This window comes from Cuculus canorus, chromosome 2, assembly GCF_017976375.1.
Source record: "Cuculus canorus isolate bCucCan1 chromosome 2, bCucCan1.pri, whole genome shotgun sequence".
Lineage (NCBI taxonomy): Eukaryota > Metazoa > Chordata > Aves > Cuculiformes > Cuculidae > Cuculus > Cuculus canorus.
Window position 1 is genome coordinate 147,656,813 of NC_071402.1, and position 72,089 is coordinate 147,728,901.

Consider the following 72,089-nt stretch of genomic DNA (forward strand, 5'->3'; position numbering starts at 1 on the left):
GAAGGAAGGGTTACTTTTCATTCCAGTGATACATTTTACAGTCTGTTCTACTGTAAAGGGAATGCATCAGTTCCTGGTAGCCAGGAAAAAAAAAGAAAACTGACTGAATTAAGCTTGTTTCAGTGAATTAAAAATCCTCTACAAGTCAGTAGTTTGAAGACCTCGTAGGAGTCACTACCTGACTTCCAAAGAAAGAGCAGCATCTGTAGGGGTGAAAAGCCAATCCCTCTGGGCTCTGACTTACTGAGAGAAAGGTTATTCCATAACAGCCTGTCAACCTTCAGCCAAAACCACCACTGGCACTTTTCCTTCCTGGCCTTCTTTAGAAGAACCCTTTTTCTAGGATTTAGAGAAGACTTCTAAGACCTCTCACAGGTCCTGCCCCGAGGCATGACTATCCCACATCCTGCTGGCTCTCCACTGGTGAGTGAGTCTCCCTTCTCATCGTTTGGGAGCAGACTAATGAGGCAAGGAATTTGTGAAACCTGATTTCAAAGCCACAGCAGAATTCCAGCCCCTCTTTTTTAACCTACATGAGAAACCTTCCTGTGGTTCATCATTGCCCAAAACCAAGATGTCTGAAAGCTGCCTCTGGACTCTGCTTCAGAGTGCCACCTCATAGATGTTTTGCTCCCATAATTTCACATGAAGTACTTTTGAGTGTTAATTTGAGTAATCCCTTTTTCAAATAAAGCAAAAGATGTTTTTTCTATTGATGGCAATTTTTTATTAAAGGCTGATTTTTTAGAGGGAAAAAAATTGATTTGATTAATGGTCACATTTTCCCTTGAAAATATTCTCACTGAAAAATTTTTCCTTAGGCCTAATTTGGTGAACTCGGTGTTTAAATATCCCCCTCAAGCTTCTACCATGCATGGCTGTGAAGTGCAGTTCAAAGACTTCATACATGGCAGTATTCTTGACATTGTTGGAAGGGAATAGCTGTCTTCTAACATGAATAACGGATTCACAATCTATTCATTTGGACTAAGGTGTCTAATTTTAGGCAGGCAAGATTCTTGTCTTTAGTTCTTTGTGCCTCAGACTATTTACCTCTCCAATGAATATGCTGTTCTTTGTTTGTCTCCAAGGGTTGACAGGAGGCTTACTTTATTTACGCCTGTGAAGTACTTTACAATCCAAATAAAATGTGCCCATTTAAATGCAACGCTGTATTACAATGCAGGAGTAAAAGATACTGCCACTTACTCCAGTGTCCATTGGCACTAATCCCACTGCAAACGAAGGAATTGCATATGGGAAGAGGCAGCGGAAGAATCAAATGCACAATCTTCCTTGGGCACCAAAAGCAAACTCAGGACAGAAACCTCTTCAGCACTGTTCTACTCCGTAACTTTCCATTCCTCTTCCCAGCAGAGCCACAAGAGGTTGCAACCAGCAGCTCCAGCAGAGCATGGCTCCAGGTCTCGACACTTCCCCATGGGAAACTGGGCACCCAGAGGCCTGGCAGACTTTCGGGGGTACTCCGTGTGTCCAACGACTAGTGAGTTGGGGAGAAGAGGCGGCAGGGTTATTAAAACACACACATGCAAACCGGCAGCAATTGGGCGGATGCAGAAGCAGCCGAGCCCAGAGCAGGCACTGCCGTGCAGAGGAGCGCAGGCTGCTGGAGATTTTCACTGCTAGGGATCTGGCAGCGATTACGGTGAATGCTGTGAGCTGTTGACAGTTGAAGATGAGCAGCTTAGGCAGAAGGAGAAATCCTCTGGACTTACAGTAAGTCCTGTGACACTGTATCATTTGACTCAATTAGCTCAAATGACTAGGATATAATTGAACAAATTATAACATGAGTTGTGACTCATGCTGCGTCTCAGACTGCCCATGTCAGCGTGGTAAATTAATTCATAGTCTGTTAAGTGAAAGTTAATAGCCAACGGCAATGCTTGGCATATCACAGGGATATTTCATACAAAGGCAAAGTTAGAGAAGGAAGGGTTTTATAAAACTCTTGATCTGTCCACTGGTTTCAAAACCAAAAGTGAATGAGGGTAAGAAACTAGAGACCAAAGTGAAGAAATATCTTAAGTCAACAAAAATAGCAGAGACAGAAGTTATTTCTGGCATCATATCTGGTAACTGTGTTTGAACATTGATGATTAACATATTAGTTATGTGCGTATGTGATGCAAGAGGCATGGTAAGTGGTTTGCTTGCATATTCGGCTCTCCAGCCTGTTCACTTTGTCCAGACAAAATCCCTAACATAAAAGGCTTATCTTGCAAATTAGCCATCACAGTTATCCCAGGATTTTATTTATTTTAATCTGCAGGCCCCAGTGTGACAGGCACACCCATTTAAAAAAAAAAACAAAACACTGCCCATTGCAATAGGGTTTTCTAAAGTGTTTTTTTTTTCCTTCCCCCCCCAGATAAATGGCAAAATATTTACTGGATTCAACATACTGACAAGACTGACAATAAGGGAAGCCCAAATCTGTCTCTGTTGGTTATAGGTTTATGCCATAGTAGGACTCAAGTTCTGCAATCTGGATGCACGCTGGGAGTGGTGTAGTGGGAAGTGCAAAGTGAAAGAAGGGTTGACAAGAACCTAAAGAGAAAAGAGAGCTAGGAACAATGAAATATTATCAGGGAAATGCAAAGACTAAGTATTAAGTAGTAGTAAAAAGCCTTGAAGGTGAAAGGAAAAAATAGAAAACTAAAGGCAGAAAAAAACCCCCATTTTTTAAGGATGAATGGGTCAAAAAAGATTGTTGCAGGATATAGCTCTGGACCTGACCCTATAAAAATGCCTGTCTGGATTTGTGGTGGGGTGGGTGACAGGGATGAGATATCTGGCTTGCTTGTAAAACAGTTGAGGCCCAGCAGGATGTGCTGATTTTTTAAGAGCTCTGCCTTTCTCAGAACTGCTTAATAACTGTAATTTCAAGTAGTCCAGAACACATGATAGTGTGAATCATGGTTCCTGTGGCAAACCTGTGGTAAGAAGTTGTGCCAGCAGCAGTATAACAGCTTATTAGAAGGTGGTCATATGCTTTTCATCCAAACATGGATATAGCAAAGGCATTTTGAAGACTGAAATTCCATTAATCAAAAGAATATGTTTCTGTTTGAAAAAGAAAAATTCCTACACATACCCCAAACACTTATTAGTCCACCTACTGCTTTAGTCATTCCCATTAAACAAAGTTTTTTTCTTCTATAGTGAGACAGAACTAGCACTACACAAGTGTAAATCACACCAAAAATATGTTATCCTCTAATTGCAAACTATTCCATTAAGTTGAAGAAGATGGCCCAAAGCACAGAAATTTGCCATTCAACAGCCCATCAAAGGCTTTGCAACACTTTATAAGCATAGCATCTGACTGAAGATTTCTTCAGATAGAGGTAGAGGGTCACATTCTTAGCAGGTATAGAAATGAGGTAGATCCAATTAGATTATTTTAATTTATGATCACAAGACATTTTTGAGATAGTATGCTAACTTAAGCCTGAGTTTCTTTGCGATTAAAGGCTTCTATCCTGTGAGACTTTCAGTCACGTACTTTTACTTATTTTTTTACTTGAAAAGTAAATGCTTAATAAGTAAATCAAAAGCAATATTTCTCACTCAAGAGCATTTTCCAACCTTAACTCAGACTTTCTTTCATTTCTTTACAAAACAGTGACCATGGGCAGCCTCTGAGCCCTCATTCAGCTCACGTGGCTGTTGTAATCTCTGCTGGCCATCGGCCAGCAATCTTCAAATGAGTAATGCCAGGCAGAAGGGTGATGAGACACGTGATGATGAATACTCTATTGGGACGGTGGTAGACCAAAGCAGAAGGGAAGTTACTGAGAGGTCAGGGGCAAAATGCTATTAGGTTCCCAGCTTTTATTGTATCCATTTAGGCAGTATTACTGGTTTCCCAAAGTCCTAACTGAAGTGACTTACTCAATGCCAGTTAATAAGTCTGTTGCACAGACTGATCTCCTGGGTATGAATTCACCTTCTTAATCAAGAAACAAGCACTATGCTTTCCCTTACCAGCACTCCCTTTGTCAGATTCTTCACAGAAATGCCATCATACTCAACAGTGTGCTCAACAAATTTATTTTGCCTTTTACACACTCACTAATAGCGGGTGCATATGTACATGTGGGCCTGGGTAGAAAAAACAAGTACCAGGTCTTTCAAAATAATCTCCTAACTGAAATTTGAGACACTTTTTCCTTAAAGTCTTCCAAGGTCTTTTGGAGAAACAGTATTTTTAAGATATAAACACTTATTTTCCCTGTCTGAAAAACTGCGTTGTCTGCCCTGTCAGAAATGTAATTATGGCAATTCTTGGACTGCCTTTCCTGAGGTTATAGAAAAAAAATTTGCAATTTTCTGCTTTAAATTGTGATTTGTTCCTCACCTTAAGTAGTCAAGAATGTATTCTCTGTCCCACAGAGGTCTGCTGCAGGGTTTGCATGTGAACCACAGTCTAGTTTTCAGCCATATGAGCTAAGGCATAGGCAAGGATTTAAACCTGAATTCTGCAAGAAGAAAGTGATTCTACCATTCCATGAACAGCAATAAGCAAACTAATGGATGACCTCCAGTCTGATTTATGAATTCTAGTCCCAGTCCCAGGTCTGAGAACCCAGGTTTTGGGCTGGATTGTATTTGAGAGGCTGAACATGAAGTTCTTGCATTGTTACTTTGTGAACTGTGGGGCAGTGACTTGTCCATTGTGATGTAAAGTCGGCATATAATGGCTCTTCAAACAAAAATCTAAAGTGCTGAATTCTCCACCAATTTGAACCATCGTTATGTGTGTCAATTTTACACTGGTGCATCATTCCACTGAGTGACTGATTCAGGTCAAATCAAAGCATTATCTAGAATCTCCATTTTCCATCTGTAGTATAAAAAAACCAGCATCCACGGCATGTTTTTGAGCAAAGGATTCTTCGTCAAAAGGTTGTCTTGATACCTTTTTTAGCCATAACTTCCTCTGAAGAGGAAGGAGTAACCTTTATACTAAGATGTTATAAGAAGTGATTTTGCTATTATTCCTGTTTAACAGAGTTCTCGTGCAAAGTCCCACAGGATTTTCTTTTTATGGCATTCTGCGTCTCTCCTCAAAAAATCTGAGCATCCTCCTGTAATGAACTAAGATACAGGACCCATGTGTTTTCTACCTGTGAGAATAACAGTGGTACCAAATCACGACCAGTGTAGTCCATCCAGAGAAACATAAACAGAACCTAGACAGATAAAAATACATATGGCTTTACCAAAATCACACAATTTATATTGACTGAGGCCTGACCTGCCATCAGCAGCACAGAGCAGCTTACACTGCTTTGGGATGGAAAGCAAACATCAACAACAGGTTAAAAATCCTTGTTCCCTTGTGGTCAGAAATGGTATGCTGGAATCATCCTAGTACACAACCACATTTAAACATAGCTGTGGCTGGCATGGCTCGAATTCTAATGTGGACAGTACCTAATTTAGGAAAGACATGGGAGAACCTGAATGTAAATGTGCATGGGGGAATATAAATGACTGGCACCAGTGTCACTTTCACTTTGTTATTAAAAGCAGCCTCACTGCTTTGGAAGCAAACAGGCAGCAGAGAGGTGGGACTGGCTGCTGCTTTTAGCACAAGGACAGAGACTCACTAATTTTAACTCTTCATAAATGCTGTATTTGAGAAAGATACACTGACGGAAGCAGGGAAGGAATCTTGCCATGCTCTGAATATGGGCAGCTCCAGTCGAGATAGGATCATGTTCTGGTTTGGAGGCAGTCATTTAGGTTTTACACCATGACAGTTTAGACAAAAGCCATTTTCTTCCTTATGAGAACTGGTTTTATTTCCACTGGGAGCAAAGCTATTAAATGATTACAGAACATGGTGTAAGGGAGGGTCACTTCTCAGCTGTAAGTTAAAGGTCATTGTCATCTACTAGAGGGCAGAAGACTTCGGCAGCTCTATGTTTTTACCATCACGGTATCTCATGATGAAATGTTTCCTCTCCTATGGCAAGTTGCCTGAACCATTTGGACAGTTGTAGCCTCCTTATCCCACAGCCTAAACCGAGGACAGGGAGCCAAGCTACTGTGGCTCTGCAGAACTGAGGAGACAATCTGTCCTGTGCCCCAAACACCCTCCTACCACAGAGGGAGGCAAACCCAAGGCAGGGAAATCACATTCACTGCAGAGAGGCTGATCCAGCTGGAACTGAGGAACCAATATCAAGATCAGGTGATTAAAAAGGCAGGGGTTATATCACTGTATCACCTTCACTTGCTGTGGGTGTTTTCTCATGCAGATGAACACCCATCCACATTAATTCCTACACAAAAATATGCAAGCTGTTTTTTAAATCAGGAGTATACGTCTCTTAGAAAAATGTACTGCTGTAAAACTGTGTCATTTTTAGCAGATTTTAATAACTGTACAGGTTGGGCTTGCCACTGCTTCTGAAATAAACTAAGGTTTCTTTTGTCAAAGCTTTTAATAGACTCTTAGATTGGAAAAATGCCAAGATTGTCACAGGATCACATGACTCTGAGGGCTACTGAGATTTAAAAGTGTTTTAAAAGTTTAAAACAATAAAAATAGCTCTACTGTGTCATTTATAATAGATATAAATGTGTGTTACACAATTCAGACCCAGAAACTCCTTTCAGTAATGAACAAAGATCATCATCATAGCTGACATTTCTGAAATGCTTGAGAAGTAAGTTCAAGGTCATGTTTGAATGCAAACATGTTGCACATAGTAATTATCATGAGTTTGTTATATTTACTGGTACAGAGTATTCAGGGAGTCATGCATCAAGTAAACTAATGGTCTATTATTGAGCAAAGTTTAACATCAAGTTATGTGCTATGAATTTTAAAGCATTTTTAATGTCAGACACAGCAATTGTAATGAGAAAAGTATCTCGATTATGAAAGATTTACGAAAGGGGAGAAGAGGAGAGAGGGCAAGGAGAGTAGAGGGAAACATTTTTTAAAAACCCAACGAAACAACCTTTTCTGAAAGCGTAGTATTTAGATCCTGTTGTGTAGCTAACAAGACAGGAAATGTTGAAATTATTCAAATCTTGTTATGCATGTTAATATCTCAAACTTCCCAAGGCAGGTGAAACTCTCTCCTTTTCATTTCCAAGCTTGTACATTTTGACCTACTGTCAGACTGAAACTGCACAGCTGAAAGTGCTCTTGGCCTCTCCAGGAGACCTCTGTGACTAATGCATAGGTCTCGTCTGACACAGGATCCCTTTGCTGGAGGCAGTTTCAGTATTAATCAGTCTGTCGTCGCTATGGGCTACAACCTGCTAACAAAAACCTTGTACTTCTCACTGATTCATTGTAGTCACTGCTTTTATTTAGTAGGGTTTTAATTTAAGCAATGTAATTGCCTCTAAGATTATTTTTAAGCAAAAGGTTTTTTTTTACTAAAAAGATATTTATTGATCCCCTGGTCTTTTCCTACTGCATGTTTTGTAATCGCAGTGTGCTAAAACTTTGGCTTGGATTTCTTTAAAAATCCCTGCCAAAACATTACTAATTTCATGGTGGCAACAAAACCTGGAGAACCGTCCAGGAAGACACATCAATATCTATGTTGGGGGCTGCAGCCAGACCTGCAGACAAATTGAATGGGAGTTGTGTTGTCCAGGACATCTCTAGAACCAACACAGTCACATGGACCTTATCACTCTTTTGTGGTTTGGCCCTGCCACACAGAACTTCTAGGAGTGAATTTCACTGAAAAAGAGGAAAACAAGTTAAATGCTTAACCAAAATGATATTGCTGTGGTTATTAGAGATAAGGGAAAGGGATAAGATTAATACTTGAAGGCCTAGACCATATCAGAAGAATCAGGGATACGATATATCTGACTCTACAAATGGCGCTGAACAAGGAAGTGTAAATATGGCACTGGGATCCAGTAGCTCCATGAAGGAACTAAACAAAATATTAATTACCAGCAAATAATCTTGGAAGGTGTTATTCAGCAAAGAATTTCATCACTGCTTAGACATTTTGCTTGAACAAGGAGAGGGTGCTAAGAGGCATCTTCTAGAAATAACAGGAAAAGATTCTAACCTCCAAATAAAAGGAGGAACAGATTTGCTACCCAAGAGATGCAACTGATATTTGATGCAATTCATACTACGAGTTCTCATCCAGTGAAAGGATTTCTTTCTGGGTCAGCATCATCTTCATTATTTCTAAAGCTCTAGGAGTGGCCATTACAGTCTTTGTAACAGTCCCAGACATCTTCCTATGACAGTTTTCACTGGCAAATCTCAAGGTGCTTTACGAAGTGAAGGTCATTAACTCTGTCTTACAAACATGATAAACAAGGCACAGGGGGAAGGAAGGGGCAAGATTTCATCTGAGGTCAATCAAGGACTCAGACACAAGCTTGCACAGTCCCAGGCTGGTGATCAGCTGTGTAGGTTCCTAAGCTAACCCCTCTGCTCATCTGCTTTGGGCCTCTGGTCCTTGTGCATAAATGCAGAACTGATAGAGAACCAGTCACTAGCTGATGGAGTCCAGGATGGATCATCTACATTGTCTCACTCTTGTTATGTGCAACTATTTTTAGTTCCTCCCTAAAATGCACTTATGAGAAACAACTTTTAAGAACGTTATAAGCGCCTGTGTCTATTCAGAAGCACTTCATTCTTCAAAGCCACTCCTGAGCACTGTGGCATGAATTACTTTTTTTGAAACATTGCACTGAAGTCAGTGGTCATGTCTGGAATATATCTCCAAAGACTCCGGAACACTTGCAGGCACCGGAGAAAGTCTCTTCTAAGTTGCAGTTCCTAGAGCCATGGGAAAAGGATGAGATCTTCGTTTTTTTCAAAGAAAATTCTAGCCCCGGTTTATGAATTAAAATTGGAAACTGTGAATTTGGGAGCCCTGAAAATAGTAATGTATTAAAAGAGTCAAATACATGTGCACTTTTACTTACATACTCACTTTTTTTATAAGACTTCCTCTTTCAGGAAGGCTTGCTCATCAGTTTTGATGACTCAGGACTAGCAATTGTATAGCTCCATTCAGGAGGTTTTTTGTTCTGGCTTTCATATTTCTTATGGGAGAGTCACGTAGGATAGTGGATCTAGTAGACAAAAAATGCTGGGGAGATTTCCTGAGGATAGCGTGTAGACAGTAACTGAAAGGGGAGGGGTTTGAAAGGTGCAGGACTTTCATTATTGTATGTCCGGTTTTCTGTCTCAAACTCTGGTAACAATCCTATCAAAGAGCTCTGTGAGATAAAGCAAGGGGGCAGGGAGGGAGCTGGGGTACAGGCAGTGCGCGAAGAGGCAAATGTCTCGGCTTTGAGCAGCGAGTCATAACTTTTTCAGAGACAGAAGGCAAAAATCTAAGCCAGAATACAACTCTTTTGAAACCCAGTGGCCTATATGTTAATTCTTAAATATAATCACCAGAACCATACCTCTGAAAAGCTGTTTCTCTCATCCCTCATGCACAACAAGGAGCATATCAATATGCTGTTCAGAAGAGATGGATGAATAGCTTAATTCGCTTTGCAAATCTATGGAAGAAACACTTTAACACTTTGGCACAAACTGTCTCTGACATGGAAAATTAGTAAAGAAAAGAAGTGGTGAAAATGTCAGGAGCGTGAGGACTTCATTTTTCTCTTGTTTAAAATGTCATCTGTTACCTGCAATCAATGCAAGGAGACAACTTCCTGTGCCATAATGATTTGCAGTATGTTTATAGGCACAGATAGAAGTAATCACAGGGTTAGGCAAACGTCTCTTGGTGAATTCTTCAAGTGTCAGAAGTGCTTAGTTCTGCAGTTCTCCCTTCCCAGGAATGCAGGGGAGATTGGCACAGAGCTATGCGATTTCTGCATTTCCATACACAAACCCATAAAATCTGCAGCGTATCTGGCCTCAGCTGCGTATAAACATATCCCATGACCAAATGCCCAGGACTTTTTAAAAAATGTTGTCTTTACACTGAAGAAAAGGCAATAAATATTTCTCACTCTTTTCATATCTAAACAAATACATAGGAAAAGAAATACACTTATGGTCTTGGTGCTAGATTGAATGTTTTAAACTTTCCATTGTTTGGAATTTCCTGTTTAAGGCCCTGAAAATAAAACTTCCATTACTAATTTTTGTCCTTTCCCAGTAAGAACTCATTGTCCAAATCTTTTAAATGGTACTGAGATGAATGAGTCCCAGTTTATTAATTTCCTTTGTGTCCACCAGAATTTGGGATACTGTTGAATACAATATCTCCTCTGCCTCATAATTCCTGTTTGATATTCCTTAGCAACAGGATGATGGATGTTTTGCCAGCTTTTGTGGTAATAAAACTCCACAGATTCACATGCTCTTTTCCATTTGATACTCGACGTGAAGTAGGCAAATGTTGAAACTCCTAGTTTATGGATGGTAAATTAAAATAAAAACAGCTCAGAATTTAATACTTCTGAGAATTTTCTAGTATGAGGTCCAGAGCACAGAGGTAGAGTAAGAAAGAGAGTGCCAGGGCTTTCACATCTTGGGCCATTGCCACAATAACTTGCTTATCCTCCCTGTCAGTGAGTGAATGATGGCTTTTAATAAATAAAATGATTCCCGAATCTTGCAGCCGCTCCCTGTCACATTAGCATGGTGGCTTTCCAGAGGAGTTACTTACACTGTCCCCATGACTGCTGCTAGCAAACTCCATCTCCTACAATGGGGAAAGGCACAGTGTTTATATAATATTCAAAATTAGAGCTAGTCAAAATTTTTCGGTTGAAGTATTTTTTTAGAAATAAAAATGTTCTATGTTCTTACAAGTACTATTTCTTGCAGAAATCCATTCCCAGTCATTTTTATGAAAAAGCTGAAGAGAAAAAATTTTTCTTCTCCTAACCTTCTGAAAGGTTTTCGAAACCAAAGCAGTTAAAAGATTTCAGTTCAATTATTATATATTTACAAATATTCTAGCCCATTCATTCAAGCAAGCCTTTTTGTCTCTTATGCAAGCAGTTACGAAGCACAAAATGTAGTGGGGGGAATTGCCCCTTCCCCAGAATCTAGGCTCGCAGTCAGCACATTTCCTCAGGAACCAGTCCACAGTCAGCTCCTGCTCAGAACCTGCATCATTTTTCCCTTCAAAGACTGGTATATTGTGTTACAGGACATACAGTAGGTTAGATCACTTGCTTAATTATTCCAGTAGGTCTATCTTACCCACCTATTGGTTTCCCCCAAAATAAAAAATTTGCTGTGGTCCTTTGCATTCCCAGAGTTCTTACTCACCGTTGTATTTATCTATTCCCAGCTCTGCTACTTGCTTGGAGGCTGAAATTGAAGCAGTGACTTCATTTGTCTGTTTTTGTGTACCGTACTTCTGGTTCTGTTTTCAGAAGCTTCAGAATAAACATTATTCAAGAAAGGGACAAGTTGATTTTTGCATCTACGATGACCATCACGGTGAAGTAAAAAATGTATATTAATATTATTAAGAGAAAATAATATTAACAATAAATAGTAAATAAATGGCATGACCTAAGTTAAAAATGGTGAGGTCCTGCCCGCTGCTTCTTTTACTACTCCATGCTGCTTTTGAACAGATTCTCAAATATCCTCCTAAAATAGAACATATAAATACATCTCACAAACTCAGAAAGAAAAAAAAAATAGTAGAAGCTGAAGCAAAATAAAATGAAGGTTTTTTCACAACTGTAAGTAGCATTTCGACCCTGTATGCATATTGCACAGCATATATTCACTAATAAAATCTAGCTTCATGCTTTATCTGGGGAAGTAGTGATGTTCCTAGAAATCCTTAGTATAGTAACATTTTGGAAAACAACTCTTTCAGTAAGAGGATCACTCATTTTACTTCTGTTACAGTAAAAGCTTCAGAATTTCAAATGGCCAAACACTCTGCAATTTGAGATTGGTGAGTCATACTTAACGAGGCAGATGTGCACAGAGAATTAGCAGTCCATAATGCACGGGTTTTCCTAGTCTTGTTTGCCTAAATTACTAAGGACAGAGCAGTGAGCAAATGCAAAGGCTGGAGCAGCAATGTATTTCTCTTTGTCCCAGGACACAGAGACCGCTCTGGTAATGGTCGCATGAAGAAGGCTGCAATGAAAGAGAGAAGCAGTTCATTCATGATTATGCAAACGGCCCCAAAGCCTCTTTGACACAGGGACAAGGATTATGCTCTGGAGCAGTTTAGAAATTGGCTGTTAGGTCAGACTGAACACTGAGCCTGCAAATCATTACATCTGTGAGCCTGTATTCAGGTATAGAGTGTCTGTGAATCCAATGGCTGATATGAAAGAAAATGAAATTAATGGGATTAGTCACCTGTGCAAAAGCCATATTCATCTGAAGGGGAGAAATAGAGTTCTGCATGCAGCAGAGGAACACCCTTTTGCCCCTTACATGACTCCTGACTCTTTCAAAACCAGGCTTCACATTTTCCTTTACCTCTTTGTCACCTTCATCTCATCCTTGATCCTGAACTTTCCCCAGCTACTATTTTTCCTGTGTCTATTAATCTGTCTCAGACACTCTCTTCGACTGTCACCTTTGTTTAAATTCTCATGTATATCACTCCCCTCTCACCTTGACTGCTGCTCTTCCTTTTTCTATGACATCCTCAAACGCTAGCATACAGCATTTGTAAAATAATGCTGCCTGACTTCTAGGGTATTCAGGCAGCTCAGCTCATCCTATTCTCAAATATTTCCACATACTTCTATCAATTTCTAATTGCTCATTGCACTGCACATCTTTGCCCAGCGAATAGATGAACCATTTCCTTCCCCATCTGATACAATGTTTTTCTTTTTTTTTTTAATAGAAAGTCACTATTGTTTAGAAAATTCAGTTCCATTTGGAACATTTCTGTCTATCGCTACGTCATTGAATTTGAGAGCCAAATTTGTATCTCCTGTTGGTTTTTTTTTTTTTAACTAGGTGGGTTGTCTTAATTTGCTATTATTTTGGCCCACAGATACCTCTTGAATAGCAGAAGGAAACCCCTATTTTATCCTCTTTCTGAAAATTTTTAATTTACTTTGTATAAATGTATTACACATCGTGGCTTACTCTGTCCAGTGCTTTATAAAAGATACATATGAAATAGATATAAAATCAAACTGCCCTGTATCTCAGCTTCTGTAAATCCCTGTGCTATCTTCGGCTACATGATACATCTTAATCATGGAATCACAGCTGAATACTAAATATTTGTACATGTAAGCCCCAAGGAACACTAAATTTCTTTTTTTCCTTTTTAACTAGGCATGTTATTAATTAATGCATAGCAAAATGATTAAAAGCATTTTTCAAATAATGAACAATACAGAGACAGAGAAGTTAATTGATTGATTGGTGTATGAGCAGGGTCCTAATGGATTAACATTTGCATATTAACACAGATTCAATCTCTCTCTTTTAATGAGCTACTTGCCACATTTTGTCTTTTTTTAAGCAGCAGTGAGCATGATGAAACAAATAAACTCACCGGATAGCTCCCTCTCAAGGGACCAAAAGACAAACTTTAAAAAGACCTTTCTCCAGCACTGACTTATATAAACCCTCTGCATATCAGTGTAGTAGGTACATAAAGACAGCCACGCTTTATCTCAAATTGTTTGTGATAGGAGGCATTCTGAAAATCACAGAAATTTAAACTACTGTTTATAAGATGCTGATAACGTAATTTCCCCCACAATCATCAGACATTTGCTGCAGCTGGTTTTGCTGCAAAAGAAGATGGAGTGAGATGTCAGCAACCAGCTCATTCCATCTGTGGTCTTCCCGCTGCCATGAGCAGCAGGACTGTTCACGTCCATCTGATCCAACCATCCACAAGGAAAGGACCTGAATCATTTCAGGTAAGTAGATACCAATTTTTAGTCACTGGGTTCACTGAGAAGGATTTCAAACCTTCCAGAAACTTCAGTACTCAACAGCTAGATACAGGCAGCACAATGAGGACAACAGCAGTGAATGCATCTTCCAACAGGAGCATGAGCACAATAACATGTGGCAAAAATGTTTTCCTTTCAAAAGCAGGGTTTGATCTATTTTATTCAAGCATAGCTAAAAGGAAAAAAAAAAAAAAAGAAAAGAAAAATTCATGCTGCTTTGGTGGTATAGAAACTTTCAGGATCACTGTTACCAGGTAAATTGGTGTAACATACATAGCTGTAACCAGGATGTGCTGTAGCCAAGTTAAATGGCAATCTGAAGGGCTTCTGGGACCCAAGTTAATATCACAATATGGAACTGCATTGTGCCATATAAGAAAGCATTTCAACCTAGCTCAGAGTTCCACAATACACCACTGGTCTGAGCCATGCAGAAATACTCTTTGAGTGCTCAGCCCAGAGCTTTGATCAGAGTCAATTGGCATGGCTGTGTTACAGTCATTTCCCTGTTTACATAAGATGCGGATTTGGTCCATTATGTATTTTGGCCATGGAGTAAAGCTCTGCCTTCTGCTCAGCTGGCTGGCTGGGAAGACGGTCGCTGGGTTTTGAATTTGGCATTTGGGGTCTATCTGGGTACCTCTGCAAAGTCTCCACGCTCAGGCAAGTTTCCAAATTTTCAGAAAACTGGAGTGACTTCCTGCTACCTGAGATTCCCTTGGATTGTTTCGCTTAACTCCAGTGGCTGCTGGAGTCAACATTTACTGTGGGTGTATGGGGAGCCTTGACCAGATCCTACACCAGCAGATGTGTTAACATTGAAGTGGGAGACCAGCATCGAGGCTTTGGATGGGAGGCAGCAATGAACCAGCATCTCAGGTGAGATACACTATCTCCAGGGTGAACTGCCATACAATGAATGAGCCGCAAATTTTGAATTCCTGTGTTCAGCCATGAAGAGACTCTGCTGCTGTTTTGATTGACATGCTTCATAGGAAGGGTATTTTCATCTAGTGGGTACAGTTTAAAACAACGGCATCATTTATGGATCCTCTACTGAATTCTTTTAAGCTCTTATTTGAGCAACAAAGGTAATTAATCCACTTACAGAATTTTTTTTACTAGAATAAGTTTTTTCAAATGCTTTGCCCTAAATTAATTGTAAGCTTATCTCTGCTATTTTAAGACAGAACGTGGAACTGATCCTTTTCTTCACTGTATGATTTTATTTTTATTTTTTTTTTTTAGATTCCATCAACCTGTGCTAATTATTTTAATTCTGAAAGAAGTGGGAATAAAAATCTCAAAAAAGATCTATTACTTACTCTAATAATGTTTATACTATAAATTATAATTACAGGGTGTACATTCATGATTAATGGAGACCATCATGAATTTTTGGAAATCAGCGATGAAGTATTTTGTTACTGTAATAGCGTCTGTTAATATCTGTCACTTTTTTCATGGAAAAAGTATTTCAGGCATGTGCAGCTCTCTATCTATCACCTGTCTATCTGGGCATGATAAATGCCACAAAAAAACCCAAACCATTGACATTGATATGAGTTTTCCATTGACTTCTATCAAACAAGAAATTAACCTAGTGCAGGGACCTGGTCAAGGTTTCTACTCTTAATAACTATTTTTAGCCTTTTTCCTGAGTTATTACAATCTGGAAACACATATAAACAGACCTGATCTCACTGAAATGCCACATATATCCAATATAAAAATATAAAAAATATCAAACAGGAAAACTATAGTCTACAAACTACTCTGCTTTCATTTTCTAATCTTCCTAAGAGAGCTGCTCAAACACTTGGAAGCTTTAAGATTTTGATAAAATCTTGTTTTCCAGAATTCTGCAGAGCTGGAAAAAGGCATAAAAATGATGGAAAACATTTGTATACTTTTCTGTTCCTCTCTCTCTCTTTGTGTTTGAGGTGCCAATTAAATATTTCTGACCACACAGTTAGCCAGAAAAACAAAGAGGAAATACTACTCCAGCTTGGTTTGCTAAGGTGTTAAGAAGGCTGGTGGATAAATTCCCACAGTGTGTGATATATCTGTGATCCTGCCATTCCACAGTCTCTTCTCTTTCCCCAGCCTCCTTCACACTTGTACTGCATCTGTGCATAATCAGGCCCTTAACTGGGGGAACACAAACCTTTCTTTTACACTGTCTTAGCTCAATATCCTTTGTTATGCCAAGTAGCAGCTTATGAATGCCAGCAGCTTTTCTCTACCTCTAAAAGATTGTGTTTCTCAGTTCCAAGGGGAGAAATCTATAATTCCCACACAAGTGAAGAGATTTGTATCTGAAAATAAACAAACAAATGCTGTCCATTGGGAACACGGAAAATGTTTTTCTCTAGAGCAGCCGTTCCCGCGCATGCCCCCAAGTCCCTGGGGCCCTGCTGTGGTTTCTCCAGTTGTCCACTCTGAAGCCAATTTTAGATGGTGGGAAAGAATATCTTGGGGCTGGAGTGCGTGGTGCCAAGGGCTACCGCACCTCCTGGGGCACCCTCTCCATACCCCTCTTAATGGGTGTCTACAGCTGGACCAGATAAGGAGGAAAGAGGAAGAAAAGCTAACCCTCTGAGCAGTGGGAAGCCCAGGCTTTGCCTGACCTCCTCAGAATGCCCCAAAGGAACAGGGTGTGAGAGGAGGAACAGAGGACAGTTAGAGTAGTCGACCATGCAGGTAAGGAGCTGGTGAGGGCAGTATCCATGAGCAGAGGGAGAGGTATGCAAATCACTGGGAGTTAACTGCTCATGTTCAAACAGGCAAAGTATTTCTGAAGTCCAATCTAAGAACATCACCCATAGATAAATGTCTGATAATGCCCCCTCCCACCCTTAAACCTTTCCTCCAGTCAACTTGAAGTCTTCCTGTCATTATCATCAACTCACAAACAAATTCTTTGCCTTTCTACTTGACAAATCTAATTTCTCATGGTATCTTTTCCCTCCTGTCAGAGATTTTTGTTCCACAAAGAGGACCACAAACCTACGTTGGTCCACTGTCCCCAGAACTCACAGAATATCTCAAGTCGGAACGGAGTGATAAGGATCATTGTGTCCAACTCCCTGCTTCTTGCAGGACAACTGTTTCTATGTCTTTTCTTCACTGAGGCTTACATGATGTTACCCCTTGTTGTGTGGCCCATGAGACACAAGAAGGGGTATATGCTGTTTTGTTGGTATGATTCCTCTCCAGTGGTAATCACATTTCATTTCTATTCTGTGCATAAAGAAAGTCAGAACAAAAAACTATGTAGGCATAAATAAGTTAAGTTTAGCTGAATTAAATTTTATATTCACTCTGAGGTAATCTAGGCCAGAAAAAACTTAGGAAACCTCTAACAAACAAATTTAATGCAGATATAGGAGTTTATATCTTATCCTCTAATTAGACATCCAATTACATCTCCTTGCCATTGGGTCACAGTTTATGCCATTTTTTCTTTATGAAGTGTCCAGGATATTTGAAATAGGCAGTAGGCTTGAACCTTTTCAGTGAGAATCTGTTTTTCCAGTGTATTCACTAAGATCAAGACAGGACTGTAAACAATATAATCATGAAACATCCAGTAACAGTACTGCAGATCCGAAATATGAAGTATTAAGACTCAGAAACTGGCAACACAATTGTTATCAAACAGTTCTTGCAGGGAAGATTCACAGCTGATGTAACAGCAATGATTCATGCAGTGATATGCTGACTGAAATGATCTGGAAATATATCCTTCCAGCCTGATAGCCTTTACTTTTGAGGGAGTATTTTGTTGTCCTTTCATGTGCCTTATTACAGCCTATGCTATCTGACTTGTATCCTCTGCGTCATGGCATTATGGTGCTGTCAGTTCCAGAAACAGAGATTCATCATCTCAAAATGCTCATCATTTCAAAACTCTGCTTCTTTGGGAGAAGCAAACTGAATTACCAGCAATGAGAACAAACTTCATAAGAGAAGCCGACCTTTTGTTGCTCTGCTGACAGTTATATTCTGATAGATAATATATCAGGAATAATTAGACGCTTTGGCTTATTTCTCACCAATTTTTTTTGCCTGATAAAATAATTCTGCAAGAAACATTCATTTCAGACTAAACTATTTCACGAAGATGCATGAGGCAGAGAGGTCTTTTATAAAGCTGAATGCAGCTCTAAATGTAAACACGGTTTACATTTGAATGTGAACACTTACAGAAGTGAAATATCAGAAAGGTGTGATTTGGCTCCTGTGGATCTCCTCAGCTTTCTGTGATTGGCATTTCTCCCTGGGGTAATTTATAAACTAATATTTCCCGTTGTGAGAACATTGGCAGGCTTGAGAGGAGAATAGTTCCAATTTTCACTCTAACATGACTGGCTCACATCCAGAAATTGCAGAAAAAACTTGCCATAAAAATTAGATGAAAGGGAAATTCTTACACATATAGTGTTAATGGCACTATGCTGAAAAAGGCACATTTTGAGCAAAGGTATATAAAGACACCACATGTCAAGGAAAAAAGGTGCGTGATATGTATTAGCTAAGTGGAATTTTTTAGATCACAAACAGACACAACCTGCTGGTTATAAAAAAAAATAAAGAAAATTATGTAAAAGAGGTTAACAACTTGCTAACACACAACACTAAGTAGACACTGGAGGCTGCACAGATTCCCTTCTTAAATATTGGAATTTTTGATCTCGGTCAAAAGTTTCCAAAGCTATATGATTCAACAGATAGAGTAGGTTTGACAATATACACTAAACCTTTTCTGAACCGCTTTAAAACTTCTTAAAATAGAGTAACTGCTGAAACAAGATACAGTAGCGTTGCTGGCTGCCTAGACACTGTTCTATTTTAATAAGTGTCATGGATGCTTGCAGCATATAAAAAAATAAGTGGCAGTAAATAGGTAGGAAGCCAAGCCTCTGTGACTTCCAGCAGAATTGCAATGCAAATAAACTCCAGTAAAATCTTTCACAACCTCTCCAGGGTTAACTCCACACCATTGTTTCCAGTTAACAATTTATAAACTTGGATTTACTGATTATCGTTGTCTGGACAATAGACTGCAGCTGTTAATGCTTTATAGTGTCAGACTTTGTCAAGTGATTAACAGACTAAACTGAATAATTTCGCCTTCACCAAGATGCTGAAGCAAGTTTGCGTTAAAAGGTTTAATTTTCTTCTATTGGCTTTACCTCTGTGTAGTTCCACTGACTTCAGTGAAGGTGAGTACTCTTTATTCTAGTATACATGAGAAAAGCAAATTAGGACCAAGAATTTTAACTGCAGGCAAAAAGACCCTTCGAAAGTCCTGAGTAGGTTTGGTTTCAAAATGAATTCTCATGAATGAAATGAAAAATGACAATATATTAGGCATTGCTCCTGTCTTCTGCACTTTGATCCTTGTGCCATTGCCTCACATTAAAAAAAAAAAGATTTAATATTAAAAATAACACAAATATATTTATCCATTTATATGCAAGGACTAGATGTTGAATGCCAAATTGTACCTATGATTAATTAGCATTTTTCCTGTTATTTTAACTCTATGAAATTATTTTCAAAATTCCCAATTGCCTACATAATGGACAATCAATAAATAATTTACACATTACACCAACCACCTGAAACTCTTAGTGTATGTATAAGCGCATGTGAGAGAGACTTTGCAAAAGAAGAATGCACTAAGCATACCAGAGAAAATGCATACTCAAGAGGAAATCTTAGATGATAGTGAAATGTGTTAAGGGTATTAAGCTCCCCTTGTATGTTCAACTAACGCTGATTTGGTTTTGTTATGGGAATTGCGAATTGGTGACATTTTGGAAAAGGCTTAAACATGTGGACAGAACTGCTTTAAGAAACATTTTATTTCCAGCTACGTATTTTATGAGAAGAAAGTTGCAGTAGTCACAGCCTAGCACAGCAAACTTGCTAATTAATTGCAGTCTGCACCACTTGCACTTAGCTACGTGCACTGGCTGACAACACCGCATCCAGGGCTGGTTTGCAAACAAATTTAAATATTCAGTGCACAGCTTCTGGGAAAGAGGCCATCTTTCTTCATGCTGTAGCTTTGGGATGTAACATTTATTAGTGACTTATGCTTATTTCTACTGGCTTTGTGATGCCAGGATAGTTAGCAGCATTTTGAACCCTCTAAGGATATTTGTGTATCTATATATACACAGTAGGAATGGGGAAGGGAAAGAACTACCATGAGGGGTGTAGCAGAGGGAGGAATGCAATGAGATGCCTGTGCAATGTTGATTGGCAGTATGGCTGTCCAGGAAAAAAACTTTCTGTTTTGTGGCAAATACAGAGGTTTTAAAAACTCTTTACACTCTGTATCAGAATGAAAAGGATTTCTATTTAAAAGGTTCACAATAAATAAATAAAAACAAAGACTATCCCCATTCCAAATCCTTAATATCCTGCATCAATGTCTTTCAATCTTCTCTCTTTCTCCTTCTACCACTTGGCTGTTCCTTTTCTGTTGGGCTCAAAACTTTAAGCCTCTGCTGATCCATGTCTCTTTCCCTCTCATTTTTTTTCTACTTTCCAGAGCAAACAATACCTTAATTTTTATTGGTCCCTCAGCCCAAGGAAGAGTAGGACTCTGAAAGGGTAATGCTGAAGGCTTTTGTTGAACTGTCTGTTGTGAACTTTTGGTGATAAGTGGTGTTAGCTTTATACCGCGTACTGCAGTAGGGTTCATGAGCAAAAGGGTCCTTCTTCGTTTAAATAAATGTATATTTCCCTTCATAAATGAGTGTTTCTCAAGCAATTTCCTTCTCAACACGTAAACCACTTAGAATAGAGACTCTAACTCAATACTATAGAAAGCATTAAAAAAATATATGTGAAAGCAAAGAAAGAAAGAGTAAACCTGGGTTAGGCAGAGTAAGGCTGAAGTATACACATTTCTTTAGGAAATTGATCTTATTACTAGATGAATAATGTTCATCCCCAGGGACTGCCATAGCTTAAATCTCTGAACAATGAACAGAAATAATTTACAGACTCATAGCCTCTTTGCTAATTAAGATCAAGTTTCCAGAAAATTTCCATGTCTGACTTAAAATCATCAGTTTGCAGCTTCTGCTTCATTAAAATCATTGTGATTCCTCTTGTGTGTGTGCCCTCTTGTGAAAGCGTGCTCCACCTGGTTTATATTAACCATGACAGAATTCATGCTTTCTAATAAAATTTATGAAGAAGTATGCTATGATAGTACAATGCACTTGAAGTGATAAATTAAGTGATCCTTAAAGCATATAAACTTCCAGATGATACGTTGTGTGTCTGTAAATGTTAGGTACAATTATAAGCTCTTCCAGGCCATGAAGACCATTTCTGCTCTTTAGTGTCTAATATAATTTGACTAATTTCCTCTACAGAAGAGATTAAACTGGAAGCACCTCCTACCTCCACCTCTTATGCCTCTTAGAAGCATTTGATGTATGAGTTAATTTATTCCATCTCATAATTAATCATTTTCTCTCTCATCGTAAAAATCTACAATGTCATTTACATTGCCTGTGTTCGTTTTACCATCAGTCTAGTAAGTGACATTTCCTGTAATTAAGTAGAAATATTACTTTAAACAATTAAGATGCACACATAACAGAAGTGAGAACTGAAATGGAACCAATTTGTGGTGAACAGACCAGTGCTCACCAAGAGGTTAACTTCTGTAACCCACACTTGAAGCTGCACACCAAGGCAAAGAAATACACATAACTGGCATTGCTGGCAATTTGGGAATTATAAGTGTCCACCTTGAATCATCTTTAAAAGGGCCACACGATATTGAGGATGAGATTTCACCAAAAACCACTACTGTCAGGCCACACTGTTATTTATACTATGCATGTACTTACAGCACAGAGGAGTTTCATGAAGCTACTTCTGTTCTGTCATTGTCATTATGGATTTCATCAAGACCATCATACTTCTATACTCTCTTTAAAATGATGGTAATAAAGATGAAAGATAGCTAAAAAAAAAGTGCAGGAACTACTCTATGAAGATCCTTGATTTGAAAGTACTACAAAAAATTTAATCTTAAAAAAAATATTAAAATCAATAAAAAGTGGTGAAAGAACAGAAACCTACTAGATGATAGGGACACTAATGTTGAAAAAGGGTGCAATGAAAAGACCTAATCATCAAGGCAGTTGATTCCAATTCATTTAAAAAAATAAACAAAAAAAACAACAATACCTAAAACGAGTAAAGATCCAATGTCTGTTTTACTTCCTTTTTTATCACAGATTGAAGAAATATCTCAAATGCACAGTTTATTGAACTCGTAAGATACTACACAAAGCTACCAAGGGACAATACCTGGAATGTCCAGTCCATACCTTTTGAAGGATATTAGACAGATACATAGAAAAACTGGAACTATAGTACTAGGTTACATACAGAGAAGAAAAGGCTGTGGTTCCATCTAAGCATTAATGTTGTCTTTGAGATGGGTTATCACCAGATAACTCAGAAGATGACAAAAGACCCTTCTATCAAACAAGTGCAATATAATTCGTCCTTTCTATCAGATATCAACTGCTTTTGTAGAGAAGCACTAGTCTCTTCTAGGTTATGTTGAGCCCTAAAGCACAAGGTTTAAAGGCCATTTCAAAAAGTATTATTATATTGCTTGTATAATGTTAAACTCCAGGTACTACTGTTATCCACGGGATAATTCAGTCTCACTAGGAATCTTCATTTGTCTCATTTCTCTGAGAATTAATACTGTAACCTAATTATACACTGTAGGAAAAAAAAAAAGTGTTTCTTTATAATGGCTTCCATCTTGCCTTTATTTTCCTTGGGCTTATACTATTTATCAGAGAAAAGGGACATTACCATTCTTCCATTTACACAGCATGGGCATGGGCAGTTTCACATACTTTTGATAAGATGCTCTTATTCTTCTCCTTTTAAATCAAACCATTTTTGTCTTTTTAAGCTTTCCTCTTGATAGATTTTTCTTGTTTGTGATCACTCTCATTATCTATCTCTGAACATTATATACAAATTCAAGTCTTTATTCTGCAAGATCCTTGACATTGCTTGTGACCCACCAGATACTTAATTTAAAGTATACAAATATCCCCTTTTCTTTCAGAGGGACTTTTTGTGTAATTAAGTAAATGTTGAAGATATTGCTGGTTGATGTTGGCAGAGACATGTTTGTGCCTAAACCAAAAAACACCATGCAGTTTTATTAGTCACCCTAGAAGGACAATCTGTGTAGCTATTGATTTCAGCTACATACTCACGTGTTTAAAAATAAGAACAAAGTTAAGCGTTTTCTTCTTCAGATTAATAACAATCTGCATACATTTGCTCTGAGAAGACCACACACTTACTAGATGAACACCCTATGCCAAACATCTGCGTGGGAACAAAATTATCTTAGGGAAAAAATAGAAAAAAAATAGTAAAAAGCAAACTGAATTATGAAACCAAATTACACTTAAATACAATGACAACAAATACTTTTAGCCATAGGCAATAAAATATCACATCATTAATAAAGCTAAGTGGAGAAAAATTTTTCTTGTCACTTTCATTTATAACTTAAATTTTATATTTTATCCTTATACGCTAGCTCAGTGCATTACACATCTCTCAGGCAATTCCCCTCTGGCCCCAGCAATCATAAGTTACCGTGGTTTCAGAAAGTGGTGAACTGGGTAAATGGAAACTGATTTTCGAGGATGAAATAATGGTCTGATTCAAGACTGTAGTAGTTTTAAAGGAAAGACAGTTAGGACAGAGAAATAGCAAAGAATTGATGATATGGAGGTTAAAACTGTAGGTCCTCATGGATGAGGGAAATAAGCCTAAGAGGAAATTATGGAGCATACTTAAACTGTTGTGAGTTTGATTATTCATGAGTTTGCACATGCCACTGGTAATGGATACAAATAGTGCTGTTCCTGACCCTCCCAGTAACCCAAACACCAAGCCCATTCTATGTCCTAGCTTGCAAAGGCCGTTCAAGAGACTCACCAAATTCAAAGAAAGGGCTGAAAAAATAGGTAAAAAAGAGCTCTTCATTCTACTACTTGGTTCCAAGAAACACCAGGAAGAAAGAGCAGCAAATTATCTCACAGTTAACTCTACAGTATAAGGGACTGGTGTATCAGTGGTGTTAGTGAAAAAGCACCTCAGTAACAACATATTTGGCTTGCTTTAATAGATATAGATATAAATCAAAATAACTCCATTTATGGTCATAAACAAGACCTATGGCTGTTTGGGATCTGGTCCTGTACATTCTTGTTATATCTCTAGTTCAAGCATCAAGTCCGGGGAGATTTATTGGGTAGGGGCCCAACATAAAAAGTCCTTCATATATGAACTAAATGTTTGAGGGAGAGGAAAGAAACAACTGAAGACAAAACTCCCGACATTACCAGCTTCAAGAGGAAGCAAAAAACTCATCTGTACACCTCAAGGGAAACAGATCAAGGGATGCAAAAAGGACTAATAGGCTAAGTGCTAAGGTTCCCTTGAGATCTCCCTTCTACCCACTACAGAAACTAATCACTACTACCAGCTCGTGTCCTTTCAGACATTTAAAAGAATATGGCATGTCTGCTAGAGCCAGACATTACTTTTGGTTTTATGGTATGAGTGAGTGAGCAGTGAAATAGACCTTTCATTATTTTACTGCGCTTATTTTCTTGTTCTATGCTTTTATGTGAGGGCACCTTATGGACACCCTGTTGTAAACTGCAGAGTCATTTATGGCTTATCCCTCTAATATGTTTCATACTGAAGATGAAAACTCTGTTGCAGCAGACAAAATTCAATTTAAGGAAGTGAGCAGCCTAGAAATAAAAGAGAAAAGAAAAATAGCAGTAGGAAATTCATATCAGCTGCAGCTTAAAGCCATTGGCAAAGATTCTGAGCAGTTTTAGATATACTGTCCAAGGAAGGGAGTAAATGGAAATGTTGGTCCTGACTTTGGGTTTTAGTGCTGGCACCCCATAATGTCCATTTCATTTATCCAGTAGCAAAAGGACCTTCACAAATCTATTCCAAAGTAAAGACCGTGCCAGAATCCTTGGAATTCATAAACCCATTGAATAAAAAAGTGCTGTTAACAGTACCTCTTTATGTGAAATTCTTCTATGTAAGTATATACCCTCAACAGCAACTGCAATTTTTTCCAGATTCTTAGTGATTCCCAGTATTGTTACAACTATTTTGTTGAAACCTTCTTAACTTAAGCTCTGACTAAAACACATGGGGCTTCCTTGGACCAGGAAAGATTGATACTGGCAGGCTGGAGATCAAAAGGAAAGATCTATTATAAACAAATGCACGTCTCACCAGCATTGTCTGAACCTGTCCAGACTATAAGAATCTTGTGTTAGAGTACTGTTTGCTATATCAACTAATTGAGCTTATTTTTGCAGTTAGACTTTGCTCTATAAACAGTGTTAAAAAGTGTTTCTTATAACCTAAATATAGCATATACCTTTTCTTTATGCACTGCCAGGTTGTAAGGAATTAACCTATCACATTATGAAACTACATACTGGAGTTCATTCTTCTACTGTAAAATGTGCATGGATTTAAAATTAAACCTAGTCTTAAATACTTTAAGTAAATATTTACTTGTACTTCTGTATTTTATCTAGAGGGAGGTAAACTCTAATTTTATAGATACAAATCCGACAACAGAAAACTGAATAACTTAGTTACTACCATATACTTTCCCATAGGGCTTAACTGGACATTACCATTAACTTCAATGGGTGTTCATCAAACCATTAGAAAGGTGCATGAAAATTAGAATACCTGAGTCATTGTTATCTGAATTTGATTGAATTTCAATTTCTTTAAACAAAACTTTTCCCATTAATACCACATGATTTTGAACACATTTATACACCAACAAATACATTGGTAGATTTTGCATCACCAAAACTTCTTTGCATTGGAATTTTGTGATATTTAAACACTGCTCGTGGGGTCCAGATTTAGTTCCTTTGTCTAGTGAATCATTTGTCAGAGACAAAAGCTGCCTTCTGGCTTTGTGTTTCATTGATTCTTACTGAATTCTAAGAGAACTACAATTCTACACTCTGAAAAGAAAATGTGTCCTGAGATACACAGGATAGCTGATCCAAAACAATCTTGAAAATGGGTGCTCCAGACCTCCTGCAGCACTTTAATCCTCTTGATATAATGCACTCTGATAGAAACTAGCATTTTTGATAGCATTACTGTAGCAGAAAGCAACTCAGCGGCACTCATGAATGACCAACTGAGATGTCCTTTTTGGTAGTCACTGATTTATGGATCAAGCTGCCACTGTTGAGCTGTGGTGATGGTCCTGAGCTTGCTTCCAACAAACACATTCCTGAATAATCTCAGCTATAATTATAGACAAGTAGCCGAAGGCAAGAACCAAATGAAATAATCACAAAAGGGAAAAGAAAGGGGAAGGGGAAGGGGAAGGGGAAGGGGAAGGGGAAGGGGAAGGGGAAGGGGAAGGGGAAGGGGAAGGGGAAGGGGAAGGGGAAGGGGAAGGGGAAGGGAAGGGAAGGGAAGGGAAGGGAAGGGAAGGGAAGGGAAGGGAAGGGAAGGGAAGGGAAGGGAAGGGAAGGGAAGGGAAGGGAAGGGAAGGGGGTAAAGATCATTTACTACAAAGATTATTTAATAATCCTCATAGAACATTATCTTGGTCTCGGAAACAGTCAATATATCTGTATATTTTAATGTAGTAAAATGGTTCTGAAAACCAAGCAAAATATCTAGTTTTCAAACTATTTGAGATGCCTCTCATATTAGGCTCATTCAGTGTCTGGTCCTGTAGGCACTCAATTTCATCCAGATTTTCCAAGGCCAGTAACATCATCTTAATTCATTCTGTCTTATCTTCAGTGTATTTTCCACTGTATGTTGAATTCTTAATTTCTCTTCATTATTCCAACTCATCCTTTCTGTTTTCCAAATGTTTTTTCTTATGAGCCCCTAATTCAGTACTCTCCTACCAGCAGATACCTGCTTATCATCTCACATAACACAGAGGTCTCAAAAAGATTTCCAGTGATGGAGAATTACCTGCATCATGCTTTGCATAATTTTCATCCAATCCTGTCTCTCTTCACCACCCCACCATCCACATGAGCATTTTGTTCCAGCTGTTCAAAGTATATGTTGTCCTTTCTTTATCACTGGGCAGCAACCTGGAACAGCCAAATGACCTAATCATGGGCCTATATAATTTGCAAATTAGTATCACATATTATCCTTGCAGGTTGTTTCCAGCATCTCTGTGATTTGCATGTACTTTTCTGGATAAGACTCATTAGACTTTTACAATTCAGGCTGTACAGTCCAGTTTCCCAAGCCTAATGTAGTCAATGGATATCTAGTAAATGTAATCAGTGGAACAGGATGCCACGCTTCTTTTCATGAAGCAAACATCTAAAATACATGCCCCTGCCTCTCCATTGACTTTAAAGGAAACTCTCCCACCCACCCAGGTGCAGACAGTTATGCTCCAGACTTCTGCACTGCGTGATGTGCATTGTTCCTTAAGGACCACAGCCTTTGTTTTCATCAGAAGTCAGGAATGAAAAGAGTTAAAGATGACAATGCAAATAATAAATTATAAAACTATCTAATCAAAGTTCTAGGCTGTGAAACAATCTTCTACGGAAAGTGGTGGAAAACTATGTGTAACGTCAGAGGCTAACCAGGGCAAAGATAAAGAAAATATGTTTCTGTGTTTAAAAATATTTACCAATGCTAACGCTTCCCATAAAGCAGTTTCTTGCTCCTGTCTAAACAAAAAATGACCAAACTGGTCCAAACCCACAAATCTATAAATACGTATGTTCCAAGTTTCTATTCCATATCCTCCTTTCACCATAAGACTGTTATGCTGACATAGCAACTGTAGAGAAATAGGGAAACAAAATAACAGAAACTGAAACTAGATACTGAAGACTCGCTCTCTTTTTTTATTCCTCTTTATTTGAGGTAGAAGCTTTTATTTAATTGGTAATAATTAGCTTTAATTGTCAGACACGAAGAGTATTTTCTATTGCTGGTTTCTCTTGAGGAAATTAAATATGAACACTATTAGGATGATTCCACTGTCTTTCAGTAATCTTGCATGAAAAATTATTGGGTTTGATAAATGTACAGTGATTTTTTTGTGGTTGAAAGCCCTTCAGATTCCTCAGCCCAGCAGTCTGCTTTGGATCCTAAATGGAAAAAGGTCTTAAATCAGACACAGTGCTAAATGAATAAATCACTGTAGAGGCTATCTTTAGTTTTAAAGTATGTATTTAAAAAGAGAAATAGAACTCTATCCCCTCAGATTAAAAGGAAAAATGAACAAACATTTTACTTCATATGTTTTCTTGGAAAAGTGTATTCTCATGCCCTAAAAGACTACTAATAGTGGTGGTCATCTCACTACAGTGAAAACAGTTAAGTAATACGCAGAAGTATTATGTTTATCTTTATAGTAGTACTGAGACAGTGATCACTACAGTAGTCTAGCAATATTCCAGGATTACTTATTACTGACAATCTTTTAAGTCAAGCTGAAGTTAAAGCAAGTGGCAGCACTGCTTTTTCATTTGTGCAATTAAACAAGCACTCAACTACCCCAGCTGAAAAAGTCATGATTGAATTTATTTTTTGTATTTTGGGCTCAAAATCACACAGCATTATTTCAGCAATGGATTTGATACACCCTCCTAGTACTGCAAGAGGCAAGTCATATGATTGTCTCGCTCTGTAGTGAGCAAACCACAATGTTGCACCTTGAAACTTAACAGTTAAGTGACAACAGATGTAAAGGTCATGTGCACTCAAAATAAACAAGGAGCAAATTGTCATCTAGAAATGATCCTCCTTGGAAAGGACAAAAATGTGTGGCTTAAGAGATCAGTAGAACAATGTCTTTTAGATGCTACTAACATCTCCTTTGAAACACTTGCAGTAATGTAGCAGATGAGAGATGTCTCAGAAACACACACAAAAAACAAAGTTACAGAGACGTGGAAGGTGAAATGCAAAACAACAACAACAAAAAAAAAACAAACAGAAGAAAAGCAATTACTGAAACAACAGTGAAAAAAAACACAATAAAAATCAACATTCAAGCAAAGAAATTTATTTTCAGTAAGCTAAGACATCATGTAAGGGCTTGACAAATATATATAAGAATCTATTCTTACACAGATTCATAGATATTACAGCAGCTAATCTGAAGAAGGAAATTCAAGGAGAATTAAAGTGTTAAGCACCTTCACTCACTGACTGTGTTGTTGTACGTTCCTGTGCAGCAGAGTGGCACATTCTTAGCAAACATTATGGTTGCTATCTGCTTCCGCCTTCTAAGAGTCCATCTTTGCTATGTGGCCCTTCTTTAATTAATAATGGATAGCTTTAAAAGCATAGTGGTGTCTCTAACAAAGACAAAATGGTCCAAGACATAGACTGAAATATTCACATGGTAGAAATAATGGATCTGGTTTCATTTATTCTGTGGGCCAAGGTACAGAAACTCATATTCCCAAAGGTAGTCCCAGAACTAGAAGCACAACTGTGGTGTGCTCAAAAGTGGTATAGTATGGCACTGCGCCCGACTGAAGTTCATTCAGGAGCAGAAAGGAAGAACATAAATAATTTTTCAGAAGTTTTTTATCTGACCGAAGTGTTTAAAAAAGCATTCATGACAATACAGATTGGGACCAATGTCTCTTACTAGATTCATAAAGACAAAGATCTTTAATGACAGCTATGGTGTTTCATGCACTTCAGGTTAAGTAATAACCAAGAGAGTCTACCAAAATGCTCAAATATGTTAATGTACTACTAGCAATACAATTAAATCACAGCAGTGTTAAACATCTCATCAAAAGCTCAGCCAGCCTACAAAACTACTTTTCTATTCTTTCATTCCCTAGAAAACTTCCACTCAGTTTCTGTCCATCTAATTTCTTCAACCAGCTTTGAGGGTCCCTGAGCAACTGTAATGGAGCTGTGGAGGATTGGAGGCATTGACAGAAACCCAGTCCAGTCTGTTAAAGCTATCTGTCAGTGCAGGTGAAGAAGCACAGAGTTATACGGCTTTTCAGGCAAGTCAGATAAGGGAGTAATAACAGACTCTGCAGCTGTGTCAAGCAACTACTGTCTTAGATTTTGACTTTCTCTGGATAAAGCAAAGTCCTGCCCATAACATATAATTTGCTATTTCCCTCCCAATGCCCTCCTCAAGAAAACCAGGCAAAAAGTACTACCACTAAATCATACACATTAGAGAAAGAGATTACTTCCCTCGTGGAAATCAGGGCAGAAAAAAACAGAACCATGAGTCATAGTTCTTCTTCTAGGATGTGGCTGAGGTTTCTCACTGCTGGCCCAAATTGAAGTCCATACATCATTTGCTTTATGGTAGCAACGATGCAAGGCCGCTTCTCTGCTGTGACTTTTACACAGACAGTGGATAACTGCCAGCCAACAGACCTCTCCGGAGTACTCCAGCTACTAATGCAGCTTCACTGTCACCTCTCTGACACAATCTCAGAAGGATCTATAAATAACTGAAAAAATCCACTCAGTGCTGAAATAAACACAAGGGGCCAGATTGTATTGGAGTAACTGAGTCAAGGAATGTATTTGGGCTGTTGGTGTTCATCTTGCAAACCGATTGCAGCAATGTGCAGATGTCTGTAACACACTGACCCAGCGTACCATGGAGAAACAGAAGTCCCACTGTGTGATCTGCACTTACAGCTGCTGAACAACAAAAACAAAGATGTATGCCTTAGCAATTTCTGACAATGTTAATACTACCTTCTGACCCAATTTCCTGAAAATGAGAAGAAACATTTAATTGTTGTGATATCTATCTTGTCTTACACTTGGATTCATCTATTTTGAAGATCATGCAGCTAAACCATCAGCTGAATCTTCAACACTTTGGCCAGCTATCTCTGCAGCCTCCCTCGTGCTGCTTGCATCATCCTTTTGATAAAGTAGATGCAGAGAAAGAATGACTGATTTCCCTGCAGAGAAACACCCCTGAATAAAATAAAAAAAATGCTTCACATTCCCTCTGTTCACAGTGCCTGCAGCCACAGAGTGGGTGACATTACTGAGAACAATGACATCTATTCAAATTTGTAAAGCAAGCATTTGATAGACACACTTCCTTCAAGACAATAACTTCACTGAATGAGCTGTTAGCTTATCTAGCTTCTATGCTTTGAAGTATACTCTTTGAAAAAGTCAAGCACATACCAGCAGTCCTAGACTCAAGTTTATTAGCTTGGGAAATGTTTCCAATTTCACACTGAAAAGAAGCAAAAATGTGACAGCTTATTTTATTTGCTCAGCTCTTGCTGATTGAAAGAAGTGACAGTGAGCATTAATTTACCATACAGTTACAAGGAGATCTGCAGAGTGATGAATTTCTAAGAATCGTCAGTTGTCTTAGCCCATATTACATAACCTTGTTCTTTGCTGTATTCACAGCTGACATCCCTCAACACTGAATCCTATGGAAGATGTCGCCTAACGCGTGCACATCATGTGCATTTGTTTAAAAGATCAGTGCACACAGTTCGTATCTCTCAATATTTAGGCCTGCAGCTGATGTTGATGCCACTAGAAATTATTTTATGAAGTAAATCAGTCATTCAGATATTGCTGGCTATGAAAAATTTCCAGTTGGACAGGACAACTCACAAAAATAAGTAAGTAAACAAGTAAATGCTCTACTAAAAAAAGGTTTCTAAATCACCCAGAAGCTACTATCCTGTGATAAGTGGGGAAAAGAGGGAAAGACCCAAAAGAACACACCTTAGCTGATCCAGACCAATCTTGCTTTGGGAAGGAAGATGCTTTTATTGCAAACACACATAGACTTTAGTTCTCACTGTAGCTAAAAATCATCCTTGTTATAAAATGTAAATAGCCTCACAAAATCTAAATTATGGGATTCAATAATATTATTAAATCATATTTATTTTGTTTGTGTAAAAATCAAGTAGTTTGCAATACTTGCTAATTGTTTAATTCACGGAGCCTGTTTTTTTCAATGGAAGTGTAGTGTAATTCCTTAAAGGACTTCAACATACTTTTTTTTCAAAAGCTGGGACTGCCAAACCCACAAAAGTATTTATACTGAAAGGGAGAAATGCAGCCTTCTGAGACGATCAGGAGCATTAAAAAGGATTTAGAAACATTAAAACTGAGTTTACAAACTATATACACTGAATATTGTCATTGGATTTGCAGAAATTCCAAACCAATTTCCATTAAGTGAACACAGCAGCTCCACAAAGAATACAAAGATAAAATGTATATCCTGTTAAATATTACTTAAAGCATTTCCTAAGCATTTCTTCAAAAATCTCATCTCTAATCAGCTATTGAATACCAAATTATAGTATTTTAGAACATGTAATCAAAACTAGTTACAACTATATTCTGATATAGATAATGTTTCCATGCACCATTTAAAAATAATCTCTTATTTACTATGAGGTGATAATTTGAGTTGATTTTAATTGTTTTTCTATTGGACTTGGAAAAAGATGAGACTATCTCTATTTTAACTATGGCAGCGGAGGCAACTTTCTTATTTTGTAATGAAAATACAGCTGCAACAATGATATCAGATGATTAGGGCTATGTACAGACATCCTCAAATCAGCATGTGGAAGAGAAACTTTGGAAATAGCATGTATTGTTTCATGAAATTACATAGATTTTCAAAGGTTTGAATTTTTTTCCTGCAATGCAGAGCAGGCCATTTGCCAATTTACCACATAACCTTTGTGATTATTTCAAAGTATTCTGATTATCTCATATTATAGGTTATACGAGAATTGTACGTGTACTAGACAACTTCCAGCTGTCCAATATTAACCCAGTAATGAAAGTGCATTACCGAGTCAATTAGAAATCCACTGAGGTCTACAGTAAAGTTTTCATTGACAGCAAGAGGATTTCTGCAGCTAAAAATATTCTATAGAACAAAATTAGTCCCACTGTAGAATAACCAAAACTTTCTAGGAGGAACACAGGCAACATCTAAATTTGGATAAATCTTTAAAACATCACATGAATTGCTTACATAGTGTCAGTAAACTGCTGAAAAAGAAATGGCTTTAGGCAACTATACAGACAGACCATAAAAATCTAAATAGCTATAATACCTGTATTAAAGGAATAAAAAAGTGACAGTTTTGAATTATGTCAGTGTTATTTTTCTTGAGTATATTACAAAGGCCTTTCAGCATACCTGCAGATATGTAAGTAATCATAACTTACACATAAAAGGTCAAGAAACATTTAAACTACACAGGTTTATACAATCTAAAGGTTTTGTTAACTATTCAATAGCCAATGATGTCATTATGGAGTATCTTATCTAGTGAGTTAGTTGAGCAGGAAATCAAGAATGTTTCAACTTAAACAATCCTTCCACAAGGGCTGCTCTGCTCAGAAGTCATGTTTAATGAAGTTGTAAACTGCACTGTAAAGTTAAAGGAAAATCTGACTGTTCATTTTCCCTTGTTTATATCTTCTTTAGGAAACATCTGCTAGCCATTCTGCTGCTGCTTCTCCTTCTCTACTCTTCCACTCCATTCCTATCCCCCCCTGCTACTATTATTTACTTACACTGCTATTGATGCAGGGTTTGAAGATTTAGGCAATCTTTTTGTCTTTAAAATCTGGCATTTTTGGATTTAGTTGAGGTCACCTAAGCAATGAAGAAACTGACAGCTGCTTGTTGGAATATAACTGGGCGAAATTATTTTTTCCCTGGGGGGTAGAATTGTGACCTGGTTACATGGCTGGAACAGAAGGGAGCTTTTTTAAAGGTTTTACCCCTCTTGCAATTGTGCTACCACATGTATACAATCCTGAGCTGTTAGGCTGATGGAAAATGCAGTCTGAAAGCTCCAAGAAAGCCTGACTGCTACAAAGCTGACATTTTATTAACAAGTGTTATGTTCGCAAGTTGTGTAGCCCCAACTTTACTCCGGAATTTAAAAGGTCACTGCGGACACCAAATAAGGCTTCAAACATTCAAGACCTGCTGTGAAGGACAGCTGGCAATGCACACAGAGCTCTGCCACAGGGCGATAAAAGAATGAAGCGAATATTTTAGCAGTGCAGTGTCACTAATTAACACAAAATTTATTTACTTGTAAGATAAATATATTTGGAAATGGTAAATGCTCCAGAAAGAATGTTTGTCCATCAGTTGTGCAAGTGTTAGTTAAGTAGGAAACACACAAGACGTCCCTTGGCTAGGATCTGAAGCACCAAGGCTGAGTATCTCCAGAGTCAGAGACATGGTGTTGTTGAATTGGACGATGATTTCACAATGACTGCATAGAACCTGCTGGTTACAGTGGAGTGACCTCTTATTTATGCCCTTTTAGAATGAGAGAAGAGCAGCATTTTCTGAGTATCATGCATAACACTTGTACCTCCCCGCAGATGCACAGCCCTGTGGCACCGACCTTCAGGTGCTGCAGAGTATCAGCACTTTGAAACAGCAATATTAGAGATTTTAAGTCAGTAGCTTACAAATATAAGGTACTAGGAAAGGTGTTTCTCCTACATTCAACTCTGCCTAATGGGTATGACAGCACTGACAGCACTGCCTTGCACTTCCAGCAGGTTCAGAGGTGAGTAGGATCTGAAGAGAGAAGCATAAAAATAAAGTTCTCACTGATTGTTTTTCTCCTTCAAGGATATTTCATATTTGTTCTTGGCTCACAAAAAGTTTTAATGTACCTGAAATTCTGATTTATTTATTTTTTCTAGTAGGAATGTAAAATAGAGCAGGGTTGAAGCTTTTTCTGCTAATACAGAATAGCTTTACAACATTCCTATCCAGTCAAATGGCACATGAAAAAAGGCTGCTGAAAAACTGAAGGCCATTGGAAGTCCTGCACAGCTGTACTACTTGGGACCCAGGGGAAGCATAGAAATATGAATAATTAATCATCATAATTTGAAAATGCTTCCTTGTGAATGACTTTTAAGAGCTTCAAATGTGACCATGGGGATTTCTTCTTGAAAGAAGTTCGAGATGGCCAAGTTGTCCCAATGTTAGGTGAAAAATGTCTCCTGCAGCATTAATTATACTTCAGTCCTGTGATAACATAGAGGTGACTTATTGTGGATTCCTTCACAGAAGACCACATCCCATGCCAGAAAATCATAAGCCATATTTCCCGTGTGTGGCCACCAAGAACATCATGTGTGGTCATTCTGTCAAATCATATTCTCCCAAATAACTCCAATACAATGCTTTAATAGGCACTGTCAGTGTGCAGTGGCCACATCTCAACAAAAAAAATACCTTTGAAAACATCCGTCCCAGGATAGCGATGTACAGCACCAAACCCACTCAAGCTACTAAGCAAAAAGTCAGATTGTTGGACAAATGGGCCACACAGTAAGAGACTGTCCACCAGCTTAAATCATTCACACTTACAAACTACCAAAGCCTTGCAGGCAACAGCAGACGGTCATTTTAAACTGTCTTGATGTGCTGCCTAGCCAGTCTTCAGAGCAACTGAAAAGCACAAGTTCTCCAGGAAGGTATCTGAGACAGGCAGAGAGAGGTGGTACTTATCAAGGTGCTGAATGGATTCCACTGTATTAACTCAGAATCCATCTGCTTTTACCAGATGTTAAATAATTAACCTCATCTCAGCATGACATAATTTATACTTAATATATCCTCCTCTCTTCAGACTCTTGTTTTAGTTTACACAATTAACTGAAAGCCAAGAAATAGATGTAAGCCATTCCATATGGCATCATGCCTTGTTCCCAAGTGAGAATGTATATGGCAATTACATATTCATAAGCCTCCCAATAAGGTTATCCTGGCTCTTTGTGTCATTGAGTTCAATTTAAATCCATTCAGTGTAAAACCACTGCAAAGGGAAGTGAGCGTAAAACACACTAGCAGTCCCTCAGATCTAGTACAGCTCCAGGACCGCTAGGTCTACAGTACAATTTGTTGAAGCTTTTGGATGCTTAGATATCATCCAACAGAGAAAATCCACTGGAGTGTCGCAGTGCTCTGGAGTTGCCCCTCCACTGGAAGGGTGTGAAAGAGAGGTCAAAAATTTCTGTCATGCTAAAATACAAAGAAATTCACTAGTCACAAAATCTAGATAATGTATCGCTCTTTGAATCTCTGGAATAACACACAGGGAAGATTAATGGAAACATGAGATTGTCCTTTCATCTGCTTTTCCCTTACAAATCTTAAATTCAAAACACATTCTATACAGTATAATAAAACCTCAGAAGCACTAATGCATAGTCCATAGGATCGAAAAGAGAAGCAAAGAAGTGGGCAGTCTCAGAATGGTTTTCTTTGTATTTGCCTACTGCAGTTGGAATGAAACATTCTACTCCAATTATGCTTTATTCTGTGGTTGTTTCTTTTTTCTTTTAGCTTCAAAAGTGCAGAGACACTGCCAAAATGAAACATTCACACTCCACTCAGTATTAAACAACTGAAGATGATGTGCTTCCAGGTAGTACAGTATCTCGTTAAATCAGAGTCTAATCAAGCCATAAATGAAACACGTCAAGGCACTGGCTAACTGAACTGTCTCATTAGTATCTGACCTCCACTTTCAGAAAAACTCTGTGAGGATCAATTACAAAGAGGGAACATTTTTGTTTCATAAAGAACATGGTGAAGAATAGTATGTAGTTATGGTAGAGGGTTACTTCAGTGTACTCAGAAAGTGTTTGAAGTTTAATTCGGCACTACATACTGTTAATTCAGAGCACTTTCAACTCAGAATAGTTTAACAGAAATTGAAAATACCAATGAATCTACACCTGCACTAAAAGTAGGATCCATCTTACCTATTGATCTGTGTTCTGCAGAACTAGTGCTTGATTCTGGTAGTCATCAAACTCTGACTCTGAACTTAAAGCTGTGACGTCAACTGAGCTGCTCTGGGTCCTGTTCTGCCCTATATGTGACAGTATATTTTGAACCAACATTGTGAAACAACTGAATGTGGGAAATCCATTATTAGAAACTCCACAATTCCTTACAGCTTCCTTTCCTACCTTCTGCAACATGCTCTTCCTCTCTATTACCTCTTAGCAGTGCTAAAGATAGAGGAGGAGACATGAAGAACACAAAAATCTTTCTAGCATGCCTGTTTTAGGGGTGAGAAGAAAGACACGGACAGCTTTGACAAGATTGAAGCTAAATATAAACTCATCCCATATTTCTTTGCAAATGAGCCTTGAATGAATTCTTCAGCATCTTCCATCTCCTGGCCACTTTCTCATAATTGTAGAGCTTTCACTAAGATCTTTTACAGGAATTCTGTCAGAGGATGGCAGATGACCTGATGCAGACAGTAGCAAAAATCTGACATCCTGAATCCTGCACAGGAGGGCATGGTTGAGAAATGAAGTCCAAAAATTCTTATAAATGTTACCACGGGATCTTTAAATGTCCAGATAAAGGAGACATGACCTCAATCCTTAGCCTTTCCTCCAAAAAGCACAAACAATAATAATAACTATAGCTAATAACAAATAATATTAAATATAAGGAAAATATGTAAGACACTAACCATTTCGAAGAGCCGCTAGACTGAAATGACCTTTCCGTAATGTTGGAAAGTTTTCTAAGAAGAAATGTTTAATTTTCATAAGCAAAGAGCTTAACTCACTGCATTACAGAAGTCACTGGGAGTTCTGCCATTGACTTAAAGGATCACGCTTTTTTAAGTGACTGAAAGGGAAGAAAGTGTGTAACGTAGTTAACATTTGGAAGAAAGGAGTTCTGAATTTTCTGGAAGATGTCCTGGAAGAGTAAAGTTGCAAACATGAAGCATATGTGTAATTTGAAGCAAAACAGCTCCTCACATGCAAAAAGCTAAGCATATTGCCAAGTTGTCATGGAACTGGGATCTTGAACATACTTCGAGAGAGGTCATATGTGTATGTCTGCTTGGAGGACACCCTATCACCATGTCTGTCATCATGAAATTTCTTTAATTGTCTCTTTGTAAATGAGAATCTTTACAATAAGAAAGAGGATTAGATAACTATTATGAAGTTAATTTAAAGCACAGAAATTCTTTTGACATTATGGTTGTAGCCAAAAATTGTAATTTTTTCTGTCAGAAATACCACTGAATTTTGTAGTTTTTGTGATATCATTACCTTGTGGCAGTACTTGGCTTTTATTTAAATGCATTGAGTACTCCTGGAGTGGAACAATATTCATTCAGCTTTCCAAGAGAGATAACATTTTTTTTAAAAAAAAAAAAAAGGATGAAATGTACCAGTGAAGGCTGTCCTGTGCTTGGTCTAAACATAGTAACAGTCACACAAAATAACAGTAAAAGAACAAAAAAGGTAATGAATTGTATTCTTCTACTTGGTTTTTTAAAAAAGAAAAGTCACAAGTGACAAAGTCTCTCCACCTGCCAAGAGTAATGAGTGATACAGGCCAACATTAATAAAATATTTTAGTCTTGGGAAATGTTATGTCAATCAAAGCAAAGTACTGCTGTTGTAGTCACTGAAGCATGTGCTTGACTAAGTACAAGAACTGGTGTCCAGCGCGTGCTTCGCTGTGCATGGGCTTGGCTGCATGCTCAGGGCCTGAATTTCAGTAAGTGCTGTCCATATGCCTGTTATAAATACTGCTTTAGCTTTGCTACTATGAAACAGAACAGCTGCAGGTTTCAGAACTGCATGTACACACACACATAAAAAAAGGAAAAAAAAAGTAGCTTCCCATTCAAGGAAATAAAAATATCCTTACAAAAGTCCAATGCTGTATCAGCAACAATACTTGTCAGCCAACATTACTGCTTTTTTATCACAGCTGTAACCTTGATCGTGTTTGCATACTGTCTCTTCCCGTTAGTGTAGTTCTCCTGCTGTTTATCCCTTTGCTCTATCTTTGCATTCTTTCTGTGTAAGTATAATAAATGTGTTATATGACTGGTATTTCTGCCAGCAAAACTAGAAATCACTCCCCAGTGTTGGCATTTCACCTTTGACTCAGCGCCCTGGAATCCTGCCGGATGTTCCTACGTTCTCAGGCTATATCGCTGGCTGCAGATACACAGAGGACAGGCATCGGACGTGTCACAACTGACATCACCAGTGACTCTGTGCATGCTGCGGGATATTACTAAAAATTATTTGTGGACTACGATATTATTGAGTACCAGTGAGAGTTTAAAAATAAATTTCAAAGGCCCTCATCACATTTTTTAATGTGATGATTTTCCTTTCTTCCTGTCTCTTTCCTCCTCTTGCCACATCATGTCACTGATCAAGTGACATGGAAGCCATCATGTGACTATTGTAATCCCATTCAGATGGTCTAAAGAGGGTCTTTATGTAAGGAAACAAACAACCACAAAGTGACATATTCTTCAAGATTTTTTCAAACATTCAGTTTATCTCAGTGTTGTTGGAATGTTATTTTCAGAAAAAGGCTGAATCTGCAAAGCTCCTTTAAGAGCTAGCTTTGTTACCTCCTGTGATTTTATCAGCAGTCTTGTGGTACGTGCTGTCTTGTTGAAAGCCTCACTTCAGCATGGAAAATATTACAGAATGTATCATTCCATGATTAAATAAATGAAACTTGGACTTCATGGCTGGGAAGAAAACTCACAACACATAAGATGCTAAAGGTCAAAAAGCTATATTCATAAATCTGGGAGGCAGAAGGTGGAGGCAACTTAGAGTTTTACATTTGTTATTGCCAATATTAGCATGTGCCCTGGGCTTGTGGTTCTAGCAGATGCGATGGCCCCGTTACAAAGGCAAAGGCCAGCAGCAGAACTCAGACCCAGACATATTTAAAGTCTCAAATGTCTCCAAGGCTGGGTTAGACCTCAGCAGGACAGCACACAGCCAGAAGTGGTGTGAAGCTGCCTGTCATCAGAACATCAAGACAAAGCCCAGCTCAGCTCACAGGCATGAAAAAACTAAGCAATCACTCACTTCCCTACGCGATAGGCACGATGCAACAAGGAAAAAGAGTCATAGTGTTGCATCATTCACTCCCTTATTCAGGGAGGACTGGCAACATGCCAGGACCTTTCACTCTATTTTTTCTATATGCTGTGCATGCAGAAAAGAAAAAGGAGGGATACAACCCTCAGGTTTTGATTGCTAATAAGTTATCATATAGTGATTAGTGAAAGGCATGCCTTAAAAACATCAACATTGGCACCTACTACTTTGTTTTGCAAGGGACTTCATCCTGCCTCCCCCTCTTTTCCAGGCACACTCACACGCACACACTTCTGGCATTTTTCTGTTCCTGTCGTAGTCTTTTGTTAGTGACATAAGAATGCATCCCGGCTTATTATCAATACATTTTCTTACAACAGTGTAGATTCAGACTTATTTTCCTGAATGCCTTTCACCTGCATTCTAGTTGAAAAAAATTGGTAAAGAAATTTTGAGGCAGAGAAACTACCTCTATCCCACAGCAACTGTGGTAGGGAGAGTTTTCCAGCCCTTAGAGGTCCCTAGAGAACTCTGAACACATTTACTATTATCAAAGCAAGGCAATAGCTTTCCAATGACATCATCTTCCCACTCCCTGTAATTGAGAACTCACCGTTCCCTGAACTAGATAGAGTCTGGAGGTTTGAGTGCCAAAGGTCTTACACCATAGTTTCACCTACAAGTATTAGGCTTTTCAGGCAGTCAGTGGCTGACCCACTGCATTTGATATAGTTTGCTAGTGGCAAAGTTCTTTTCTGTCTACACATCAATAATAAAGAGTTACCCATGTCAAGCTGGAAGGTTTAAGACAGCTCTAAGAGGCTTGCATTCAGTATTAAAATGAGACGTGTTCTTAAAAAATGCATGAGATTCTTAATATCCAAACTGAGGGCTCTATTATATTCACAGATGTATTCTGGGAGTGAATCAGTGCATGGACAGGGAAAGCTGCCCTCAGCAGAATGAATGTTCAAGGTATGTGGCAGCAAACCCTCATGAAAAATGAACCTTTAGGTTTCAGCGACATTCTCAGTGTCTGACATGTTACACTGAAGACAAAGACAATCTCAGGCAAATAAAAAGTCTTTCCACTGATATAGCCTGGAACACCGTAAGTGCAGTTTACAGCCAACATTTTTTTCCGTTTTAGTGAAAAAAGAAGTGTATACAAAAACCCGTTCTTTTCCATCCTGAAACAATGGAATAACACATGATAGCTCCTTTACAGTGATGAAATTCTGACAGTGATCTCAACAGCTGCTTAGCCACCAACCACAACACTTACAACTGGTTAATTACAGATACCCGAACCCTTGCAACACATTTTGCTTTCATGGCCCAAACCGTATAATCAGTGACTTTATCCAGGACTGCATAATAATGTCTCTGTTTTTCAGAGAACAGAGCATAGTAACCTATCTCATATTCCTCACAGTCAACTTAAACATATCAACTTACATTTTCTGGGTTTTTTTTTAAACTAGAAAGAAAAAAAAAAGAGTTGAAAATATTATATTTTTCTATTTTAAAAATGAGAAAGCAAGAAAACTGGAAATTAAACTTGGCTAGCCCTTAACAAGTTCCTTGTTCTGTGCCATGATTATAAGTTTGATTCTGACAGTGGAAGGATGAAAAGTATGTTCAATTCAGCATGCTTCAGACCGGTGTGGTGCCCTTCCTCTTGTGAATAGCACTTCACAAGTACTTTCATTCAGTTGGACTCCTCTGGATTTGGCTGAAGAACTAATGCCTGAGGGATGTGGGCTATCTAGCACTATCCACCACATGGCTCTCAGGAAGAACTTGCATAAATGATTCTGCCTATTAAGTATAGTAAACAGAGTAAAACAAAACCAGAACCTAGGAAGTCTATTTTGTTTACTGAAAAGGACAGTGTGCACAGTTCTGCTTGTCTATGAATATCAAATCAATTTACAAGTTTTATCATTTCACTTTCTCATGGTGGTGCTGGTGGGGAAACTGAGGCACAAAACAGTGCAGGTTAATTTTTCAATTGTCTCTTAATTTTGAGGTCCTGATATGACACTTGATTTTTAGAGCAGAAGACAGGATGAAAACTCCAAAGAAAGTGTAAGACACCCCATGCCACTCTCCCATCACTTTTTAATAGGCTCATAACTGTCATTTATGTTGCACAGAGTGAGTCAGTAACTGGGACTCATACAGAGATCTGATGGATCATCCAGAACCCAGCCTGGCAGACGCTGCTCCTAAATAATACTTGAAACATGGGTAAAGGTGGAAGCAATAATACTATTGAAACTAAACTTTGGATCGGGCCTTTATTTTCTAGTCACTTTAACTGCAGAAAGGCCTTCTGCCAACTTAGTTTGCCCAGGAAATGAATTCTGACCTGTTACGTAAAAGCTCTAATGAATTCCTGCTCCGATGATGAATCAGTCGTGCAGCAAAAGCAGACCACCTCTGCCTGTGAGCTAAGCAAGTGCAAAACCTTCTGAAATGTGTCCGAAACTACTGTATGTTTAATATTTTGAAAGATCACTGAAACATATCTTTAAAGCCCATCACAGTCAAGAAAATGCTAGAGGTTATCTGTTCAGTGATAAGTGGAATGAACTTCCAGGTATTTTTCAAATCTCATTCTGTAAGTAAGAAACAGCTGACTATGATCCTGCAAATTCCAGTTGAGAAAGCTCTGATGACATTAATGCATTATGTTGTGTCCAGAATCCCTTGATAGAATTACAACATACTGTACACAGCTGGGTGGGTATTATTGTGTTGCACGAAGAAATTAGAGATTAGACTGTCAGGAATAAATGCAACCAAGATCCAACGCTAATGCAGTTTAATACAGAGCTGGTGTCTCCAAATTTAGTACGGTATGTTTTTCAGTGCTAACTTTCTAACAACACAGACAAATAAAGCCATGCATACACTGGCAAACTGCTCTGTGTGGCTAGAGAAGTTTGCTGATGACAGTCTTGTTATTGTAACAGGAAGTGACTCAGCCTTGGCAACAGAGATCAGATATTTTATTCAGAAGCATTAGGTCATTTTTTTTTCCCCTAACCGACCAACAGTTTCACAAGGCAACTGGTTTTGTTTGAAAATAAATATATATTTTGAAAGTGATTTGCTGAGGGAGTGGAGTTAAACATTTATGGTTAGGAATAACCACTTGGTTTAATTCAAGGCATCTGGAAAATTCTTGTCCTCTTAACTCTCCTAAACCTGCTGCTCGTACAAAATTCCATCCCCTTAAGCAAGAATTCTCCCACATGGGTGAGTAAAGTATCACCAGCTACACTATCATCATGAGTGAGGCTGAGTGAGGAGATTTGTGCCTGGATCAGTAACTTTCCATGACAATTACATGACTGATGTCAATGTTACAGCTAAAGTAAAACTACTGCACACAGGCATTACAGCTGAAGCAAGTATATGCCTTTTTCTCATGGCCTATTACATGATCTTTCATCAGTTATTTATAAATGGCACATGATGTGATCCTGCTTCTCCTAAAATCAGTGTAAACCAAAAATCCTCTTAATATCTGGCACCCAGCCTAACCTAGAACAGTTTCTTTCCTTCTCTGCTTTTGCACTGTTACTTATTGTGTCTATCTTTTGCATTACATATAACCTCACACAAATATGTGCAGACAGAAAAATATTTTTCTCTCAAATTCTACACTGGCATTACTCATTTTTGCTTCAACTACCTTTTAGCACTGTTCACAACACTGTGCACTGCATAAGGGTTGCACAAAAAGAAACAAACAGTTCAAGCCAAGTTAAAATTCTTCCTCTAACAATAAAGAGTAAACATGCCACCAGCTGCAGCACTCCTAGAAAAGGATTTCGTCATATTTATAATATTTTCCTGATCTGTTGTCAGTTTTATATTTTTAAAATACCAAGGAAGCATAATATTCCACATCACAATGACTCAAATATCCCATATGAACATATAAATAATATATAAAAAGCAATACCAGCCTTTTATCTTGGGCAGGGAGCAGGCAAAAAAAAGTTCATGGGGGTATCTTTAAAACTCTATAGCAACAGTGTTTATCTATTGCCTCCATACTGTGCCCAGAGCCTAATTTTAGTTATTAAAGATAAAACTCCGGACAATTTCCCGCAACAGGCACTGCAAGAACATAGTGAGGCCTAAAGCATTCTTCCTTGACATCAAAACACATTATTTCTGTAAATGTGTGAAAAATTAAACTCCTTTGAAAAAACATTATAGAGAATAAGAATTTACAATTCAGAGATAAATGTAATATATCCTGAGAAACCTCAGCACCCTACATAATTTTGCTGTTACCTTCCTTGTGACATAAGCAGCATTTTCTAATTCCAGCCCACTAAACCAGCAGATTTCATAATTTTGCTGCTAAAACAAAATGGTTTTCTGTGCTCTGTCAAATAGCATTTTTATCTTCTAGCAGGAAAAAACAGCTATCTTGTTCCACCATCTGCCAAAACCTACTGAACACAGAGGGTGCTTCTGTGATTTCACATTGCAGAAGCTTAAGTAACTCCAGTGTTATGCCTATTAAATATATCGACAATCAGACCCTAACATTTTCAAAGTACTGTGGCACATTACTTAAGAAAGATATTTCTACCATATTGTTCCAGGGTTTAACTGCTAACACGGTCTACGTTTCAGTTAGCTGCCCCTCCTGAGCATCGTTATGTGTCAACTGATTTTAACTAGATAGTCATCTTAAAGCGCTGGACAAAGGCTTACTCTCTATTTATTGCCTAACACTAAATTTAAGAAACCATGTTTCTTTGTCCATGTGTATAACCATGGAACACAATATGAACATAATTTCAGTTCTACTGCAAAACGCTTCCTATTCCACATCTAGTCTCCTGATACAGTATGCTACTGCAATTATCTGACAAAACTTACTGCCTGAGAATTGCAATTTTATACATGAAAATTCACACACATATATAATTTTTTTACATATCTCTTATTTGCTCAGACAGACTTGAAAACACAAGGCCCCAGTGTTTTAACACTTGAAGCACAATAAAAGAAACTTAGATTTCACTACTTTCAAGCCAATGTTGTGCTTTTCTGGGACCTAACATTTATATATGAATGCTTGGAGTCAGCTTTTTCTGCGTTATATTCAACAGGCGTGAATATATTGCCATCTACCATTGGCACCATGTCAGTTTTATGATTACAAATCCTCCATTCGCATGTGTTCTTCTCAAAAGCACTCATGTTTTAGTGGGCCTCCATCATACATGAAGCCTTAATCTAGGAACTGGCAAGTTTCAAGCCTGATGTCATATTTCTTACTGAAATAGAAAACCCCAGAGCTCTGATTTAACACACTTAGTCTGGAGCAGCAGTTGACAGGAACAGATAAACTGCAACCTGCTTGTTACTGTCTGCAGCTCCCAGATTCCCCTTCAACCAAGGAGCTGCGGATGTAGAAAACATTTTGAGTTTTTCAAATAAGTGGCTTATTTTTTTGCATTCTTTTTGGGACACGGTATTATTTTAACTTATTATGAGTTACAGTAGCAACTAACAATATTCATGATTGTAAAGCTACGGAGATAATACAAGTTACATTTCATAAAGACAACATATCTTTCCAGGTGTATACATTTGTGATGCTGATACATTTTTATATCAGTTTCAGGATATTTACAATGCCTGATTCTTTTCCTAGACTTACCAGTCAATAAGTCTTGCCTCCCTAATGGCTTCCACATTCAACAAGGTCATAAGCCAACCTCCATAAGCAATCGGCTTATGTCACCCGATGGTGACATAGGAGCACACTTTCCTCTGTGAACTACAATATTTCCCAATTTGTGATCATTCTGAACTTTAGTTTTTGTAGTATGGGTTTTCTGGCTTTATTCTACATGTTAAGTTTATTTTCCTAGCAAAAACATAGTCTAAGATAGGACACAGTGGTACTAATAGGAACTGGGACACAGCTAGGTTACACTGTTGAACAAGAAATCTTACAAATATTCTTCAGCCCTCTTAGTTTACATGCAGAGTTCATAAGACTTTCTGGCAAACTGAAGGTAATGATATTGAACTGACTTTTAAAGATATGAAAACCTTTCTTGCTGTGATTGTGATCTTAGGTTGTGCATGCCTGGAAAAGGTTAGAACTTCCTTCGATATTGTCTTACCAATGAGCCACAAGTCTATCACCTACCAGAAACTCTAGATATCAATTACAAAAATGGATCTTTTGCCAGTACTGATAGGATTTCAAGTATTAATTCTTGCCTTTTGAGAAAATATTAAAATCGTATGTTAGCAGTTTTTCACAAATTCTAAACTTACTACTACAGATTACTAACACTTACCCAATGCTATAAAATCATATTGCTTATGGAACAGGCTTTTGTGCTCCAACTCTTCCTCTGAGCTGCCTATTTCTTGTTCTGAAGCTTAAACATATTTCCTGTTAGCCACAACAGGAATGGGGAAAGAGCAATTATCATACACAGCTGTTAACAGCAATGATGTTTCCATCTCTGAAAAGTAAGAGCCTGTGGAGCAGATACTATAATGGTCATAAATGCATATTGTGAATCAGTTCAATAAATTCAATACAGTTCTTGCTAAAACTATTACAACAAAAGATACTTAACTACTAGCAGAAGTGAAAGCAGACAACTCTTCTGTTTACTCATGAAAGCATTTGTAGTTTTGGTGTGAGGAATGCAACACATTATAGACCAAAGAGAAAATAAACTCTCATTTAGAAAAAGTATGCAAATAAAAGAATGAAAGAGGAAAGGGAGTGGGGTGGGGAGGGGGGAAACCAGGCCTTTAACAAATATTTGGGGGTTCCCAGAGAGACATTTCCTGAGTCCTTTATGACTATCTGAATCTCCCAGAAAATAAGGATGCGAGTCATGGCTCTAAAAGTAAAGTTGTACAGGAAATATGACATCCAAGGACATGTGTCAGGTACAGGCAAAATGCCAGAGATGAGAGCAGTCACCCTGATCACACCAGCAGTCTCATTGAAGAGAAGATGCTAGACAATGGGATATCCACTCCCAGAGAGAGTCTGAAAGACTAAGGTGTGTTGGAGGTGAGTAAGTGCCAGCTCAGATCTGCCCCCAGCTTCACTGTCTGAAACTCATGCAAGGACAATCTTGACTGTCTTTTAAACAATAGCACTTCAAATGTCAGAAAACTTCCCTGTCTTTTCCATGTTCCACAATGTGCAGTTGCTGGGCAATCACCACTGGTCCCTGCTTTTTTATAAAGCCTAGAAGTGAGAACTGAACTAACAACTCTAGTTGAGTGGTCATTTCAACAGGCAAAAAGCTTACTTAAAGGCTGAAATATGTCTGCTATGTCTCTTAACAAGTGAATGCATGCATATCTGTTTCAAATACCATCACAATATTAGTTTCTGTGCTACAGAAACATAATATTTTGCACTTAAGAAGATAAACATATCTTAATATTAAAAGAGTCACATAGCTGAGTGTTTTTATTATGTAAAGTCTGACACAGGTAATCACAGCAGTCCAGCAAAGACAGATATTTGTTCCTGCTCAGGGCTGCAACATGCAAGATGGCTGGAAGGGACCTATGTAGACATAAAGCTCCAAACTCCCATTATCACAGAAAGCAGACAACCATCAATAAAATAACACTAAAGAAACAAATAGGGGATTAGACAATTCATAGCCAACAGTTCTATAAACAGATTTTTTTTAAAGGCAGAAATACAGCACGTAACATCACTAGCCAAACAATTCCGAATGCTAAGGGAGTACAAAGGAAACCGACTGCAGAAAGTGGTCAGGCTCACACATTCTCCCTAACTAAAATTGTTGCCTTTGGGCTTTCATCCTTGCTATTTTTACAGGAGAACGTAAATGCAGTCCATCATTACCACAAGTTCTGAAGTACATTTTCTGGCGTTTCAGCATAAATTTTACCATGTTTGAAGAGAGAATACTGAATTTGATATACCATTGGCTTGCTCCGTCAGGGGTGCCATTTTTTCTTATTGCTAACTGACAGCATTTTTATTTCACTACTCCTACTGCAAGATTTAACATGCAACCTTGTTTGCAGTTGTTGCAACCCAAACTGGACTGTCCAATGGTCACCTAGGGGAAGCACTTGGATTACCTCTTACACCAATCTAAACCAAAAACATTATCTACCCCACTTACCAACCTCGACCTTTCCATAACCACCTTCAATATAACCCTTATTTTGCCTGTCAAGTTTGTTAATAATTTCTTCCTCTCAGATGTTTTTCCCTCTTCATTCAGAGGACAAAGATATATGCCCTCTCATCCTTCTTTTTGGCTAAATGAGCATATTTTTTTATTCTTTCCCACTTACAACAAAAGTTCTCTAGGCTGTGTCTCACCCCAGTCTGCAACTTTTCACATGGAGTGTTATTTCCTAAATGTGGAATAACACAGTTAGATATGGTATTCCAGACATTACCCAGTTTAGCACATTAGCATCCATCTCTGGAAATGCCTACTGCACCCCAAGAATTCATTTACCTTCCTGCCACTGGCTGAAATTCCTCTACTGAACCAGGTGATCTCACAATCAGGTGATCTCATGATCAGTGATTAAATGGTCTATTCTTTCTTCTGTCAAGTCTAACTGATGATCTCCTGCAGTGCAAAATAAATCCTTGGGGCTGGTACAAAAGTGCATGACCCTGAATTTCATACTGTTTTCTTCTTTCCATTGATATTACCCCAGCCCTCAAGGCCATTTCTTTTTCTGTGGTATTACACTACAATCCATCTCTGTATTGACAACATCTCCCAGCTTTGTGCCATCAGTATATTTCATTACTACATTCCTACTTCATGTGCCAAGGCCAGGAATGGAAATATTAATAATTCCCCATGCCATATCAATTCAAATATTTTCATGAAGTCAAGGAAAATTAGATCTGTCAGATTTCCCTTGAGAAAATTTATCGATTTTGTCTTGATAAGAGAAAATCTATTATCTTATCAGTGAAATGCCTAATTAATGATATCATGTTAGCCTAATGAAATTTAAATTAGACACCAGAGGAATCTCTATAGAAACCAGCAGAAGGATCATAGTTATGTATTTTTAATCTGATTGAGATCCTATTAAAGTCTGAAAAGATTCCAAATGATCTCAGAAAAAAATGCAGTGAAATATCTAGCATGATGATTGATGACATCTGTAATAACAAAAATGATATCCACCAGATAAATTAAATAAAACCTAAATATTGTCAGGTTTCTTAAAATTCATGCTACTGTTCTGAAAATCATTATTTTTTACATCACAAAAGTGTTAGTGTTGTTGGGTTTGGGCTTCCAGATTTTTGAGTCCTTGAAGGGTACCTTGGTTGCCGCTTTAGGATTTTCTCAAATGTAAAAAGGCAGTAATAGCCTATTTTTCTGGTGGAACTCAGATTTTCAGCAATTCATTTGCCTCCAGAAAAAAAAGGTCTTGAAATTGAAAACAAATATTGTTAAATTTTTAGAGGTGTGCGAGTGTCAGATGCAGTCAGGCACATGCAGAACTTTTGAGGGGCTAGGAAAAAAAGAGCATTTTACAAATAATTAAATATCACACTCAGTGTTGCCATCATACTGAATTTTCACTAGAAATGTCATTTCATAAAGTGATTGCTGCTCTAGGGATTTTTTGTAAGTGGTCTGTACTACTGCAATTGTACTGAAATAAAAGTATATCCACTGAGATTAGGATGGATGAAAGAATTACACATTGTGTATTTATTTAACTCTGTCCTACTTCAGACTCCCGGTATGAAAATGAATGTTTCATATGTCATTTTAAGACTGAAGCATGGATGATGGATACATGGATGTGTCTCAAAATTGAAAAAAGCCTAAAGCAACACTGAAAAGCTGTAGGAAGTAACTGAATGGTTTGGAGAGGACTCTCTTTCGGGTGACAATTTGAGATGGGAAGTTTGAGTTTTGAGGCACTATTATACCCTGGGATGCACATTGAGGGTTAAATAACAGTCCTGCCAAAGACCTCTCTCCTTGGTGAGACAAACACAACCACTTATGCCGGTTGAAGAGGTTGTTGCAAGTATCCTGCCCTTGGGCAATGTGCAGATTAAGCTACTAGTGTCGGGGGCCCTCTGTCTGAAGCAACACAACAGTTATTCAGATACAAGAACCATTGCTGAACGCAGCTGTCTGACAAAAAATGACTTCATGAAGCCAGCTTGTCTCACCTGAGTTTAGTGTTTGCAGGAGCTATTCACTTGTGGTTGATATTTATAGTACTATATTTCAATGGCTTAGATGACAGCAAATAAAAAAATCATGTTTAGTTTTTGTGTAGAACTATTGCTTTAACTCACAGAAGTGCTCAGACTAGTGTCCTTTTTTAAACACTTTCCATAACACATTTTCACTAAGAAATCTTCTTCATCCCGAAACTACAACCAGAGTCCACATTCATTAACTTTCCAAGTACGCCAAGAAGGCTCATCTTTTCATCCCACAGAGATTTGGGAAAATTGAAAGCTACTGGATTAAAAGGAATTTTACTTGAACAAGCAGTGTTTCTATTTCTGAAAAATCTCCAGGAGAGCTTATTTACATTTAATTGCATTTTTCTGAATTTTCAATTTTTGTGTCATTTTAATTTGTGCAGCAGCATCTATAGCACCATCTGATACTTTACAAATGTACAGAGACACCACATGCTGTGAGTTATAGTTCATGGAGGCAGGGGATTGATGGTATTTTAATTATCTGTACACATGCACCATTGTGTGCTCATGTCTTTAAACACTCAGATAAGACATTTTTACACTCCTTCGAACAAGGAGGCACCTTACAATACCCAACATTTTCACGCTTCACTTCCCACACCGCTTTCCATGACACCCTGACCAGTTATTCTTTTTACTTCTACGACAACTTCTCCCTTTGTGATCCTGTTCAGCCATATCCTCTTTCAAATTATGAGACAGCCTCCATAAAAGAAACATGGTCTTTTCAACAGTTGCTGCCTACATCTCTAAAAAATAATACTGTGAACATCAGCAAGAAGCTAGAGAGCAATTCTGCAATGCTTTGGGCGTAGCAACAGCATAAAGGAGCAAAGGACAGAAACCCCCAAAGCTTATACTTCAGAGGACATTCCCACCATGTAGTAATAATGAGTCACAGTGAAGCAAAAGCCATCTGTTCATCTGGACACAGATACGGCTTGTCAGTTAGCAGGAAACATTTTCACTGAAGAAACCCTCTGCAATGTTGATATCCCTGTGTAGACAAACATTTGGTCTTTCAGATCTTCTAGTCTGTAAATTAGGAACACCGTGTCTTCCTTTCATCCTGCTTTGCATGTCTTATCTTTTTTGAAAATATGCTGGTCAGGCAAGAGTTTGCCTGTGTGGATGCATCTATCTTTACAGCTTGGCTAATACTTTGAGGTCTTCAAGTAAACTCATGAGTCTAGCCTCATCAAAAACTGAGCATGCAAATGCAGTGACTCTGAATACCCCCAACTTTCAGCCAGTGGCAGTGCCATTCTCGTGAAGCCCTTCGGCAGCAGCACCTTCCCATTCCTCCTTTCCGCTCCCACTGCCACATGATTTAGCCAAGTTGGGACCCCTCTTAAACCTGGGAACTTGCCATGTTCCAACCTTCCCCCTAAAAACATCTCTGACATCAGCTATTGATGAAACTGGGAAAAGAGCAGTCACAACTAATATGCCGTATTTAGAAATAGTCAGCAGCAGAAATACACTCTGGAAAGGGACAAGCCTTAATTAAAGCCATGTTTAACTAATATTTTGGGGATGAATACTGTCATTTAGTGTGTGTTCTTGCCTCATGTAGCCCAATGGGATTTAGCATTGCTGTTGCATTTAGGTGTTATTACAACATAAACAAGGAATACTAATAAGCACATAAGTATAAATCTCATTTTTTTTCCTAGTATGACTGCTTCTGTAGGCACTGTATTCCAATTTACTTGACTATTATATAGTTTGGGTTATCATTGCATGTATGTTTAGCAACTCACATGTGCAGGATAGGTGGCTAAGTCTTTTCATCTGTGTAATGTTTTAAATGAAATTATTTCCACATTCATTTTCGTGGATTAGTTTTCAGGCTGACAATACCCCCAAAAATCAGATAAATTCGTTAAGATCTTGCTGTACAGAAGATATTCTTAACAATGACATTCAGAAAGAATGAGAAAGTTCTTCTTACTTGTATTAAAATTAGATTTTCTATTAAAATTAGCTCAGAGGGCCATCAGCATTCTATAAAACAAAAGCGTGATTTCATATTAAATCATATAATACCAAAAAGATCATCTAGTTAAGAATTTTTTTCCCTTGAGTTAAAACAAGAAGGCAATGTATTTGTTTCAAAGAACACAACTTCTGATTTCCATCATGCCTCTGAAATCTATGATTTCCAAATGAATGCCAAATGAGATTCTAAAAAATCCCTAGATTAATAAATGTCATAAACTGCCAGAGGATGGAAAAGATCTAGTGAGAAAGATTTTGGCTTTTGTGTATGCATATTAACTTATTTGTTTGGTCCTTGCAAATAGCAAATTGCCTGGAGCATTTAAACTCAAAAATTGCTCATTTAAAGAAAAAAAAATATTTGGCAAAATATTCTAGGAGATCTTCTAAAAAATGTCTACATATTTTTGAGGGAGAAGGATTAGATAAAAATTACAGGTAAGGAATACACAGAAAAGCACCATGTAATTAAAAAATATAATGGATGATTCCTGCATCAGGTAGAAAGCACATAGCATACACCTCTAAAGAAGACAGGCAAGCCTTGCTGGAGAAAGCTTGAAGGAAGCTGCCTATCTGTTGGGGAAAATAAAAAATTACTGGGGGAAAAAGCTTTAAAAAGCTTGTGAAATGGCCAGCAGGAAATGAAATGACCATCATAGATAAGAACACCATCAGGTCATAAATGTATAGGAACAGGGCTAACGCTTTGGTCATTATTCAAAAGCAAATGAAAGATGAGCTTATGATAACAAGCTTGGATTAGGACTCATAAGATCTGAGTTCATTTCTTGGCACTACAATAATCTCTCTTTGTGAATTTGGGCCAAAGCTTACAGTTGGCATAGACTGAAGAAAGGAAGAAGTATCCTTTTTGTGCAGTTAGGGAACGGAGACCCAGAGATAATACTAACCAAGGATTCACAATGCTTTACAGATATTTACATTTCCAATAAATTTCCCAGTAGAGAAAGATCACCGGGAGTTGAGAGGTATCTTTGTGTGTCTGATACTTCAATTACCTCTGTATTTCTGTTTCTGCATTACAGCATTCAGATCATAAATCCCTCTTCCCGCTCTTTTAACAAAGGCTGTTTTATTTGTGGTTTGGGGGTTTTTTTGGTTTGGGTTTTTTTTTTTTTGGTTTTTTTTTTTTTTTTCTTCACCATACTAGAATAGAAACTCTCGGGTAAAATACTTTTTTACACAGTAATTTACACATTCCTTAGAACTTTGCAGTCTTACAGTGAGGATCCAAGATGCTTCTATGAATCAACAAGTAACTAGTTATTATGTGTGGTATGTATATACCCATTCATCTCAGATACTTACAGAGTAAATATCCTTATTTTATTATTGCTATCATCCCAGGGCACAGTAGCAATAATGACAATAATGTGAGTATATTGATGGAGTCTGTCTTGGCGCTTACATAGCAAATAGTAATTTCCCTGATTTCCCATGCACCCGGCTGAGTTCTGACACTGACTGAGACTAAACTGAGAGCACTTCAGTGGAAATTTAGGATTACTTCATCATAGTCACTTGCTTTTCATTTCCTTTTCCCTGCTGATCTTCTGAAGCTACCAGAGTTATGCTGATGTGAACGAGATCTGAATCCTGCCCATTGGCAACAGTTACTGAAAACAGGAAATGGGATATTTCAAATAACAATAGGTGGGAACAGGGAGTAAAGGTTCACTACGTGGCAACGGTGCTGACTCTTTAATGACTATGTTTATTTCCTTTTTTTCCAAAGAAGGCCACAGTTCATTTTGCTCTTCAATAGGTATAGCCTGTCCATATGCATATCAGACACTGTATCTAATTTTGCAGCTTATGTTAATGGCAGGGGGGGATATCAGCACTGAGTCCTGCTTCTCATAATGACAGACACAATCAGATTGCTATCCTGTGCCATAGCACCAAATAAATATGTCAAGTTGCACGAGCCAAAGGTTCATTCCATGCCCTGTTAATAGGAAAGCTCTCAATTCTTGCAGCAACAGTTAGGTGTTATTTCTTCCTCTCGTGCACCATAGAATGGGGTACTGTGACATAAGAGACAAACTCTTGCCTTTTACAAAACTTACAACACACATAATGTATTTCACATAAAGTCAGAGCAGAGATGTTATGAGTTGGAAAAGATATCCTGGGCCATGCAGTTCATTCCAAACAAAGGTCTGCCATTCTTGGCTGAGGTTTCCACGCAGATCCTTGTCTAGTCTTGCTGTGACTAATTCCCAGAAAAGGCAGTTTCACAACCACTCCAGGCAAACCAGCCCTATGTCTAATTGGCATTGCTGCTTAGAAATACTTTTTTGCATTCTTCTATGAAAGTTCGGTACACTTTTACTAAGCTTCACAAGGAGCTAGTGTCTTTGTGAGGAGCTAGTCCACCTATTTCTAACAATCATTAGTCCTCCAGTCTCTCGCATCACAAAATGATTGGTTCATGTTGGGTTCCTTTTCTCACAGCTTCCAAAATTGGTCTGAATTATTTCCCAGCTTAATGCACTGTTAAATAATGGTCACTATTAGCAATAGCAAAAAGGAAGAAATGGTCACAGGAAAATGATAAAATGCCAAACAACAGAGGGGTTTGCGGTTTTTTTCTTAGCTCAAGCTGCTTTTCTCACCATTAGCCATAGCAATTTTAGCTCCTCCACCTGTGGAAGCAGCCAGTGAACTTTCTAAAGGCTATAACTTGGCATCAGACAAGTCTCAGTTGCTTGTATTTGCCACTTCTTATGAATATGCTTCTGCCAAAAACTCATCTTTCCCAAAGACTCTTTGCAGAGAAAGTGTGATTTTCTGTTTATTTGTTACTTATCTTTAGGAAAAAAAGGTTCAGTAGGCAATTTTTTTTTTGTTGGTGTTTAGTTTGTTGTTTTTTTTTTTTTTTAAGACTAGAAATTCAAGTCTTCTAAATCATGGAAGACTTTATGTACTGCTAGAAAAACAGTCACTCTAAAGTTCAGGTAGCATAAAAATGAAAACTGTTCACTTTTTGAAGGGTAATTTTTATTTGCCCTGAATAGGACAAGTGCTTTTAAATACTTTAAAAACCCGTAAGTGATATTTGCTATTTTAGAGAACATGGAATACCTATTCAATTAGGACTTATAACTATTAATAATACTCTTGTGTACTGTTAAGCAGACTGTTCATATGAGTCTGGTGGAAATTATGTCTAATTTTCTTTTGCTAGTACAGTCACCCAAGAAAAAGCTGAAAGTGAACATATGTTTTGTTCATAAGTACATCCAGCAGCTAAGCATCAGGGAGCAAAAAGACCTATTTAAAGTAGAAAGACAACACTGGCACCTAAGGGAACATGCATAATAAACTGGTTGCAAACAGACCAGGAATTAGAAGACTGTCACTCTTAATTAAAGCACTAAAGGAGACAGAATCACCTTTCCAGTGTCAGATATGGAAATGGAAAATATAATTGCTTTCATGGTGACTTAAGTCTGCATTGCTTATGCAGACTTAAGGAAGATATTCTGCAGTACCTCTGCCTGAAAAAAAGGATTGTCTGTCGATACTTTTTGTTTTCATGCTGTTTCTGAGCGCTGATGGGGAACACAGACCAGTTCCCAGAGCACTACCTTCTCATCGACTGTTTAGGCATGTCTAGGAGTATCAAAGTGAAAACAGGAGCTTAAAAGCATGAACTCCAAGGCTCCGTAACAGGTAAACTGTGGAAAATACAGAGCTCTTAGTTTGGTCTGAAGGGTAAAAAAAAAAACAACAAAAAAAGAAACAACCCTCCCCCCTCCAACACCTTGCTTTGACTCAGCTGTGGGTCATTGCCTCGTGTTCTGTTCACATTAGCTAATGACCACAATCTTTTCCCTCCATTCTGGTTAATTGTTTACCAGTGTTTGTATGGCATCACATCACCTCTCTTAACTGTTTGCTATGTCTTCTGAAGAAGTTCAGGTCACATTTACCTAAATTCTTCCTCGCTGTATTTTTTGTCATTATTTTTTTTGAAATTCTTTCACCTTTCACTCTGTCTTAGGCTACCCTACTGCCGGAAATGTAATTCTCTAATTCTGCCAGAGTGACAGATCAGGAATCACCCCACTTGCTTGCCTACTTATATCAGTTCTATTTATATACCCTCAAAGAGCATTTACTTTATCTGTGGTAGAATCACACTGCATGCTAGTTTTCGATTTAGCAACTTACCACCTTAGAAGCACATCATTTCAAGTAGTGTTCTCTGCTAACCGACAATGCTTTCATGCACTTGACACTCTCTTTTTCCCCAAATAAACTCCATTTATCCTAATCAAACCACAAACTATTGATTCGTGCCCATTCCATCTAACTTCCCTGCACCTGGCTGTACGTGCACCATTTTCAGGTTTTCTCCTCTTCTTACTCTCAGTACTGAATAAAGTGCAAAGTGAGTTAATGTGTCCTCCAAAAATGTATGAATATTCTAGGAACAGAACAGGTGCTCCCCCTACCTCATGTGGAGCTCAGCCCACCTGGAAAACACGGTCTGTCACCCACTACACTGGAGAGCAGATTTTCCAGGAACAGTCTACCATCCCTGACAAAAGTGGTTACTGCAGAGAAGTGGTGGGGCATTTTATGTGGCAATATAGCTTTTCAGATAGAACCTTATTAAAATTAATGAACAAAAAAAATATTAAAGCACACGGGGCTTTTTTTTCTCTGCACATATTTGAAAATTAGCAGCCTTAGAGGTGTAAATTGGCTGATTATCCAAAACTGTGGACAGTCCTACTTGAATGCCGTTGTGCAACTCTGCAGGCAGAGCACGGCATTTGGAGTAATCCTATATAATTTGTACTAATTTTTTGCTACTCTTATAAATTACCTAGATCATACAGACTTAAAAACACACCGATCATTTGCAGGATGAGAAGTAAAGCTATGGCTACCTCTATATAATCAAGGACAGGCATACAGAATTAGCTGTAAGGCAGTCACAAGAAATTTATCCAAGGAACTCAATAGCTGCACTCCTTCCTATCCACTACCACTGCCCATTCAGTACACGTGCTTCGGCATCCTCCAGCACTACTGCAAACGCAGAGGCTTCTACTTTATATCAGGTGGTGTCTGTCTCAGGTTGGCATATCTAAATAAAGTGACCTAGTCCCAAGGGACTGACTGATTTTGGTTTGTTATTTTTTTTTTTTTAAGTTTGAATATATTTTCACTTAAGGTTTTCAAAGTAAATTCCACCTTGGCACATGATTCAAAAAATCTTAGTGGTATAAAATGGACATTTGAATCTTTGTTGCTATGTGTAGCTTAAAGAACATCATTAGGGACTAAATTATATCTCCAAGTATCTACACTACTTCATTCTTTCATTTTAGGGCCTATTAAAATTTGTTCTAATGTTTATTATCCTACATAGACTACAATAAATTCCCTTCACCACACATGCTGTCCCTTCGTTTCACCCGGCTGCTATTAGTGCCAGTAGTTTCCCTTCAGCTTGTGATCCATGGAACAGTCTCCTAAACCACAGCATGTAAATGACTCACCATTCATTTTAATTCCTCATTCAAAACACACCAGGTAAAAACATTATGTCAGTTTACTTCACTCTAGACCTTTATTAATTCATTCTTATTTAGGATTGACCGTTAGTTCTACTTACCCATTTTGTTACTTATGAGCAAAGTTTGTTAATACAGTTGTAACCTGGAACTAACACATCCAGTGACACACCAATTTTCTTGTAAACGTCCATTGATGATGGCCAGCGTTTAATTAGGATATAACTTAAACAGCTTTTATGACACTATAGTCAAACATGTGCTATGGTTTTCTCTGATTTGGTTGATTTTTTCCTGCAGCAATAATCTTCACCTCACTCAATCAGTCCCAGACTGGCAGATAAGCAGTAAACTTTACCTGCTTACTAAAAATGCATTTTGTAAAAAGATCTTTCTTTTTAATATTCCATCTCCATCAATTCATACCTGCTGTCTCCAGTTGTCCTTCACTGGAAGATACTGCTTGTCTGAAGATAACTGCACAAAATAAGATCCTCGTGCTTCCAACTCCACATGGGCACAGTAAATCTGTCTCTGACAAGCCCAGATCTCTCTTACATGAAACACAGCTAAAACGGGGAAAGTGTGAAATAGAGTGGACAGTTGTGTTCACTGTCAGCATGTTTGAAAATAAAATCTTCTCCAAAGATGAAGCAGGGCAGTTAAATAAACACTAATGACTTCCAGAGTTATGTTACCAGGTTATATTTGACTCAAGCCCACACCACATTTCAGGCCACAAAACATATAACACTACCAAACTAAAAGTAGGCTTAAGTAAGGTATACAATTCATCTGCCTAAGATGGGCTTGTTTTTTTCTGCACTTCTCTTCAGAGGACTGAGTTTTGGCCACAAGCAGACACAAAACTACCTGCACTACCTGTTGTCTGCAAAGCAATTGTGAAAACATATTTATGGGTTTGGCCATGTGAACTCAAGTAAAAAAATACTGACTAAACAAAGCAAGCTTAGTTCCCTGGATTAAGATATTTTGAGTCTTCAGCATTGACTTGTTTTTCTAAACATAAAATAATGCTTTCATTGATGCAAAGGTTTGTTTTTGGTTTTTTTTTTTTTTTCATAGACACAGGAAAACCCAGCCATCAACAGCAGTTGCTTGGTTAGGGAATCACCATATTAATAGTTTGAGGGGCTAGGGGATGGAAACTTAGACTGACATTTTCACACCTGCCATCACTAGCACACAGAAGACAGCAGGCAAAAGAAAAACATTAAATATCTTAGTTACCATCTGTAGGTAACTAGCAACAGATACAGACCAAAGTGTGGAAGTGGAAGTAACAGAGTAGAGATTACAATGGAAACAGCAGAAAATTAGAGGGCCTTTTATTAAAGAAACACATTAGGAGTCATCACCCCATACACCGGGCCCTCCTTTGGAAAGCTAATAGCTACATTTTCTCATATCAAGACATCTGTAGCATCCACAAGTCTAGCCATAAAAAAATAAACCCCAAATACCAACAAAGAAATATCTATGTCTAGGTGGAATCAGGCACCAGAGAAGGAACTTTTCCTAGAGCAACGTTGGACAGTGCAAGCCAGGATCAGGGACATCATAGAATCGTTTGGGTTGGAAAGGACCTTAAAGATCATCCAGTTCCACACCCCAGCCATAGTCCCCATCCCCAGCGAGGGACGATCTCCATGCAGAGCGCCACGATGATGCTCCTGTTGTGCTTTGAGATCCTGCTCGCCCACAGAAGCGCTGGGCCGCGGCTGTCCCTTACAGAACAAAGGAAGCCACTTTCCAGCCCCGCTGCGCGCCGGGCCAAACACAACCCGGGACACCCCCGGAGCGCGCGGATTCCGCCGTGAAGCCCTGGCGAGGCTCACAGCGACTGAGGCGGCGCGCCCCCCCCCCCAGGCGCCCCTGCCCGGGCCCACAGCGCCCCCCGCGCCCGCTACCGGCACCACCGCGCGCTCCCCTCCCCCGCGCGCGCTCCGCTCGCCTCCCGACAAAGCGGCCGTCTTCCACGGCTTTATATACCCTGCTAAAAATAGCCTGCCGCCCGCCTCGCCAATCAGGAGGGGCCGAATTTCGAATCGGGCCAATGGCGGGAGCCGTCACGGCCGGGCTCGGTCACGCCAGGAGGAGCCGCGGCTGCCGGCGCGCGGCGATTGGCGGGCTCTGACGTCATCGGCACGCGGGGCGCGGGGCGGGCGGCGGCGATTGGGCCGCGGCGAAGGGCGGTGTCACGGGATCACGCGGGGCGGGGGCGGCCCGCGGGGGGCGGGGGCGGCGGCGCGGCCGGGCCGGGCTTTGAATAGGGAAGTTTTGCAGGGGGTGACATTCGCAGTCGCCGCCGTGTTTGCAAATATTGAGCCCGCTCCTGCGCAAGTGTCCGCCGCCGGCCGCGGGAGGGGAGAGCGGCCGCCTCGGGAGACGTCCTGCCCCGCTGTGCAATTAAACTTTGCGTGAAACTTTGGGTCTTTTTTTTTTTTTTTTTTTTTCTCCTCCCTGCTCAAGGAATTAATATCTCTCTCTCTATATACCACCGCTTTTATTTTTTCTTCTCTGGAGGAAGGGGGGGGGGGGCTTGGAAACTGAGAGCAGAGGTTTGACACCCCCCGAACGCCCCCCAGCACATAAAGGAGGCATCTGTATTTTTGGTAACCAGCACTGACTTTGTTGTTGCAACTTGAGACATGGATGTTCTCCCAATGTGCAGCATCTTCCAGGAACTCCAGATTGTGCACGACACGGGTTACTTCTCAGCCTTGCCGTCCCTGGAGGAATATTGGCAACAGGTAAACCAGGATGTCGATGTTGTTGTTGTTGTCGGGTTTTTTTTTTTTTTTTTTTTTTAAAGCCGTATTAAAGGATGAGCGGATTAAAGGAGAAAAAAAAAAAAAAGGAGAAAAAAAAAAAAAAAGCCCTAATGTCAGCAACGAGTTTGGGGAGGATTAAGCACAAATGTGTAGCGATGTTTGGAAGCAGGTGTTTCGGTTTGAAATAAGACGGCTTTTTCGGGGGAAGAGTCCCGAGATGGAAACGAGGAGCCGCGCATCTCCGTCTCTCCTTGCTGCCCGCCTGCTCCACAACCAGTCCTGGCAAAAGTTTTGCGCTTGTACCAGGTCCAAACTCCACAGCTGGGTCTTGTCATCCGAGCTCCCTGCTTTGGCCGAGGGCTGCTTTTCGCCCCGTACTGCCTTGTTTTGGGTTTCTTTTTTTATTACTATTACTATATCGGTTTAGTTTTTCTTTTGGCGACGATGGGAAAAAACAAGAGGAGCGTGCGTGCATGTACACAATGTATATAATGTATACAATGTATGTAATGGATGTAATGTATACAATGTATGTAATGTATGTATACAATGTAGCTGATTCCCAGCGCAGGGAGCTTTGCGGAGTCCGTGAGTTGTCAGTCATATGACAGCGATCCCCTTCTGCTAATTGCTTTGGTCGAGGAGGAAGAACGGAGACTCCTTCCCTTTAATGGACATATTTTGTTGCTTTTTTTTTTTTTTTTTTTTTTGGTCGTTTTCTTCTTTCCCCCCCTATCCTTGTTTTCCCCCGGCTAGCATTTCGCCGTTCCCGAGGGGAGCTAGGGCCGCTGGGGTCCCCCCCTCCCCAGCACGGGGACCGGATCGAATACCTGCTGCCTTTTCAGAAGGACGAAGGAGCCTTTCCCAGAAGGCTGCAATGCAAAATGTTACAACCTTCACATGCCTATAAACTGTATGCAATGCAGAATGTTACAACCTTCACATGCCTGCTAATTGTATGCAAAGCCCTTTTTTTTTTTTTTTTTGGTTGTTGTTTTTTTGTTCTTCCCTTCCCCCTCCCTTTCCCCTTTCAGAGAGGCAGCTTCATAGTACGCGATTGAAATGGAGCTAAGTAGTTTCCTTCAGGCATTTGGGGTTTTGGCGAGGGGCCAGCCCTGGTTCCCAGTAGCCTTCAGAGGCATTTAAACTCGGAGAGAGCTTCAACTCCGGCCCCCATTGCTAATCTACCTAATGAGGAATTTAAATTAGCCGGGAATATGAAAGTTTAACAAGATCTTAAATGACTTTTTTTTTACAAGTTTTCATGGAAAATCAACACACTATTGTGTTGTCCCTGTCGAAACCTTTTTTGTTTTTAACATGCATTGCAAAACGGTTACCTAATTATAGACAAATGCATAGATGTTGTGTGTAGCAGTGGGTTTGGGGTTGGGGTTATTTTCCCCTATTTTCGCCCACACTCCTTGCCTGGCCGGAACATGTGACCCAGTTTACTTGAGAGGTGCTTGGGGAGAGAGGAGGCGGCTCCCATGGCAGTTCTGCTCTTGGACAGATGGGAAGGGGCTGTCAAGGGAATGTGTGGCATTTGGCATCAGGTTTTGCTACCAGTCCTGGAAGAGATGATCTTGCTAAAATAATTAAGAGTTTGGTATGGAAACTTGCTGTGTCCATTTTCTGTGTGACGCTTCCATATGGATCGTTTCCTGTAGTGGAAAGAATAATCCCAAAACATCAGCTTGTTGCCATAACAGTTCATATCCTTGGATTTTTTTTTGTTTGTTTGTTTGTTGTTGGTTTGGGGTTTTTTCCCCCCCTTCTTTCTGTTCTGCTCTGAAAATGGCTAGAAAGTCAGCAGGGTGTATTGAAATTGAAACCCGCAGCTTCACCCATTTGGGATGGTTTTGTTTTTTGTTTTGTTTCGTTTCATGGAGCAGAGGGGAATGCAGTTGCGGGGGCAGGGGGGGATGGAGGGGGAGGGGAGTCCATGCACTGTTGCGTGTATATTTGAACAGAGTACTTTCTTGGCAGATGGTCAGGGTTTTAAAAGGAAGTCTCCTTTGGCATTGCGTGAAAGAAAGAGAGAGATGACTCATACAGTTGCACTCTTGGGCAGTAGATAAAGTTCTTGTTCATTGTGGGACTCCCAGCAGGACCTCAGAGTAATTTCCCGTTTTGCATCCTATAGAATAGGACATTTCTATTCTGGAACTTTTTTTCCTCCCCTCTTCGCTGTTGTTGAAGTTCCTCGTGTTCCTCTGAACATGCATGGGAACAGTTGGGAGTTATGTAGCGTGCTTGCCAGTACGCTTGGAAATGACATTCTTTGAAAGTCGAGTATGCTGCGTTCTCATGCACAGGAAATGGGAGGATGTCTGCTGCTTCATTGATGTCCCCAGAAGACGGACGGCAGCTCCGCAGCCATGCTGAAATGTGGCTTTGTTTTCTGACACGGTTTGGGTTTTAGCTGCATGTCAGAGCACATTGTGTTCAGTTGGGTCCTTTCAGCCTCGTGTTTGTGTGAGGGAGATACAAAACAACTTGACATTAGACGAGGTGCAAGAGCAAAATGTAATTATTTGTTGTGGTTCTCTATGGTCCTTTGCAATGTCGGCTACTGAAAACAGATTTCATGATGAGAGGGATGATAATTTGACTGACTCATTAGAAAGCTATTTTGGAAACCAAAGCTGACTTGCACCTTCGGCTGTGTGTTTGAACTCCTGCCCAGGTCTCAAAAACTGATTTCTTTTCATTGTAACAGTCACCTAGTTACGGCTGGAGGAGCCTTTAATTTGTTTTGAACCTAGAAACCTCAAATCAAACATACTACAATCCTACTTGCTTTTTGAAGTGTAAAATACAATTGAGTTCATTTTTAAGCAAGCTTGTAACTTTTCTCTTTTTTCTTCTTCTCTTTCACCTAGACGTGTTTGGAGCTGGAACGGTATCTTCAAAGTGAGCCCTGTTATGTTTCTGCATCTGAAATCAAATTTGATAGCCAAGAGGACCTCTGGACCAAAATTATTCTGGCACGTGAGAAAAAAGAGGAATCTGAACTGAAGAGCACGTGTGTCCCAAAAGAGGACAATCTTACTAGTCAGAACTTAGAAACCAACAGTTTGAATTCTGACGTGAGCAGTGAATCTTCAGACAGCTCTGAGGAGCTCTCACCCACTACAAAGTTTACCTCTGACCCCATAAGCGATGTTTTAGCCAGTTCAGGAAACTTGAGTTCATCTGTCACTTCCACTCCCCCTTCATCTCCTGAGCTGAGCAAGGAGCCTTCTTCCCAGCTATGGAATTGTACGCCGGGTGAGTTGCATTCACCAGGGAAAATTCGTACCGGTACCGCTGGAAAGACTGCAGAGAAAGGTACACCCGCCAATGGTGACACCTCGCCAGATGGCAGAAGGCGTGTTCACCGGTGTCATTTTAACGGTTGCAGGAAAGTTTACACCAAAAGTTCACATCTGAAAGCACATCAGCGCACTCATACAGGTTAGTAACCGTATGCTTATTAAGAGTTGGCAAGTACTGCAGGGAATACCCCTGACAGTGGTGGCGGTGTCACTGGGTTACACAATCACTGGGTGGGAGCCCAGGTTTGGAGAGATGATGTAACAGTAATAGAGCCTTACCAGCATGGACAACATCACTTCCTCATTCTCCTCGTAAGCAAGTTGAAGCCAAGACAATTGGTGGTAGATGAGTCTGCTCTCATCGCAAGTAGGAGCCACTCATCTAAAATAAGCAAGACTTGGGAAGCTGCAGCGGCATGTGCAAAGGAGCAAAGGTCTAGCCAAAATGGATGCTAGACCTTTGTCGACATTTATTTGTAAAGCAAAAGTGAGTTGAGACTTTATTGCAAAAAAAGGAAGGTCATGCCGAAAGAATGGTCAGATCACTAAATGCTGGAAGAGCTTGGTTTTGTGGTTCAGTCTACGTTGGGTCTATTTAATGAGACAAACCAAGGCCCTGATTATATAAAGTATAGCTATAGTGGAAAATAATTTAACAGTTTCGTGTGCCGCTGTTATTGGCAGAAATCTTGGAAAGCCACGGTCTGTTGTATTCCATCTAACATATCTGCCTAATTAGACTTACAAATATATGATTTACTTTATAATTTCATCTCAAAATACTGAGCAACAGCATTTTACTGTTATGGCACCTGAACTAGAAATAGCAGTCCTCTGTGTTACTGGGAAAGAAAGCAAGGAAGATAGACACTTCAGGGCTTTTTTTATAAATATTTTATGGTTGAAGTAGCGTGCTGATTTGCTTGTTTGAACATTATTATTTGACATCTCTTTATGAAAACAGATAGATATGTAGAACCCTACCTTGGCTTAATAGTCATTGTTTAACACGAGGAATTGGCCTGGTGTTCTTGGTGTACCAGTGCAAAGACCTATATGGTTGTGTTTTTTTTCCCCTGAGATGTTGAAAGAAAATTCAAGGAAAAGATCCTATTTTGACTCCTGAGCTTAGCATTTTGTGGTTTTTATGGGAGGTCTGAGCAAGCTGGGAAGCTCCTATTGTCATGCAGAAGTCAGGTAAAACAAGGTTATTTCAAGAGGAAAGAACAACTTCCACTGAAACCATGGTGGCTGAGCAGACATAAATATCTGCCAGCCAGAAGTATTGCAGAACTGTTGTCCTGGTGCTATCTGGCTAAGAACGTTCCTGTGAATGGAAGTGGTGCTTCTTAAATGCTGAAATAGCAGTGTTCAAAACGGTGTGCAGGCTTTTCCAAGAATATGTGTCTCAGCAGAAAGGAGGTTGCATGTTATGCAGATGAGTGAGTGACAGAGGACTTTGATGCAATACAGTAGCCTAATTGCATTTTGGAGCCTAGCTGTGCCGTCTTTAATCGCCTTTATGAGGCGAATGTTTCCTCTTTGGCAGTAAGGCTGCCATTATGGGTGAACAGGAATGGTAGAAGTTTGGATTTCTTTGTTTCCTGGGAGCCTGTTTTATCCTGCTTTTTTTAATAAGAATCAGATTATTTGATGTGCTGTTGCAGCCAAATGGTTAAACAGCAGTCATATGGATGAATTTTGCAAACCTTGGATGAATTTTGCCTACATGTTCTCAAGCATTCAGATAGGTTAAATAAAATTGGCTGTCTTTGGAGGGTGGGGGAGGTTTACATTGAAAATGAATGGGATGGCACCTATCTTTCTTTGAATGAAGTTGTGACTAATGTGTAATTTGCTTTCTTTGTAGGGGAAAAGCCTTACAGATGTTCATGGGAAGGGTGTGAGTGGCGTTTTGCAAGAAGTGATGAATTAACCAGGCACTTCAGAAAGCACACTGGTGCCAAGCCTTTTAAATGTAGTCACTGTGACAGGTAGGTGACTGAAATGCACTTTTTAAAATAGTTCCTTTTAATGCTTGTTGGAAAGTGAGTCTAGGCCATGTTTCACTTTTGAAGAAATCATTTGAGAATGCAAATGTGTCTGGTATTTTTAAGGGATTGTATATTTAGACTGGAAAAAACCCTTCCGTTTTACTCATCTTTGGGAAGTGGTTTGTAGCCTGAATGTTGCAGATGAGTGTTGAGTGTCCCTGGTGTCACCATGCATTTGCAGAGCTTCTGGGTGCCCACAGACACCTTGAGTGCTCTTGTGGAATGCCAAATCCCTCCTCCACTAGCCGTGTTTTGGAGAAGCAGAGCAAGGCAGTAGCCTTATACACCCGTGCAGCGTCTTATGTGCCAGCAACTCTGTGCTAATGTGCAACCTTACTCTTGCCTTGCAGGTGTTTTTCCAGGTCTGACCACCTGGCCCTTCACATGAAGAGACACATCTGAATGGGTCAAGAGGTGAATCCTGCGGGCTAAGAGGCCTCAAGGTTGAAGAACCTTGAGTGGAGGGATGCGTGTTCCAGCCAAAGCATGCCATTTTGCACCCTACCCAGTTGCCTCCAGGACCTCACTTCCTTGAAGGTCTTTTGAGGGCTAATAAGTCATGTAAGAAACGGCATAGCAACTGCGGTGTGTGATGTTTGGGGTTTCCTGGACTCATACACTGGTATCTAACCTTCTGAGTGGCTCCTAAGCCTTTGCCGTGAGCATGTGCACTGAGAATGTTAATGATTGGGTGACTGTATGCGATGAGGATCTCTTGATGACTGTATGCTGAGGCACATTTTTTTTCTTGTGGTTGTTTTATAACTGTAAGAGAAAAAAAATAGTCTGAATGTCTTGTATGTGAGGAATATCTCATGAGATGGGACAACCACCAATCATTTCCAAGGGGTGGGGGGAGGGGCATCTGCACCTTTTTAGAGGGACAACAGAGAGGGGAAGGGGGGAAGTAAAAAGAGTCAGGATGCCAGAATGGAGATGGGGGACCTCCCCATTCCTGTGTGAGAGGAGCTTTAGGTGTCTGGTGCAGCTATTAAACGTGCAATGTGTGAAGTAGCTTGTTTTACTTGCTACAGAGCTCGTTTGTAATCCATTGTATAAGCTGTGTATTTACAAATGTAACACAACTATAACTTTTCATTATAATACAAAGGTTATTGCATGGTTCTGGGGAACTATATGCTTTTCCATTCTTTAATCAGGACTGCAGTTTTGATTCCAGTTAAGAGCAGCTAAAATACAATTGGTCTAATGTTACATAATGTGTGGAACATGAATAATTTTTCTGTTGGGTGGATAAAACCACTATTGGTTAGAAACTGATTTTTCTCATGCAGCTAATTTTTCTCTTATTTATGCCTTGAGGACTAACTTCTGGTTTTCTAGCTGTTAATGCACTGTTGACCTTAATAATGGTGCCTTATGCAAGTGACCTTCTCTTGTAGAGGGTCTTATACAGGGGTATGGGTGATGCATGCTTTATTAAGGCTCTCTTTTCACCTGGCATTGTACTGTATCAAATGTATAATATGAGGGGAAAAAAAGGTTACTTCCAGGGTCCTCCTTCACAAAGACAAATATAGAGAAAAGTCATTCATGTCAGTACAGTATTTGTTTAACTTCAACGTCTAATTTGACTGTGTTACAGTATAATGCATATGCCAATTGAATATCTGACCAGTTCTGCCACCCTGAGACTTTTTTTTATATTGACCTTGCACAACAACTGTGTATATACACACCCCAACTGTACTTAATATGTCAAGTTTTCATACATATTAAAGATACAGAAGTATTAAAAGATGTATTTGCTTAAAAGGCACAAATTTCACATCTATATATCTAGCTATCTGTTGGTCATACAGAAAGAAACTATATTACTTTTTTTTTAAAAGTGGGCAAGAAAAATAATTGTGTATGTATATTTGTGTGTACAGTCTGTGTATGTGTGTATATATATAGATAATATATAAATATTTTTTTTAAAAGGAAAAAAATAGAACACATAGCTAGAAGATGCCACAGCCCATCAAAATATTCCCTCCCCCCTGCAATACGGTCATTAAGGAGACAAAGAAATGAAAGATACAGTTTTTAAAATCTAGCATTTTTAGAAGCTTTACCTTTAGCTTAATGGTATGCTAAAGGCTTTGTTGGCATTCAGTCCTTCTCAGACTGCTGACTGTGTTTTGTAGTTATTAGGTTGTCTGGAATAGCGTATCTGTGGCCATTTATGAATGATATGAACCGAATATTGGCATGCTAAAAGAATATTAGCTGTATGCAGATGAAGTGCACTCGAGTTTTGGCCTTCCAGCTTACTGGAGGACCTCTGAGTGAGCTAGTCGTTGTGGTGGTTGAGCTCTAATTTTACATAGTTCAGCTAAAATGAAGACTGTTTTTTCCTAGAATAGAAATGGTCTGTCCAAAAGGAGTATTTTCTTTTTTTTTTTAAACCAGCTCACTACAGTCGATGCAATGAAACATGTGACCTGTTTCTTTTTCTATTTATTATCAGTCTTGCTTACTATGCTAATATTTTGGTATATCTTCCTGGAAATGTGTGTAGATAAGTGGTTTAAAAAAAGTATATGCAAGTGATCTGATTCTAAGGAACACATAGGCTTAAATCATTCTCATTTCATTTTTGGTTTAAATTGCCTGAAAATGCACTTTTTTTTTTTTCTTCCCTAAGACAAACAAAATTTCTCAAAAAATGGATTTCTATTTAGGGTTGGCTTTTGTTGTGTTTTTAACTCCTTGTTTGCATTGTTCTAGGCTTAGCCATAGTTCGTATAAGCAAGAAAGTAAACAAAAGCAAAAACAAACAAACAAAAAACCCAACCCCAAACAAAAAAAAATATGAAACTTGCACTGGCTTGTCTCAATTGTGAAACACCATCAGACTTATGTGGATGGGGTGGGGCTGTGTGCCATATGTCAAATGCCTGTAATTTTCTTAATGAGCAAGTACATTTTGTTCAGGTGATAACTGAGCCTCAATCAAGCTGAAAAATAAAAAAATAAAACATTTTTGCTTGAAATTTAAGAAGAAAAGTTTCTATTAGTGAAATTTCTTTTTTTTGTTTTTTGAAGCACCCTGTTATCTAAAGAATCTCTTTGTAAGATTTTTGTAAAAATTTTGTTTTACAAGATTTTATTTGAAATTGTTTTTTGCAAGATTGTTATATTTCTGTATGAATGTATTTTTTATTGGAATAACATAAAAAGAAATTCTTATCAGCATCATGTGTCTGGTTTCATCTTTCTCCTCTCTGACATCCTACTCACCAAACAGCGCCAAATACTATGTCAATGTTTTCCTTGAGCGACCTGGTTGCAGGTACAAACACCTTTTGAAGCAGGTCACTTTGTGGAATAGAAGCTCTGATGAGAAACTAGTTTTGGCAGTAGACACTAAAAGTTCTTCCTTATCTGAAAAGCTGTTGTTGACTCATCTTTTGTCTCGGCAGAATAAATAGTTAACATGATTGTTACTGCAAGACTGCATCTTTATTCCAAATCATTTGTTCTCGAGAAGTGAAAGCATGTAGGACAGGTTCTACAAGTGGGAAAGGAGATTCAGTGGGATTTCAAAGTGAAGGGAAAAAACTGAAAGGCGTTGCCTGGGCTGGAAGCACCTGTCCTTAACTTAAACTGCAGAGTGTAGGCCTCTAAAATGCCCAGTTGATGGGGAAGCAAGCCAGAAACCTTGAAGGCGCAGTTGTAGGTAGGAATGTAGGGAGGAACCATGTGAGATCTGCCTGGCCCAGATGCACAGAGCTGAGTCTGCTGTAGGGCTGACCTGACCCACACGCTGGTGGTGACCTTCAACCAGCCAAATGCAAGCCTCTGGACTACTTTTTTTTTCAGTGGCTCTTCATAGCACACTTGGCATGTATGCTGGCTTGGGAAACATGCAGAACTTGTTTATGTTGCCTTGTGGCTTCTGCTTCACTCATGCTGATGTTAAAAAACCCTTAAGCATCAGATAAAACCATTGGCAGAAATGGCAAAGTTAAATGCTGAGAAACTGAACATGTGAATTTAGTTCACAGCAATGAAATGTTTCGTGAGTTTAGATGAGAAATGGTCTAAAACTTATGTAGAGAAGACTTGAATCAATATAGATTGAGACAGAAGTAGTGTGGAGGAGAGACCCTTGCCACCTACCACAGTTAGCCCTGCAGAAGGCTAGTAAGTAGATAATGTATCTCCATATAAGCAAGGAAGAAATGGCAACTTAAGCAATTTTGTGATCTGCAATGAGAGGGATTTATTAAATTTTACCACTAGTACAATATCTCATACAATGAAGCACAGATATCTTCCAGGAAACTAACTGTTAAAACAGAAGCAGAAAAGGCTGCCAAGATTTAGGGATTGTGACGTTTACAATATAGAAATGGAGATACTTTTAAAGAACTGAGCTTGACCTTGGCGATTCTTCACCCAAAATGTTCAATGGGTATGGAATACAGAACAAGAGTTGGCACCTTTTTGCATGTTTATTGGCTGCATGTCATTCAGGGCTGTGTCTTACTGTAACGTCTAAAAACCCAAAAAAGCCTGGTAACTCCATTATTAAGAATGTTATTGAGATCCCCGTTTCTTCCATTTTTTATCAGAGATATTGTAGCTGTTCAGGAAAAAAAATGGGTAGTGACAGACCTATTGGGCAACAAAGAAACTACAAAGCAGAAAGCAATTGCAATTTCAGGGTTAATGCCTTTCAACATGCATATCTACTGCAGGCTTGCTTAATTCCAGATTTTGAAATGCAGAGCAGATGGGAAGAGATGTGAGTTTGAGGGTGAAGAAGTGAAGTGGCTGAGGTATGGACCTGGATTAGTAGCCTCAGCAAGTTCTAACAAGGGGAAAATGAGGACAGAGCCTGTGAGCCAACATGTTAGCTTCTTGCTGCAAATATTAGGTATGGCATATTTGTGCATTTAGGCACACATATATGTATGCAAAGGTCAAGATGAAACAGTTGAAGTCTCAATACAGAACCTGTTTGGATGTTTTGGGTATTTTTAACTCTTGGATGTGAAAAATTCTGGCATAAATGTGGTCAGTACAAGTAGGGCATATCACAGTTTACCAACTTATTTAAGCAATGGTGTATTATTAGTACAGCCAGACTTTGAAGTTTGTAATAGACAAATGATCACTATTTTCTTAAATTGGATGCTGATTTGGTTCAAAATCACTGTCTCTCTACCCTGTAAATTGCATTATGATTTGTTGCAAACTGAATCTAGAATTGTTGTGCCTGTTAGAGCATGTTGAGGACAAGCTCTATTTTATTCTTTCCTGTTTAGGGGTCATTCATGGTACCTTTGCCTATGTGTCTCTCTTTTAAATCTTCCATTCTTCTCGAATACTTGCGCATTCACTCGTTATGTTCATTAATTGCATTGAAAGCTCTGAGGAATAAAAACAAGCTCTGTAAATCACACAAACAGTAGCAGTAAAATTACAAACAAGAAGGAAAACCACTGTGATGATTGTTTCAAAAAGTAGTTGAGTGTTGCTTATGCAGCACCAAAGGAGTACAAGATCTTACATGTTGTTAGAACAGGGAGAGACAACCTTTAATAAGAGGAAAGCTCTGTGGTCCATCTATTGGATGTCTCCTTAGCCTTGTCTGGAGGAGGATTTAAGGTAGACTAAAACAGTAAGGGGAGCTCTAACTGCACAAGAATGGGGCAGGGGGACACATAGATAAAGAAGGTTTCACCTCAGTCGTTTGAAGCATAAAAGGACCTGTATTTCCTCCTTGTTCCTCCATTTTTCAAAAATTCCTTGGAGGCAAAATGGCTCAGACAGGAAATCTGTGTGATATTTCTTTCTCAAGCTTTTCGAGCTTTTTGAGCTAGCTTCCTCAGCTAGCACTCGTTCATAGAGTAGGCTACACCACCAATATTCCCGTTCTTTATTTCTGGTGATAAGAGATTACCAAGCAGCTCATAGTCCCCCAGAAGTCTTCCTGCTTTCGCTTCATCCCATGGGATTTTGTAGTCAAGAGGCATTAACAGGTACTTCTGAAATAAAACGTCTGACATGGCAAGAAATGAAGCAATAGTATCTTCCCCCCCCCCCCCCCCTTTAGTTCTTTTAGCTTTACATTGGCTGTT

At 38.9% G+C, this 72,089-nt stretch overlaps 1 protein-coding gene and 1 long non-coding RNA gene across 3 annotated transcripts; both read left to right on the forward strand.

The window, feature by feature from the left end:
- Positions 1–18,857: 18,857 nt before the first annotated feature.
- LOC128851284 (uncharacterized) lies at positions 18,858–39,261 on the forward strand. 2 transcript variants are annotated; one of them, XR_008448605.1, is made up of 4 exons: positions 18,858–19,148; positions 31,453–31,673; positions 33,518–34,625; positions 36,419–39,261. It is a non-coding gene; the product is annotated as an uncharacterized LOC128851284 (long non-coding RNA). The 2 variants fall into 2 exon arrangements; XR_008448604.1 differs by having other exon boundaries at positions 33,518–39,261.
- A 20,887-nt stretch (positions 39,262–60,148) lies between these two features.
- KLF6 (KLF transcription factor 6) lies at positions 60,149–69,195 on the forward strand. Its single transcript, XM_009558325.2, has 4 exons — positions 60,149–60,596; positions 63,503–64,076; positions 65,808–65,931; positions 66,342–69,195. The coding sequence occupies exons 1-4, from the start codon at positions 60,495–60,497 to the stop codon at positions 66,391–66,393; spliced, it is 852 nt and encodes a 283-aa protein (XP_009556620.1). The 5' UTR covers positions 60,149–60,494; the 3' UTR covers positions 66,394–69,195.
- Positions 69,196–72,089: the final 2,894 nt, after the last annotated feature.

Excerpts from the sequence above, each read along its gene's own strand:
- KLF6 (XM_009558325.2), top strand. The coding sequence starts at position 60,495 with ATGGATGTTCTCCCAATGTGCAGCATCTTCCAGGAACTCCAGATTGTG. Across the intron at positions 60,597-63,502 it reads TGGAGGAATATTGGCAACAG|ACGTGTTTGGAGCTGGAACG; the intron begins GTAAACCAGGAT and ends TCTTTCACCTAG. Across the intron at positions 64,077-65,807 it reads ACATCAGCGCACTCATACAG|GGGAAAAGCCTTACAGATGT; the intron begins GTTAGTAACCGT and ends CTTTCTTTGTAG.